The following is a 60,948-nucleotide window of genomic DNA, read 5'->3' as shown; positions in this document are numbered from 1 at the left end:
ATTTGATAAACTAGAGGCTATTTGCAAAGACAAGCTTATGGCAGAGCAAGATGTAAATTCCTCTGCCCAGCAAGGAAGTGGTTGGTGAAGAAACCACATCTCCTGCAGCAAAAATAAAAATGCTGTGTAAGGAATAGTGAGAATAAGATCTCAGTGAAAATGAGTTTCCTGGTGAATGAATGTCAGCCCTCTGCAGGTGATGAGGAAAAGCACTGTGGCCACAAGTCCTTCCCAGACCTGGAGCCTGAAATGTTGCATTGATCTCACTGCTGTCTCTACCCCTTGTCCAGGGGTAAGTAAATTACTGCCATTTAGATTTACTTCCAGGCTTGCAAGGCTCCCTACCTTTTTGCCATCATTTTTATTGATGCTTCTGTCTGCCTATAACAGACACACATCAAGAAGATGCATTGGAGAATGAAGTCACCAGCCAAAATGTTTTCTGTTTTCAAATGCCACTTAGTTTTTGCTGGATGTTGGAAGCAGCAACATCTCTTTATTTATGTGTACACACCCCTGCAGTGTCCTAGCCCCCATGGATAAAGCCTTCTGGGAGAAAATTTGCACTTCTGTAGCTTGTACTGCCAAGTGCATTAACTATTACACAACTTAACAGCTTTGAGCTCATGAAAGAAGCATGAAGAGGTTCAAGAAGGCAAAGTGCAAGGTCCTGCACCCAGGTCAGGGCAATCCCAGATATCAATACAGGATGGGGGGTGAGGAGATGGTGAGCAGAAAAGGACTTAGGGTGCTGATGGATGAGAAGCTGGACATGAGACAGCAGTGTGAGCTTGCAGCCCAGAAGGCCAGGGACAGCCTGGGCTGCATCTAAAGAAGCATGGCCAGAGATGGAGAGAGGGGATTCTGACCCTCTGCTCTGCTGAGACCTCACTGGCAGTGCTGTGTCCAGCTCTTCAGCCCTCAACACAAGAAGGACATAGACCTGGTGGAGCAGGTCCAGAGCAGGGCCACAAAAATCATCAGCGGGTTGGAGCACCTCTGCTAGGAGGACAGCCTGAGGGAGCTGGGGGTGTTCAGCCTGGAGGAGGCTCCAGGGAGACCTAATAGCAGCCTTCTAGTACCTGAAGAGGACCTACAAGAAGGCAGCAGAGGGACTGTTTCCCTGCAGTGGTAGGGTAAGGGGCAATGGTTTGAAATCAGAGAAGAGCAGATTTAGATTGGATGTTAGGAACCAGTTCTTTACCATGAGGGTGGTGGAACACTGCAGCACATTGCCCAGGGGGGTAGTTGAGGCCCCATCCCTGGAGATATTCAAGGTCAGGCTTGACAAGGCTCTGAGTAACCTGGTCCAGTTGAAAATGGCTCTGCTGACTGCAGGGTGGCTTGGACTGGATGACTTTTGGAGGTCCTTTCCAACCCAAAGCATTCTATGATGCTATTTGCATCAGAAACGCTCTGCCTTTATCCACTTGGTCTATGCTTAGTTTTCAGTTTACACCTAAGAGAATGCCACCAAAACCCAGTGGTATTGAATTTCCATCTCTGAAGTTCCTCAGGCCTTACAAAGCAAGAGTGCAAACTGAAGAGCCAGCTTTAAAATGCTTTCTATGTCTAGCTTCTCTCAGAGCTCCAAAAGCAGAAGCAAACAAAATTCAGACCAATACACCTGAGTCAGCTTTTCTTGTATTAAAGACCTAAAGCTTCAACTGTCTGTGGATAAAAGGGCAGTCCAGAAACTACCCAAAAATCCTGGTAGCACTTTGGAGGCTAATCTCACCCTTCTCTTCTTTGAAAAATCATATTCAGGCATGTTCTCTCCTCCCTTCTTCAAGCAAACCAACAACATAAACCAGCACCAGATTGCTTAGCCAAGAGGGCTCATAAAGGTGAGTAGACCAGCTCACAAGATATAAAATGTGAATTATATTGGAAATTGAAGTCCAGACTACCTTTGGCATTCCTAGGCCATCTACTAGCAACAGATGTTCTCTCCTGGACAGGATTAGTGTATTGAGACTGGTACAGGAACTCCCTCAATGAATAACTGAGTTATGGTCAAAACAGGACAGATCATTTTGGAGGAAAAGCAATTCCACTCTTTAACCAATTAATCAGGACTTTGGGGCCCCATCCCTGGAGATATTCAAGGTGAGGCTCAACAGGGCTCTGGGCAACCTGATCTAGTTGAGGATGTCCCTGCTGACTGCAGAGGGGGCTGGACTGGATGACCTTCAGAGGTCCCTTCCAACCCAGCCCATTCTGTGACTCTGTGGCCCTTATTTGTGGGATACAAGTAGTGGCCTACAGTAGAAACTGGGAAAAGCCTGGGAGGCTGTCATTGCTCTGTGTGATGGGACACATCAAATGAGGCAATGGGACAAAAAATGGCAGGTGAGTCACCTGGCACTTCACAGAGACAGGAGGTAGGTGACTCAGAGTACTGCACTCTGCTTCTTACTGCATGATATCAACACACACTTCAAAAGTAGAGAAGATTCATGCCAAAAAAAGTCTAGTCTCCATTCTGTGTTCCAGCTCTTTAATAGATGGTATTGGATTGCTAGTTCTTTGTTTTCCTCAGCAGATGTGTGTAATCATCTCTAACTTGGATGCAACTCTACACAGAAACTCTCTCCTGACTTCTTATTTACAGTGAAACACCCAGCCCCTGCCCAGGCAGAAAACCAGCATCACCCTAGTACCCTGCAGCAGTGCAAAGGCTTCATGCCAGCTCTCTACAGAGAGATCATTTTTTCCATGTACCCCTACAGCTTCTCTGTTGTATCAGACATGGCATAATGGAATTAGTGCACAGTACTTCAAATGAGAACCCTAAATATTAACTGGGGAAAAACAAACAAACCCAACCAACCAAAACCCAAAATCCCTAAAATGAATTATGAAGAAAAGGGAAAAGAGGAAAGGAGGAGAGGAAAGGAGGAGAGGAAAGGAGGAGAGGAAAGGAGGAGAGGAAAGGAGGAGAGGAAAGGAGGAGAGGAAAGGAGGAGAGGAAAGGAGGAGAGGAAAGGAGGAGAGGAAAGGAGGAGAGGAAAGGAGGAGAGGAAAGGAGGAGAGGAAAGGAGGAGAGGAAAGGAGGAGAGGAAAGGAGGAGAGGAAAGGAGGAGAGGAAAGGAGGAGAGGAAAGGAGGAGAGGAAAGGAGGAGAGGAAAGGAGGAGAGGAAAGGAGGAGAGGAAAGGAGGAGAGGAAAGGAGGAGAGGAAAGGAGGAGAGGAAAGGAGGAGAGGAAAGGAGGAGAGGAAAGGAGGAGAGGAAAGGAGGAGAGGAAAGGAGGAGAGGAAAGGAGGAGAGGAAAGGAGGAGAGGAAAGGAGGAGAGGAAAGGAGGAGAGGAAAGGAGGAGAGGAAAGGAGGAGAGGAAAGGAGGAGAGGAAAGGAGGAGAGGAAAGGAGGAGAGGAAAGGAGGAGAGGAAAGGAGGAGAGGAAAGGAGGAGAGGAAAGGAGGAGAGGAAAGGAGGAGAGGAAAGGAGAAAAGAGGAGAGGAAAGGAGAAAAGAAAAGGGAAAAGAAAAGAGAAAAGAACTTACATGTGAAGTTCTGCACTGACATTTTCCCAAGGAAACCCCACCATTCTACTGGGACATGGGAAACCAGGCAGTACAACCCTCATTTTCCTGGGCAAAACCCTTGTATAATAACAGCTGTGACCAAGCCCAAGAAACTCAGTAGAAGGATGATCCAACATCACTCAGCTTATACCAGCCCACTGATTACAGTTGATCCAGAGGGTCTATAGCCTGAACTGGCCTGAAATGCTGTTAACTTGGCACACACTTGCAGCTAGAAGCAGGTCTGCAATGACAAGCACAGCAGCAAACAAAGCTTTGGGTTAAAGGTTTGGCATCTTGAGTTCTAAGTTGAAGCAACAGATTTTCCCAAATCAACCTTTTTCCTTCATCACACCTTGACAGGCAGCTAAAGCTGCTCTTCCTAAGGCAAAATGCTTTTGAGTCTGAAGGGCAGGATCCATCATTACTGCTACAGTCCTGTAACACAGTTCTTTTGGGGGTGTGTATGGGGGGGGGAACTGATAAGCGGTTTTTGTGAAAGAAACAAAGAAAGAAAGAAAGAAAGACTGGTTAATCATTTTCTCTTTGAGATTATAGTAGCAACTGAGAAACACTGCTTTTGGTGAATGTAAGACAGTCTTTTTTAAAAAAGGGACAGTGGTCTTCTCCACTTTGCCCCATTCCCAGCAGAAGTCTGCTTGAGATAGCCTAAAACATGCTCCGAGTTCCAGCAGTAGGTTTTGCAGTCACAAGAAGAGATGAAGAGGAGTAAGAGTATTGCCTTTTGCAGAATTCCTTCTAGCATATGAAAAACAAAAGGGGGGGGAGGGGGGTGTGGAGGGGGAAAGACCTATACACATTGAATTTGTACACTGCTGCATAAACATCAGCTCCTCCTGCTAGGTGGAATGCACCTTTGGACCAGAACTCCTTGGGGAACTTTGGGAGCCATTTCTTCCGTGAGCAGCTCTGAGCCGCGATGCTCTCGTCTTGTGATTCCTCAGCAGAGGAATCCAATATCCATGAAGCATTTTCTTAGCTGGTTTCTTATGAGTTCAGCACTCCTGCCATAGGCCTTCCAGGAAGGTCCCTTTGTCTTATTCATCCCAAGCTTGCAGGCTCCCAGCCTGGTGTTCCTCTGGCCTTCCATCGCTCATACAAACGGCGTCATCACTGCCGAGGAGTGGCGCAGTCCCTGGATGGCTGCATAAGGACCCTGCTGGAAATAATGGTGGTACCTGGGCATGTGGAAGGAAGGGAAAGTGGGGCCACTACCTTGCATGGAGCTGGCTATAGCAGAGGGTGTAAGAGGCATTCCCAGGCGGCTGTAGGGAGGCAGGGATCCTTGGATAGGGTGAGGAATGGGTGTGGCTATGGATGCAGTGCTGGTACCCAAGGCGCTCAAAGACTGGGGGTGCTGAAATCCAGGGAAACTGGTTGAGGAGGACACCCAGGAACTGAGGGACAGGTTATCAGATGTTGTAAAGGCTGACCCTGCAAGCAAAGAGAAAAAGAAGGTCTGACATTTGTGCTGCAACACACAGAACAGCAAAAACAGCAGAAAGGGAGGAATGAAAAAGCCTCTTTCACAGCAAGGTTGATTTTCCTGTCAAGTCACTAAAACCGTGTCAGAAAACAATGACAAGTTCCCAAGTGTGTGTGTGTGTGTGTATCCCTAATGGATATAGATATTCATGGCACTTGAAGCCATGGTTTAGTTGTCAGGAGGTGTTAGGTATTAGTTAATAGGTTGGACTTGATGATCTCGGAGGTCTCTTCCAACCTGATTAATTCTGTTCTATCTCTGAGGTCTTTTCCAACCTGGTCTGGTCTGGTCTATTCTATTCTATTCTATTCATCTTTTCCAACCTGGTTAGATCTATTCTATTCTATCTCTGAGGTATTTTCCAACCTGGTGGGTTCTATTCTATTCTATTCTATTCTATTCTATTCTATTCTATTCTATTCTATTCTATTCCATCTCTGAGGTCTTTTCCAACCTGGTTATATCTATTCTATTCTATCTCTGAGGTCTTTTCCAACCTGGTGGATTCTATTCTATTCTATTCTATTCTATTCTATTCTATTCTATTCTATTCTATTCTATTCTATTCCATCTCTGAGATCTTTTCCAACCTGGTTATATCTATTCTATTCTATCTCTGAGGTCTTTTCCAACCTGGTGGATTCTATTCTATTCTATTCTATTCTATTCTATTCTATTCTATTCTATTCTATTCTATTCTATTCTATTCTATTCTATTCTATTCTATTCTATTCTATTCCATCTCTGAGGTCTTTTCCAACCTGGTTATATCTATTCTATTCTATCTCTGAGGTCTTTTCCAACCTGGTGGATTCTATTCTGTTCTATTCTATTCTATTCTATTCTATTCTATTCTATTCTATTCTATTCTATTCTATTCTATTCTATTCTATTCTGTTCTATTCCATCTCTGAGGTCTTTTCCAACCTGGTTATATCTATTCTATTCTATCTCTGAGGTCTTTTCCAACCTGGTGGATTCTATTCTATTCTATTCTATTCTAGTCTATTTTAGTCTATTCTAGTCCATCTCTGAGGTCTTTTCCAACCTGGTTATATCTATTCTATTCTATCTCTGAGGTCTTTTCCAACCTGGTGGATTCTGTGATGCTATGAATGCAAGTGGGTTTCTTCTGTATTTTTTTTTCCACCTTGAAAGCTTCAAAAATTCTTTTCACACATCTCCTTCCACCTCTTTCAAGCACTTTTTTTTTTTTTTTTCCTCTGAGGAATGCAGAATCTTTTAAAACAAAAAGGGAAAAATAAAGTTTTCCTGAAATTAGAATTAATTACTTCATGTTGACAGTAAAAATTAGGGGGAAGCAATGAATAATTTGTTTGAATAATTCTATACAGGCCACTTTCAAACGGTGACAGTGTTGCCCTTCACCAGAACAAGAGGACACACTCTCCAGCTGTGCCAGGGGAAGTTTAGGCTCGAGATGAGGAGAAAGTTCATCACAGAAAGAGCAATTGGCCATTGGAATGTGCTGCCCAGGGAGGTGGTGGAGTCACCATCCCTGAAGATGTTTAAAAAGAGGCTGAATGAGGCACTTGAAGCCATGGTTTAGTTGTCATGAGGTGTTAGGTATTAGGTGCTACGTTGGACTTGATGATCTCTGAGGTCTTTTCCAGCCTGGTTGATTCTGTGATTCTCTGCAGGTCCTTTATGCATCTGGTCATCATCAGATGTCTGCCCTCTAGATAGGAGGAGGACAATAAAATCCTAGGACTAAACTTTCCATCTTTGTTAGTAATCCATCTTTGTTAGTAAGCAATCATCCAACTCATGTCCTTGCTGTGTTTTCTTTCCTGTCCAGCTTCACTCATTGAGGAAATGTTTCTTACCTTCAGAAACAAACGTGCTGGCAAGCAGATCTGACAAAAGATGACTTCAAGCCAGCATTGCAAAACCCATTCTGAGACAACAAAGATTTTACAACTGCCTTTGGTTTCATAAATCTGAGTCTAGAAGATAGGTTCATCCAAAATGTGAAAAGAAAAAGCAAACCATGAAGGCATCTCTCTGTCAAGGCAGACTCAGTGGAATTCTCTGTGCTAACCTCCTGTAGCCACATACTCCAAACAAAGCTACAAGCAAATAACAATGGAAAGGAAAAAAGTGCAGTTTTATTGTTACTTTTTCCTCTAAAAATTCATCAATCTTTCAGGGATATAATCTCCAATCAGAAAGAGAGCTGCTCTCTTGATTACTTCCCCCTCTGCTCCATGAAGCAAGTAAAACAGCCCAGAGCAATTGTGGCACTTCAGCAGCGGGAATGGACTTGAACCAGATCCTGACTCCAAGGTAGACTTAGTGGAATTCTCTGTACTAACCTCTTGTAGCCATGTACTCAAAACAAAACTACAAAGCAAGTAACAATGGAAAGGGGGGGGGGGGGGGGGAAGGCCATTTTGTTATTGTTTTCCCCTCTAAAAATTCATCAATCTCTTTAGGGATACAGACTCAAATCAGAAAAAGAGCTACTCTCTTGATTTATTCCCCCTCTGCTTCCTGAAACAAGGAACAGGACAGAACAATTGTGGCTGTTCAGGAGCAGGAATGGACTTGAACCAGATCCTGACTCCACCACTCAACCACTGCCTAACTGCTGGGATGTTCAGATCCAGAGCCAAGCTGTAAGGATAACACTCACAGAGCAGTGCAAATCCCTTTATAAATCAGGGGATGTCTGAGCACTCCAGCAGGATGCAAACCTAGGTTTGATGAGAAGGTTTACTTTTGGCTGTGCTGCAGGTGGCTACCATGAACCCTGTGTATGGATGCTGGAGCACAGGCACCCAGACGTTGTGCATCAAAGAGTTTTAATTGGATTTTTCTGGTTCATATCCTTTGGAAACAGCCTTCTTGTGACAAATACACTGCTGAAGGCTACCCACTTGCAGCTTTAGATGGCTGAAATTGGCTGAGATGAGAATCCTCTGGATGCAATTAGAAATAAATAGCAGTGATAGACTTTCTTTGTCCTACACAGAACAAAGCATGTGATTTCTTCTCATGAGAAACTTCCATAAGGGCCCTTTCTTCCTCCAGCTGCAATCATCTCTACTTGCAACTTAGTACTACAAAAGGTCTCACATAGCACATTTGCCAGCATCAAGGAAATGGGCTGCAGTGATTCAGTGATCCTGGCCTGCATCAGGAATAGTGTGGCCAGCAGGAGCAGGGAAGTCATTCTGCCCTGGACTCAGCACTGGCTAGGCCACACCTTGAGGACTGCATCCAGTTCTCAATTTAAGAAGGACACTGAGACTCTTGAACCTGTCCAGAGAAGGGCAACAAGGCTGGGGAGGGGTCTGGAGCACAGCCCTGTGAGGAGAGGCTGAGGGAGCTGGGGTTGTTTAGCCTGGAGAAGAGGAGGCTCAGGGGAGACCTTCTTGCTCTCTACAACTACCTGAAGGGAGGTTGTGGCCAGGTGGGGGTTGGTCTCTTCTCCCAGGCAACCAGCACCAGAACAAGAGGACAGAGTCTCAAGCTGTGCCAGGAGAAGTTTAGGCTGGAGGTGAGGAAGAAGTTCTTCTCAGAAAGAGTAATTGACCATTGGAGTGTGCTGCCCAGGGAGGTGGTGGAGTCACCATCCCTGGAGGTGTTCAAAAAAGGCTTGGACATGGCACTTGAAGACATGGTTTAGTTAGTTATGAGGTGTTGGGTGACAGGTTGGACTTGATGATCTCAAAGCTCTTTTCCAACCTGGTTGATTCTATGATTCTGAGGCAGTCAAAAATACATAAAATCATAGAAGGGTTTGGGTTGGAAGGCACCTCCAAGAGTTATCTAGTCCAACCCCCCTGCAGCGTGCAGGGACATCCTCCACTAGATCAGGTTGCTCAGAGCCTTGTCAAGCCTAACCTAGGCTATCTCCAGAGATGGGGCCTCAACTAGTGTGCATGTATTTGTCTGTCAACTCTCATATGTATGGAAGGGCTCTCCTCAGTTTTGCTTGCAAGATAGTTTTCAAATTCATCAAAAGAAATCAAGATGTCTGTGGAGTTTCACTAGGATCATTATCTCTCTCCTCATACCCTGGAGGACTTTTATTTAAGACACCAGACCTAAACAGAGAGTGAAGGCAGTACAAGGTATTCCTCTGCAAGGGCAGTGTTTTACCCTCTGCTTGCCCATGTCCTATGCTAGCATGTGGGTCCTGATTACAAAAACATTGATTGCCACAACTCATCATCTTCCTCACTTACTCATTTGCCATCTTGCAAGCAAATGCAGAACTCTACCCTGTATATAGAAACATAGAATGGTCCAGGCTGGAAGGCATCTCCAAAGGTCACCCAGTCCAACATCCCTGCAATCAGCAGGGACATCCTCCCCTAGATCAAGTCGATCAGAGCCCTGTTGTTCCTCACCTATCTCCAGGGAAGTGGCCCCTCGACCACCTCCCTGAGCAACCTGTTCCAGGGTTCCAACACCCTCATGGTAAAGAACTCGCTCCTAACATCCAATCTAAATCTGCTCTGCTCTAGTTTGAAGCCATTGCCCCTTGTCCTGTCCCTGCAAACAGTCTCTCTCCATCCTTCTGGTACTGGCAGGCTGCCATTAAGTCTCCCTGGAGCCTTCTCTTCTCCAGGCTGAACACCCCCAGCTCCCTCAGCCTGTCCTCATAGCAGAGGTGCTCCAGCTCCCTGATCAAAAATGAATAAACTATTCCTTTATCCTTTGCCTCTTTTCTCAGGATTCTTTTCAGAAGAGAAAGGCTCTAAAGGCCATTTCTCATACTGAGGCTCACCTTGTTCTCTTTGTCACTCCCAAAGGAGAGCATCACACAATCAACCAGGTTGAAAAAGACTTTCAAGATCATCAAGTCCAACCTATCACCCAACACCATCTAAGCAATTAAACCATGGCACCAAGTGCCTCAGCCAGGCTTTTTTAAAAGCACCTCCAGAGATGGGGACTCCACCACCTCCCTGGGCAGCACATTCCAATGGCCAAGCTCTCCTTCTGGGAAGAATTTCTTCCCAAAATCCAGCCTAAACCTCCCCTGGTACAGCTTGAGACTGTGTCCTCTTGTTCTGGTGCTGGTTGCCTGGGAGAAGAGACCAATACCTTCCCAGCTACAACCTTCCTTCAGGTAGCTGTAGAGAGCAAGAAGGTCTCCCCTGAGCCTCCTCTTCTCCAGGCTAAGCAACCCCAGCTCCCTCAGCCTCTCCTCACAGGGCTGTGCTCCAGACCCCTCCCCAGCTTTGTTGCCATCATCCCAGGGAGAAATTAATTCCTGGAGAGAAGGTGTCTTGCTCTGAGCACTTCTGGCAAGGGAAAATGTAACACCCTCTCTAACAATAACTGGCCTAGGAACACAGCTGATGTGAAGCAAGGTGTGAAGGGCAGCATCATCCCAGCTGAGGAGCGTCTCCAGGAACTCCACAAGCTAAGGAACTGCTCTTGGAGCGGATGTGTAGGAACAAACCCACCCTAATCACATCTTGTTCAAGAGCAACTTGTGGTTAAAAATAAGTGTGTTTTCCCTGCACAAGCCCAAAGAGCTTAGGACCAGAAATAATGCTCTTATCTTAGCCACACTGTATGGAGTTAAAGGACAAGACAAGGGCACTGCCAGTCGGGAGGCAGACAGAAACTGCTTTACCTCAAGTGGCTGTTGCCTATCAGGCAGGTCACGAAGTCAGTATGCAAAGCATAATGCAAGGCAAGTTTATGCTGTTCAGCCATCCCACAGGATGGAAATGAGATCTGTTTCCAGTGGAAAATTATGACAGATGCAGTTTGCCTGGAGAGTATCCCCACAAAGAACAACTCTGCCTTGCTACCTCCTCTGCCACTGCCAAAATACACAAACCTTCTGATAAGGCATTTGAGCCCAGTTGCCTCAGTAGGAAGAGAACCTAACAATTAAACATCCATTTTCCAGAGAGCCATGGACTTTTCCTATAGAGGCAAAGCAGGTTAACCACAGGCTGGTTGAAGATACTCAGAACCAAGTTTACAGAAGGCTGGGGAGTGGCACATTCATGTGGTGCTCTACAAATGGTGCTGAGCACCAGCTAGGAAGTCTTGCCAAGGGCTAGGGAGCATTGGCTTCTTCTCAGTTCCATAGTCATGAAGTTGCCTGGGTTTCAGCCATCTTTAGGAGGAGGAAGAGATGGTTCTTTGCTGATGGCAAAGGTTGTGGAGGCATCTCTAGAGCTACCTCCTGATCTAGCTCCCCACACCAGTCCCATGAGGATATCAGATGTCCAGATCCATAAGCTAAAGAATATTCTTCCTCATTGTAGAACTTATGGGCTGGATGTTAGGAAGAAATTCTTCCCAGCAAGAGAGATTGGCTATTGGAATGTGCTGCCCAGGGAGGTGGTGGAGTCCCCATCACTGGAGGTGTTTAGGAAGAGCCTGGCTGAGGCACTTGGTGCCATGGTTGAGTTGATTAGATGGTGTTGGCTGATAGGTTGGACTCAATGATCTCTGAGGTCTTTTCCAACCTGGTTAATTCTGTGTTCTATATCAGAGAGACACAGCAGAGAAAAACTCTAGAGTAGCACAGTACTGACTGTGGCCCTCCTTTTTCTCAAGCATAACTAGGTCACCACATGAGCACATTTTCCTACCTCTGCTTTGTGTTCCCTGGCTGTCATCTCCAAGATCATCTTCTCCTCCATAGGTTCGAATGGGGGATCTGGCATAGGAATGCTTTTGGATAAGGCTCTCCACGCTTTCTCTGTGAAAGGAAACAAACTACTGCATCAATAACATCCTAAGCAGGGTTAAATGCAATGAACATGCTGCCTTTTCCCTGTCCAGGTCACAGGGACAGAAAAGTCCCTGTTCTTTCTAACACAGACCCTCAGATCCATTCCTCATGCAAGAGGGTCACCTCCTAGCATGTCACTGGAAATGCTGGGCTTGGCCTGCTGCTGATTTAACATTGTTGATATATCTCTTACCTGTGTGGTGCTGCTTCTTCAGCAGAGTGAACTTCCTACTGCATTTCCTGGACATGGCCTCAGTGAATATAAGCCCAGCACTCTTTGAAAACACAGACTCTGGGATTATTTGTGCTGAGTGCTCAGCCTAGGTTCAGAGACACCTGTGGTCCAGCTCCCCCCAAACAAGATTTCACACCACACATGAGCACCTCAGCAGGTGTTCTCCCATTGTTCTGAAAGAGGGGCAAAAGACAGATGGAACAGGTTGCCCAGGGTGGTGGTGGAAGCCTCATCCCTAGAGGTTTTGAAGGCCAGGCTGGATGTGGCTCAGAGCAACCTGATCTAATGTGAGGTGCCCCTGCCCATGGCAGAAGGGTTGGAACTAGATGATCCTTGAGGTCCTTTACAACCCTAACAATTCTATGATTCTATGTGTCTAGAGGCAGCTCAGCTGTAATCAGGCTCCTTAAGCATCAGAGTTGAGGCCAGTTCATGGCAGGAAGTCTGCAGATGCTACCAATCTCGTGCCACATCTATTCTGGGAGGTTAAACTTTGTCTGCCAGGCCCTCCCCCACCCCCTCACTGGGGACACAAAGCACTGAAGTCACCCAAACCATTTTTAAATAGAAGGAAGGCATATCTGCATGATAAGCCATAGCAGTTTGCAAGGAAATCCAGCCTTGCACATTGCCAGCACATTTCCATGTAAGTAGGTGGCATTACACCAAAGATGAATAGGACCTCGGCACGCCTCCAGCATGGCTCTGACCTTCTGTTCCTCTTGAAGGAATCTGGGTAGTGAGAGCTGTTTAAACCTAGTGCTCAGTGAAGGCACTGTCTGAGCTTACCCTTTGGCCACTGATACTAGCTAATGCCCTCTGCTTGGAGAGTGTGGCTGCTGTAGAAACTCCCAAGGAAAACCATTTTCCAAAACCCCTTTCCAGTGAAGTTTTTGGGTGGTTGTTGTTGGGGGTTTTGGGGGGGGAGTTTAGTTTTCAGTACAATCTTAGATGGTGTTGGCTGATGGGTTGGACATGATGATCTTGAAGGTCTCTTCCAACCTGGTTTATTCTACTCCATTCCATTACATCTCTAATCCACGTACTCCAGCTAGAAACTTTTGATGTAAATAGGAGATGAAATACTGTAAAGGTGCAGTTAGCATTATTGAATCAGTTCTGCTTGCACAATCAGACTCCTGAACTACTGCATTTGTGTAAATGTTCTTACTCTGACGTAGAATTAGGGAGGTCATGCCCTGTGTTTGATAAACAGGAATGCTTCTCATGAGATCTCACTGAAATTTAGTGAAGAAGAAAAAGCAGAGCCAGTACCTGAAGGGAGCCTACAAGAAGGATGGAGAGAAACTGTTTACAAAGGCCTGCAGTGACAGGACCAGAGACAATGGCTTCAAACTAGAGCAGAGCAGATTGAGATTGGATGCTAGGAACAGGTTCTGCAGCATGAGGGTGATGGAACACTGGAACAAGTTGACCAGGGAGGTGACTGGGGCCACATCCCTGGAGATAAAAGGTCAACAAAGGTTGTGAGGGGTCTGGAGCACAAGCCCTATGAGGAGAGGCTGAGGGAGCTGGGGTTCCTTAGCCTAGAGAAGAGGAGGGGAGACCTTATTGCTGTCTACAACGACCTGAAGGGAGGTTGCAGCCAGGTGGGGGTTGGTCTCTTCTCCTAGGCACCCAGCACTAGCACAAGAGGACACAGTCCCAAGCTGTACCAGGGGAGGTTTAGGCTGGATGTGAGGAAGAAATTCTTCCCAGCAAGAGAGATTGCCCATTAGAATGTGCTGCCCAGGGAGGTGGTGGAGTCACCATCACTGGAGGTGTTTAGGAAGAGCCTGGATGAGGCACTTGGTGCCATGGTTTAGTTGATTAGATGGTGCTGAGTGATAGGTTGGACTTGATGATCTCTGAGGTCTTTTCCAACCTGGTTAATTCTGTAGTCTGTATTTTCCAGGCTAAATCAGAGCAGCACAGTGTTTTCCTTTCCTACCAGCAACTGCATTATGGCCATTTTGTCCTTGGTCTATCACTGCCATCATTACTTATGCTAGAGTCTCCCCAGGACAAAAAAAAATAAAAGGAAAGTAAATAAAAAGAGGATCTTATCAAAGTGATTTACTTGTGTCAGGATTGGAAGTGGACTGAAAGCAATGGCAGTTCCTATGCAGAGGATGAGCTAATTGAATTACTGCCTTTTAAGTGATTGAAAACAGTAGGCATATCAGGGCTATCTCAAAGAAGATGTTACAAAGGAAAAGACAGATGGCATTGTTTACATTATGGGCTGAATGCCACTCCAAACTTCTGCTTTTTTTTTTCCTCCTTCTTGAAGCACAATGTGAAATGCAGAGAGCTTTACTTAATCATAAAGACTATTTCAGAATAACAGAGTGATGAATTAGACCATGGGTGTCCAAGTGATTCAGGCACCGGTCTCTAAACAGATTCACAACTAAAGAATTATCAGTCCTCAAAGGTCTGAAAAAAAAATGAGATTCAGGTTTTCTGAAGCAGAATGTGAAATGCAGAGGGCTTGACTTAACCATTAAGACTATTGCAGATGACTACAGAATGACAGTGATGAATCAGACCACAGCAGTCTAAGTGATGTAGGCACCAGTCTCTAAACAAATTCATAACTAAGGAATTAGTTATGAATTGAAGTCTTATGTTATAAAAATTATGTTGTGAAGTTATGAAATGAGGTCTTTAAAGGTATGAAAAATAAGATTCAGGTTTTCTGAAGCAGAATGTGAAATGCAGAGAGCTTTGCTTAACCAAGAAGACTATCTCAGGTGACTCCAGAATGACAGAGTGAGGAGTTAGGCCACTGTTGTCTGGGCAATTTGGATGCCAGTCTCTAAACAGATTCACAACTAAAGAATTATCAGTCCTCAAAGGTCTGAAAAAGTAAGATTCAGGTTTTCTGAAGCAGAATGTGAAATGCAGAGGGCTTGACTTAACCATTAAGACTACTGCAGATGACTACAGAATGACAGTGATGAATCAGACCACAGCAGTCTAAGTGATGTAGGCACCAGTCTCTAAACAAATTCATAACTAAGGAATTAGTTATGAATTGAAGTCTTATGTTATAAAAGTCATGTTGTGAAGTTAAGTTATGAAATGAAGTCTTTAAAGGTATGAAAAATAAGATTCAGGTTTTCTGAAGCAGAATGTGAAATGCAGAGAGCTTTGCTTAACCAAGAAGACTATCTCAGGTGACTCCAGAATGACAGAGTGAGGAGTTAGGCCACTGTTGTCTGGGCAATTTGGATGCCAGTCTCTAAACAGATTCACAACTAAAGAATTATCAATCTTTGAAGGTCTGAAAAAGTAAGATTCAGGTTTGCTGAAGCAGAATGTGAAATGCAGAGGGCTTTACTTAACCATTAAGACTATTGCAGATGACTACAGACTAATGAATTAGACCAGAGTTGTCCAAGAGATTTAGGCACCAGTCTCTAAACAAATTCATACCTAAAGAATTATCAATCTTTGAAGGACTGAAGAATAAGATTCAGGCTTTCTGAAGCACACTGTGAAATGCAGAGAGTTTTACTTAACCACAAAGACTATTTCAGACAACTACAGAATAACAGAGTAATGAATTAGACCACAGTTGTCCAAGAGATTTAGGCACCAGTCTCTAAACAGATTCATAGCTAAAGAATTATTAACCTTTACAGGTCTGACAAATATGGCTCAGGTGATTGTCTGTATTGCCTCTACTGCCTTTACTTCCAGTCAAGGTCTGCTTATCAGAACAGGCATTACAGCATGTAATAACATCCTGATGCAACAGAAACAATGCAGGCTCCAGTTCCAGTGCAGTGGAGCCAAATTCATCTCCACAACCCTGGAGCCAGTGGAGGTTTGGGGATCAACTCCCCCCAATAAATTTACATCTGAATTGCCTTCAGGGATGTAAAGCTAAATCAAATGCCCACAATTATTGCAGACTAAATTCTTTCCAGATGGGTCTGTGTGCTAGACAGGACTCTATTATTGTGCATGGTTGTCTTCTTTTGAAGGGAAAAAAAAAGAGAGAGAGAGAGATGACTTCTTAGTGAACTCTCAATCTGCAGAGTTGGAAAGCAGGGAAGCTATGTGGTAGGTTTCTTCAGTTGCATTTAATTGTTGTAACGTTGCAGGTAGCAAGCTAAAGGTTTGAGGAGATTAATCTCACTCGCTGGCACGAGAAGCAAAGGTTTTTATGGCAGAGGGAATGGCCTGACAAGGAAACTTGGATCTGGGAAAGCAATTAATTTCACAATAGCAGTTTCTTTAGTGCAGCTGGGATTTAATACTACAGGCTGCATAAGATTATTTTGCCTCCCCTTGGTGGTGGTTCAGGCTATAATCACTGCGCACCTGATTCGTCATTTTAGGGTTTGAGGCTCTGATTCACGTCATGAGTGCAAAGCATTGAGGTTCACACCAGAATTTAGGCACCTGGCCCACCCAGCCTTCAGGTGGACACTCTTCCTTCCCTCCACATTCAACACACAAAAAACCCCCACCCTCCAAATAGACCTCCAAAACGCAAAAGCTGAGCCTGCAACCAGCTAAGCCTGCAAAAGGAAACAAGGAATGGTGCAAGTTCTCTACTCAGCTATCACAGTATCACTAAGGTTGGAAGAGACCTCGAGGATCATCGAGTCCAACCTGTCTACACAGACCTCATGACTAGACCACGGCACCAAATGCCATGTCCAATCGCCTCTTGAACACCTCCAGGGATGGTGACTCCACCACCTCCCTGGCCAGCACATTCCAATGGTGAACGACTCTCTCAGGGAAGAATTTTCTCCTCACCTCGAGTCTAAACCTCCCCTGGTGCAGCTTGAGACTGTGTCCCCTTGTTCTGGTGCTGGTTGCCTGGGAGAAGAGACCAACCCCCATCTGGTTACAACCTCCCTTCAGGTAGTTGTAGAGGGCAATAAGGTCACCCCTGAGCCTCCTCTTCTCCAGGCTAAACAATCCCAGCTCCCTCAGCCTCTCCTCACAGGGCTGTGCTCAAGGCCTCTCCCCAGCCTTGTTGCCCTTCTCTGGACACGTTCAGGTGTCTCAATGTCCTTCTTAAACTGAGGGGCCCAGAACTGGACACAGTACTCAAGATGTGGCCTAACCAATGCAGAGTACAGGGGCACAATGACTTCCCTACTTCCACCAAGTAAAGTTGCTCCACACCTAGAAAACCACAAACTAGAGTCTGCACTTGGGTCTCCCCAGTCCTGGACAAGTGATGAGGGAGCTAAGGGATAATCTTTTCTTCTTTCTCTGCACCATGCCCAGGTATTTGATGCTCAGAGAACACTACTCAGAAGTCAAGTTCTCTTGAAGCAAAAAGGGGTTGCAACTCCCCTTCTATGGAAATGTGAAGTTTCTCACAGAGGTTCGAATGAGACGGTCAACCTCCTCTGCCCTTTAAGGACAGAGATGCTTTAGGACTTTCTCTGAAGTAGATGTGCAGGAGGAAGTAAAACTTTAAAACCAAGGTTTAAGTGCTTGTGAAATTGAGTTCTAGATGCAGGAATAAAGCTGACTGTCTGGAACACAGGTTCCAGACATGCTGGGACATGTCCAGAGAAGAGCTACGAGGATTAGCGGAGGGCTGGAGTTCCCCTTCTCCTCTCCTGTGAAGACAGGCTGAGGGAGCTGGGGTTGTTCAGTCTGGAGAAGAGAAGGCTCTGTGGAGACCTAATTGTGGCTGTCTTCTCAGGTTGCAAAAATTCTCAAGGGATAATAAAGTCCCAGATTACCCTGAGCAGGATCTTTAATCAAGATGAAAGAACAGTGCTGCTTTGTAGGTGGAAGCAGGCATCTCTTTGATGCTCTTCTGTGTCATTTCTTTCCTGCTCCTTTTGCTGTTCCTCTGCTTCAGTTGTGCATTCACAACAGACTGGCGAGCACCCTGAGCCTGGTTCTGGAGCACATGGCCACAAGCCCTGCTGATATGGAAGAGGGCTCACCTGGCCACACTGCACTGTCAACACTGATATTGCTGGGTGCCTTCATGCCCCTGAAGCTATGGATTTTCCTGAACTTGGCAGAGTGCACATCCAGGGGATGGAAACAGGAAGTCTGCCTTCTCCTTTTGGGAGAAGGAGAAGCTTAAGGCAATATATATGTGCTTGGCAGAAGGTGTTAGAGAAGCTAATCCAGAACTAGCTTGCTGGAGCCAGGCTTGGGTTAGTATCTATCTTAGCTCTAAACCCAGGCTCCAGAGAGGATGGAGGATGGATGTGATAGGGCCCATTCCACTGGGAGCCAGCTTTAGCCTCCTTTGAAGCCAATGTGCTAAAGCTAGACTGGGGTGATAAATGAACTCAGATCTCCTGCAGAAGTTACTCTCTCAGGAATTACTACAAGAAGCATACATTTCAGAGCAGGGCTTCAGCAACCTGTTAGTCTTCTCTGGGTTTTTGCCTTTCCTATCCAAGAGGTAAAGGTAAAGGACACCCTCCCAAATCTGCTTCCTCGTCCTGGTGCCACGGGATTTGATTTCTTCCTCTAGGTTTTGTCTTTTTTTTTTTCCTCTTGAACAAGAAAAAGCCAATGCTAATAAAAACAAAACAAAAAAAATATTACCAGAAGGAGAATCATAAAGTAAACCCAAAAATAATACTGGCAGCCATGTTTTGCTTGGCCTTTTACTTCAACACAAAGAAAATACAGGGCAGGATATCAAGTGTATGAATTATCAGTTTGCAGCCTGAATGACTTCTTTAGTTCTGCATTTCAAAGGTTTCCTTTTAGTCCTTTCTTTTTTTTGTAGCTGCCAGTTAGTATGTTTGGAAGAGAGCCCAGATAACAGGAGACATCAGAAGTGAGGTGAGGTGAAGACAGATGGAATAAATGGGCTGAGAAGGCACCAAAATAAACTTGTCGGAAGTTGCGCTGCAGTAGAACTTTTTCTCTCTCCTTTTCAGTTTGGGTTGTTGGTTTTTTTTAAGGGAAAAGATGACTAATTTGGCCAAGACACAACTGCTAAAGACAACTTTGTAAAACAAAACTAAAAAAGAAAAAACAACCACCAAAATAACAGAAAAGAAAGAAAAAAAACCCCAACCACAACCAGAAGAACCAAACCGAACCAAACCCGAAGCTCAACAGGAGCTCTCAGTGTGCACTTGCAGCCCGCAAAGCCAATCAGATCCTGGGCTGCATCAGGAGAAGTGTGGCCAGCAGGTCGAGGGAGGTGATCCTCTCCCTCTACTCAGCCCTGGTGAGACCCCACCTGGAGTACTGCCTCCAGTTCTGGAGCCCCTAGTACAAGAGGGATCTGGAGGTGCTGGAAGGTGTCCAGAGAAGGGCCACAAGGATGATCAGAGGGCTGGAGCACCTCTCCTATGAGGACAGACTGAAGGAGTTGGGGCTGTTCAGTCTGCAGAAGAGAAGGCTCCGAGGTGACCTAACTGTGGCCTTCCAGTATCTGAAGGGGGCCTACAAGAAGGCTGGGGAGGGACTGCTCAGGATCTCAGGTAGTGATAGGACTAGGGGGAATGGACTGAAGCTGGAGGTGGGGAGATTCAGGCTGGAGGTGAGGAGGAGGTTCTTCACCATGAGAGTGGTGAAACCCTGGAATGGGTTGTCCAGGGAGGTGGTCAGGGCCCCGTCCCTGGAGGTGTTTAAGCCCAGGCTGGATGAGGCTCTGGCCAGCCTGATCGAGTGTGGGGTGTCCCTGCCCATGGCAGGGGGCTTGGAACTAGATGATCCTTGTGGTCCCTTCCAACCCTGAATGACACTATGATACTATGATACCTTCCCCGCCTCAGCCCCTCCAGGACAGAAGCAATGACAGCACAGCATGAGGAACACAGACATTTGCAGAACAGCAGCTAAAAGTGAGCAGTAAACTGTCAGAGCCACTGCTCAGGTGTCCTTCAGCCTTCATGTTCCTGTGGGTTTGAGTTGCTGGTTTGCACACACTCCATCACACAGAAGCATTTCTGTGCTACATGCAGTTGCTCTTATACCTATGGCTGAGTACTACAGGCTGACCTAGGAACCTAATTAAGCTCTGACACAAGATGCTGCAAATCCTCAGCTGCTCAGGTATCCCTCAGCCTTCATGTTCCTATGGGTTTGAGTTGCTGGTTTGCACACACTCCATCACACAGAAGCATTTCTGTGCTACATGCAGTTGCTCTTATACCTATGGATGAGTACTACAGGCTGACCTAGGAACCTAATTAAGCTCTGACACAGGATGGTCCAAATCCTCAACCACAACAAAATAACTCCAGTTCCCCTGCTTAGAATAAAACTAAACCCATTCCATCCAAGAAAGAACCAGGACTGATGAGACTGCATTGTCTCATGTGAGCTGAAGTTTAAGTTGGCCTGAAAAACAATAGAGAGTCACCAAAACACTTTCCCACAGTCAAAACTATGGGACAAGTGTTGGGTGGATGCAATACTCCAGGAATAAAAAGACTTTAAGAAGGGAAATGAAAGCTAGCTTTTGGAGACATTCAAAAGTCACCTGGATGCTTTCCTTTGTGACCTACTCAAGGTTATCCTGCCCTGGCAGAAGGGTTGGACTGGATGAGCTTTTGAGCTCCCTTCCAACCCCTAATGTCCTGTGATTCTGTGAAAATCCTAGGTTTTGATGATTGCAGGAGAAAGAACAGGAGTATCTCCAAAGTGGCTACTGAGCAGCAGAAGAGCTATAAAGCATACAATATAATCTATGCAACGAGGACAAGTGTAGAGTCCTGCATCTGGGAAAGAACAGCCTCATGGACCAGTGGAGGCTGGGGGTTGATCTGTTGGAGAGCAGCATAGGGGAAAGGGACCTGGGAGTTCTGGTGGACAAAAGGATGCCCAGGAGCCAGCAATGTGCCCTTGGCATCCTGGGTGCATTAGAAGGGGTGTGGTGAGCAGGTCCAGAGAGGTTTCCACATCTCAGACAAAGTTCTTCAGTATCTGATCACCATGCAAATCCAGCTGGCATGATGAGATGCAGCTCTTTTACCCTTCCAACTCCTCCCTTCTCTGCCAAAAGCCAGCTTAGGTGTGCCACCACCCTCTAGATTGCCTCCTGAAGTGTGTATCTACCTCCCAGAAGCAGATTGTTGGACTTGTGCAGATGGTTATAGGCAGTCAGCTCTCCTAAGTGGTCACAAGTCCACACACTGAACTTCCCTGTAACAGACTGGATCAAAAAGGGAGACATCGTTCAGATCATGACTGAGATCTGTCAGTTCTTCTTTGAACATGATTTTACAATTCAGTATTCCTGTTGGAATACTGAAAAACATTCTGGAAGCAATCCCCTCTTTCACTGGATTATTTGCATGATTTTTAATTGCAGTTGCTTTAGTTCTGAGCCCCTCAGTTTGAGAAGGAGGTTGAGTTGCTGGAAGGTGTCCAGAGAAGGGCAACAAAGCTGGGGAGGGGTTTGGAGCACAACCCTGTGAGGAGAGGCTGAGGGAGCTGGGGTTGTTTAGCCTGGAGAAGAGGAGGCTCAGGGGAGACCTTCTTGCTCTCTACAACTACCTGAAGGAAGATTGAAGCCAGGTGGGGGTTGGTCTCTTCTCCCAGGCACCCAGCACCAGAACAAGAGGACACAGTCTCAAGTTGCACCAGGAGAGGTTTAGGCTGATGTTAGGAAGAAATTCTTCCCAGAAAGAGAGACTGGCCATTGGAATGTGCTGCCCAGGGAGGAGGTGGAGTCACCATCACTGGAGGTGTTTAGGAAGGGCCTGGCTGAGGCACTTGGTGCCATGGTTTAGTTGATTAGATGATGTTGGGTGATAGGTTGGACTTGATGATCTCAAAGTTCTTTTCTAACCTGGTTTATTCCATTCTATTCTATTCTAAGATGGAATTGGACAAGTTCATGATGTCTACTTACAGTCAGCTTCTAGGGATGATCCACAGCATAATTATAACTAGAAAACATTAAATCATTCAGATATTTGGAGTTATTAGAACCCACTCTCTTTCTCTTGGACTGGCCATTGGAATGTGCTGCCCAGGGAGGTGGAGTCACCATCACTGGATGTGTTTAGGAAGAGCCTGGATGAGACACTTGGTGCCATGGTTCAGTTGATTAGATGGTTTGGGGTGATAGGTTGGACTCAATGATCTCAAAGGTCTTTTTCAACCTGGTCTGGTTTGGTCTATTCTATTCTATTCTATTCTATTCTATTCTATTCTATTCACTTTTTTTTTTTTCTCCTCTCTGAAAGGCTAACTCTTCATACCAAACGAAAAACATAAACTCAAGCTCAAAATTAAAAATAGATAAATAAATAGTCTGTTAGGTGCTGATTTTGCATCCTTGATGGCTTTGGCAGGATTTTTTCTTAAGGAGAAGCATGAAGATGTTCCCTGAAAGCCTCTCTCCAGAGTGAACTGCTCATTATAAAACCTACATCAGTCTTTTCCACAAAGCTTACTGTTAAAACAGATCATCCTCATCTGGCATCCCACAGTCAAGGCCAAATGCCAGAGCATGCACTTGGGTCACAACAACCCCAAGCAATGCTTCAGCCTTGGGGCAGTGTGGCTGAAAGCTGCCTGGCAGAAAGGGACCTGGGGTGCTAATGGACAAGGAGCTGAATAGGAGCCATGAGTGTGCCCAGGGGGCCAAGAAAGCCAAAGGCATCCTGGCTGGGATCAGCAATGCTGTGTCCAGCAGGAGCAGGGAGGGGATTGTCCTCTGGCACTCAGCTCTGGGGAGGCCACACCTGGAGTATTGTGTCCAGTTTTGGGCACCTCAACACAAGAGAGATGTGGAGGGGCTGGAGCCAGGGCAGAGCAGGGCAAGGAAGCTGGGAAGGGCCTGGAGAATAAATCTTATGAAGAGCAACTGAAGGAGCTGGGGATGGTTAGTGTGGCAAAGAGGAGGCTGAGAGGAGACCTCACTGCTGTCTACAACTCCCTGAAAGGACATTGTGGAGAGGCTGCTGCTGGTCTCTTCTCACAGGTAGTTAGGGATAGAACAAAGGGGAATGGCCTCAAGCTGTGACTGGGTAAGCTTAGACTGGACATTAGGAAATATTTTTTCATGGCAAGAGTGGTCAGGGAAGTGGTGGAGTCCCCAAGCCTGGATGTGTTGCAAGGTGGTTTGGATGTGGTGCTGGGGGCTATGGTTTAGGGGGGAGCCTTGTACAGCAGGGTTCTGGGTTGGACTTGATGATGCTGAAGATCTGTTCCAGCCTGAATGTTTCTGTGATAGTCCACACCACAATATGTCAAGCTCCATATTCTGCCAGTCACAAGGTGTTCAGTTTTCAATCACAAACACTGCAGAAGTCTTTTTTCCTTTTTTTATAGTGAAGGCAATGTGAATAGCAGGCAAAAAAAGATCACAAATGAATCAGCAGCTTCTCATGGTAGCCCAGATAAAGTCTGCCCCATTGTCATAAAGAGATTACCACAAGTAATGCATGGAATGAGCTGACTGCTTAAGGAATCTCATATCCTACTGAAAATTCAATATATATCAAACTCACCAAAGGCTTTTTTCTTTTAAATGGTTAAAAGCTTTGCATAGAGAGCCACAAGTACAAGAAAAAGGTTGGAAGGCATATCATAGAACTGTCAGGGTTGGAAGGGACCTCAAGGATCAGCCAGTTCCAAGCCCCCCGCCATGGGCAGGGACACCTCACACTACAGCAGGTTGCTCATAGCCACAGCCAGCCTGGCTGCAAAAACCTCCAGGGATGACTCTTCCACCACCTCCCTGGGCAACCTGTGCCAGTCTCTCACCACCCTCATGGGGAACAACTTCTTCCTAACATCCAATCTCAACCTACCCACTTCTAGTTTTGCTCCATGCCCTCCAGTCCTATCACTCCCTGACACCCTCAAAAGTCCCTCTCCAGCTTTCTTGTAGCCCCCTTCAGATCCTGGAAGGCCACAATTAGGTGTCCTGGGAGCCTTCTCTTCTCCAGACTGAACAACCCCAACTCCCTCAGCCTGTCCTCACAGGAGACAGGAACAAAAGAGAACGAAGGCACTTGAATGACTTTTCTGTTGCCCTCTTCTTCTACCATTCCTCAAATTTCTCTACCTTTGCATATATTAATTTAACTCTCACACACACCACGCAGAGAGCTTTAATCCTAAAGGCCTTTGCAGCTCAGAGTTCCCACCCAAGGATCATAAATCTCGCACGGGAAGCCCGGAATCGTTAAAGTCACGGATTTATAAAATCATATTCAATTAGGTTAAAAAAGTGCAATTTCTGTCATCATGTCATAAAAAGATGTGTTTTTCTCTCAGGTCTACTATAAAGGAAAGCTCCCTGTATTGTTGCAGATAGAGGCTGTTTTCAATCAGTTACAAGGAGCAATCCAATTACTGGATGGTTTAGTGCAGTAACTGACTCCAGGCTAATTTAATTTCTTCAGGTCTCTAAAGATCAATTGATCTGATTTGTTTCCCTCCCCAAAGGCTGTTTAGGAAAAAGCAGGCTTAAATACCTGGAAATGAAATCCAAAGCTCTGTACACTTTCACACTACTTAGGTCATTTGGAAAAGCTGGAACTCGTGATAAATGAGTGCTCTCTTGGCCCGAACATCACAGGATGCTTTACAGGAGACCATTAGGATCACTGCACAGCACCGCCGATTAGGCATGCACGTGCCCTGTGCACAGGGAGCAGTGCCTGGAAGGGATTTTCACAGCTTCCACATAACTGTGCCATTCTCAAGAGCTGTGCAAGCGTGCATTTGCCCTGCAGAGTCTTTTCCCTAGCAAATAAATATCGTTCTTAGCCAGTCATCTCACAGAGAAAACTATGTTTCTATAATGGGTTAACAATAATGAACATTGACAATTTCCAACCAGGACCAAGCAAGAGGCATCCAGTGTATTACATACATCTCACAATGCAGCAGAAGCTGCCTTCCAACCACCTTAAACCAGTAGTTTCCAAGCAAGAGTCATGCAATGTCTCACCTACATCTCATAATGCAACAGAAGCTGCCTTCCAACTGCCTTAAACCAGTAGTTTCCAAGCAAGACTCATTCAATGTCTCACCTACTTCTCACAACACAACAGAAGCTGCCTTCCAACCACCTTAAGCCAGGAGTTCACAAGCAAGAATCATGCAATGTCTCACCTACATCTCATAATGCAACAGAAGCTGCCTTCCAACTGCCTTAAACCAGTAGTTTCCAAGCAAGACTCATTCAATGTCTCACCTACTTCCAACAACACAACAGAAGCTGCCTTCCAACCACCTTAATCCAGTAGTTTCCAACCAAATCAAGCAAGAGTCATTCAATGTCTCACCTACCTCTCATAACACAACAGAAGCTACCTTCCAACCAGCTTAAACAAGTGGTTTCCATCCAGGACCAAGCAAGAGTCAATCCATGTCTCACCTACATCTCATAATGCAACAGAAGCTGCCTTCCAAACACCTTAAACCGGTAGTTTACAGCCAAGAGTCACTCAGTGTTTCACCTACATCTCATAGTGCATGCCAGGACAGACTTCAAGCAAGAAATTCTCCCTGTTGCCCTATCTCACTTTGCTGTTTCTTTTGCTTTGTGTTGGCTTTCTTGAAGCAATGTTGCTGGCATGAAGATGAAGTCTACAGAACCAGATGAGAATGACATTCCTCCTCTGCCTGAGTATTTTGATGCTGGAACTGAATCAATTCTTTGGTATGTCTGGACCAGATCAGGTGAGCTGAAAAACCCTTAAATAATCTCTTACCAGCCCTCTTTCACTGCCTTATTGCTTTGCTGCCTCATGCAGCAGGTCTGGGGGGAGGGGGGTTTAATGCTGCTGTTCCCTATTCAGAGCTAAGCTTTCCAATTTAACTCACACTAAGACCTTAATTGTCATTGCACTGTTTTAATTGTCATTGCAATACCTTTCACATTCTTTTTTTCCCCCTTGTCTTTACTGCAGGTTTCACATTTGGCTGCCTTATCTTTCATGGCAACATTCATGCCTGGGCTAGGCTGCCTTGTCTCAGGCTCTGTTCTTCCACTTATCAATAAACAAAAGGGCACTGCAGTTGATGCTCAGCATTTCTGACTCCCTGCCATGTGCTGTTATAATAAGATGTCCTCTGGAAAAAATTCCCTTCCTATCCGGCACCACGATAGTCAGGTTCATCTGCACAGAGGTAACTAAGTTTTTCTCTCTGCTTATCTCTTCAGGCTCTCTCACAGCCCTTGCAAAACTGTCAATAGATGTCACTTGCCTGCAAAAAAAAGGGGACTGAAATGGGAAGAGCAAAGTCTCTTCTGCAAGGTCCTTTCTTGGCCCACAAATCTGAGCTTTGGATGTTGCTCACCTCAGTGCTCTGTCAATACAGCAGGCTATGCTATTTTAATTGGATCTGCTTTGGTTGCTTTGGGGTTTTCCCCCTGTTTGCAGTGAAGGCTTTCGCTTAGGAAGCAGTTTTGAATCAACTTTGCCAGCGTGCACCACAGGCTCTAAGCTTGCTTTTCCCAGACTGCTGCTCTCTTACCCATTTGCTCAAGGGATCACTGAGGATCCAGCCACTAGGAAAGTATAAAACAGATCACTGTTCCCCACCCATGGAGCTGCTAAGACTGATGTGCTTCTGAAATACCATCAAGAGATCCTCTGGCTCTGTGGATACAGTTTGTCCCCTGCATGCACCCACAAGAGGTGATTCACAGCTACATCTGATATCCCTCCATAGGAGCCTGGGAGGGGTTAGACTCTCCAAACTTTCTTTCCTGACTCTGTGCTCCCAGCAAGCTCTGGATAGGCTGGATCATAGGATGTTAGAGGTTGGAAGCGACCTCCAGAGATGGTTGAGTCCAACCCCCCTGCCAGAGCAGGACCAGAGAATCCCATACAGGTCACAAAGGAACACATCCAGACGGGGCTGGAAAGTCTCCAGAGAAGGAGACTCCACAACCTCTCTGGGCAGCCTGCTTCAGTGCTCTGTGACCCTCACAGTGAAGAAGTTCCTCCTTCTGTTGAGGTGGAACCTCCTGTGCTGGAGTTTCCATCCATTGCCCCTTGTCCTATCCCAGGGTGCAACTGAGCAGAGCCTGTCCCCTCCCTCTTGACCCCCAGCCCTCAGCTATTGATAGACATTGATCAGATCCCCTCTCAGCCTTCTCTTCTCCAGACTGGACAGCCCCTGGGCTCTCAGCCTCTCCTCATATCCGCCTCCATCAAGCTGTCTTCCAGCTTAAAGGATGCAGGCAGCTTTATTGGCCAAACATATTTGACACCAGATGATAAAAATGAGGTGCCAGGAGATTGAAGTTTCTTTCCTACTCAGCTGTGGATGTTGATGCCTCTGTGTCCCTACGGCAGCTGCACACCCAGCACACACAAAACCCAGCAGTTTCCAGATAAAGCTTTCCCCTGGTGCAGCCTGCAGGACAATTTTGGTGAAACAAAAATGGCATCTTTGTCATCGGAGTGGGAGTTATGGGATTCATCCTGATGGCAATAATTGCTGACTTCAGTGTCTGGGACTGCTGAAGTGTATTTTGGGAAGCTCCCCTCTTCTCTTTCCCCACTGTGTGGAGTGGTGGAGAGCTATAAAGATGTTTTTCACAAGGCCACTGCCCCACTTCACAGCCCTCGACAGGATTAAATGGCACCACCAGAAACAAGCTTTTCATTCTGAAAAGTCGTACAACTGACCCTCTCCACCCTCCAGGAAGCCCCCTCAGGAAGATGAATACATCAGCCCCCAGCTGCACCAGATGTCAAAACTCGAACCAGCTCGTTCTGCACCAAGTTTGTAAGTTGTTTTAAAGGAGGTGGAGGAGGCTCACTATGTGCAACAAGATAACATTGAAATGCCCAGCTTCTCAGGGGTTGAAAGGATGCTTTTTGCTACAAACTCTCTCTTCTCTTTATCTTATCTCCGTGGAAAGTAAACAGAAAGCCCCCATTACCTCTCGATATCAGTGAGTCTGGAAGAGTCCCGGAATCCTTTAGCAAAAGGGTTGCTGTCAATTTTCAACTTGGTTATCTGGAAACACACAAAAGAGGGACGCAGCATGAGCATAGTGTTGAGGTATTGCAGCCTACAAAGTGTTAACCGATCCATCCTCCTGCCTCCCCTCGCTAATTTTATCCACGCTCCTCCTTGTGCCTGCAAGCCTGCTGCTCTCGAGGTGCTGTCGAGGCCGGGGAGGCAAACCAGCCTGTCTCACACATAGGGCAGGGCAAGGACTAAAGGGCGCTGTCCGCTCGGTCTTTCGTGTTACCCCGAGCGGGAGGAACCTACCCGCGCCCAGCATGACTGCTTCCCAACCCTCTAACAGCACCAATCAGGTTGTCCCTTCCGCCAGCGATGCACAGCGCTCTGCTGGCCTCTGAGCCTCCTTGCTGGGGCTGCACATCAGCTAACGTGAGCACAAACAAGGAGCTGCTACTGGAGACACTGCTTCAGTTCAGCCCCACCTTTTTCTTTTCCCCCTTTCCCCTTCCATGTCTTTTTTTCTTTTCCCCTTCCCTTTCCCTTTCCCTCTTCCCTTTCCCACTTCCCTTTCCCCTCTTCCCTTTCCCCTTTCCCCTCTTCCCTTTCCCCTTTCCCCTCTTCCCTTTCCCCTTTCCCCTCTTCCCTTTCCCCTTTCCCCTTTCCCTCTTCCCTTTCCCCTTACCCTCTTGCCTTTCCCCCTTGCCTTTCCCCTTTCCCCTTTCCCTCTTCCCTCTTCCCTTTCCCTCTTCCCTTTCCCCTTTCCCTCTTGCCTTTCCCCTTTCCCTTTCCCCTTTCCCTCTTCCCTCTTGCCTTTCCCCTTTCCCTTTCCCCTTTCCCTCTTCCCTTTCCTCTTTCCCTCTTCCCTTTCCCCTTTCCCTCTTCCCTTTCCCTCTTCCCCCTTTCCCTTTTCAGTTTTTTTCCCTTTCCTTTTGCTTTTATTTTTTCCCTTTCCTTTCTTCCTTTTTCCCCTTTCCTTTTGCTTTTTAAAAACATTTCTTCCCTTCCTTTTATTTCTTTCTTTCCCCTTCCCTTTTCTTTTTTCATGTGAATGCAAATGTTCTCAGCTAGACCTACCAGGCACCACAGGCATCAGGACTCCTCTTAACTTTGCAGTGCAACTTTCCAGGGATATATGGTAGCTTTCACTGTGGTTTTGATTGGAGCAGGACACAAGATACACTGCTGCCCTTGTGACATTTTCTAGCTGTCCAACCAATTGAAATTTGCTGAATAGAACCTGGGATATCATCATAATATTCAGAATTTCCAGCCATACTTCTACCAAGAACTGAAAATAAAACTTAAGTGAGGCTTAGAGCTTGACAAGGGCCAGCTCAGGACTTGTCCTGCAAGGCAGTGAATGTCACCAGCTCTAGCTAAAGCCCATGAAAGCCAACAGCTCTCAGCTTCTCTGAGAATCACAGAATCGGTTTTGGCGGGAAGAAAACCTTTAAGATGATCAAGTCAAACCATTAATTCAGCATTGCCAGGTCACCACTAAATCATGACCCTCAGCACCAAACCTACACATCTTTTAAATACCTCCAGGAATGGAAACTCCACCACTTACTTCCTTGGGCAGCCTGTTCAAGGGCTTGACAACCTTTGCAGGGAAGAAATCTTTCCCCATGTCCTACATAAACCTCCTCTGGTGCAACTTAAGGCCATTTCCTCTTGTCTCAGAGCTTGTTGCTTGGGAGAAGAGACCAGTCCCCATCTCACTACATCTTCCATGCAGGTAGTTAAATAGAGTGAGAAGTTCTCCCCTCAAACTCCCTTCCCCCAGGCTAAACAACCCCACTTCCCTCAGCCACTCTCCATAAGCCTTGTGCTCTAGAACTCTCATTTGGACATGCTGCAGCACCTCAGTGCCCTTTTGTAGTGAGGGGCCCAAAATCAGTGCTGAGTACAAGGGGACAATCAGCTCCCTGCCAGCCACACTGTTGCTGATACAGGCCAGGATTCTGTTGACCTTCTTGGCTACCTGAGCACACTGTTGGATCATATTCAGCTGGCTGAAAACCAACACCCCCAGGTCCTTTGCTCTGGATGGCTTTCCAGCACTGCATGGGGCTGTGTGACCCAAGTGTAGAACTTGGCACTTGGCTTTATTGAAGCTCATACCACTGGCCTCAACCCATTGAGCCAGGCCGTCCAGATTCATACTGAGCAGTTATGTCAGCCTGGCTTTCCTCAAGAAAAGCTTGGCTTGAAGGGGCCACAACCTCATTTTTAATAGCTGGCCCTTGAGACTGAGAAAGAAAAGGGATCTTTTCCAAATCCTCCAGCAATCAAATGCTCTCATCCAGCAAAGGTACTTGAAAACAGAAAAATAAAGCAATTCTCCAGCATTAAACCCAAAAAGAAGACAACTGAACCAGATTTCTCATTCCCAGAAAGAGGTCTTCTGAGAGGGAAAACAGAGAGAGGGAGAGGCAGTCTTTCAAAACCAAAACCTGAGTGTTTAATTGCAGGTCTGCAGTAATTACATATATATATGTATGTGTGTGTGTGATTCTATATATATACACACTTGGTTCAGTTGGAAAAGACCTCTAAGATCACTGAGTTCACCCTTCAAAGACTACCACAGCCATTAAACCATGTCCTTAAGTGCCATGTCCACACATTTCTTGGACACCTCCAAAGATGGCAACTCCACCACCTCCTGGGGCAACCTACTCCAATGCCTGACCACCATTCCTGTAAAGAAATTTGTCCTAATATCCAGTCTAAACCTCCCCTGGCACAGTTTCAGGTCATTTCCTCTCATCCTATCACCTGATACTAGGGACCTGATATTAGGCAGCTCAGCAGCTGCCAACCAACTCTTCTACCACCCCCTGCAGCTCTGAACCACTGCTGTCTCTGCCTGGTGTTTCAGGTCTATAAAGGCCAAGCTCTCTGGGGAAGGTCTTTGAGGCACTACATAGGAGGTGCTGCAGCTCCCCAGTCAATCCTATGGGCTAGTCAAAGAGCACTGGCTGAGGGTTTGAGGCTGTCTCATCATGCAGGTGCAACTGGTGGAAGCTATCCTGAATGCTGGACTGGTCACAGGATCTTGTAACAGCTCTTCAAGTTAGATATACTCATCTCATTCTCTCTATAGTCTCATTCAGAAAGCAGCCCTGTGGAAAAGGATTTGGGGGTGCTGATGGATGAGAAGCTGGACAGGAGCAGGCAGTGTGAGCTTGCAGCCAAGAGGGCAAATCACATCCTGGGCTGTATCAACAGCAGTGGTGCCAGCAGATCCAGAGAGATGATTCTGCCACTTTGCTCTGGTGAGACCTCACCTGCAGTACTGTGTCCAGGTCTGGAGCACTCTATATAGGAAAGACATGGACCTGATGGAGGTGGTCCAGAAAAAGGCATGAAAGTGGTTATGGGGTTGGAGCAGCTCTGCTACAAGAACAGGATGAGCTGGGGGTGTTCAGCCTGGAGAAGAGAAGGCTCTGGGGAGCCCTTAGAGCAGCCTGCCAGTATCTGAAGGGGGCTGCAAAAAGGATGGAGGAGGACTGTTTACAAAGGCCTGGAGTGACAGGACATGGGGCAATGGCTTCAAACTAGAGAAGGGCAGATTTAGATTGGATGTTAGGAACAAGTTCTTTACTATGAGGATGGTGGAACACTGGAGCAAGTTGCCCAGGGAGGTGGCCAAGGCACCTTCCTTGGAGATATTCAAGGTGAAGCTCAATGAGGCTCTGGGCAACCTGATCTGGGGCAACAAGGCTGGGGAGGGGTCTGGAGCACAGCCCTGTGAGGAGAGGCTGAGGGAGCTGGGGTTGCTTAGCCTGGAGAAGAGGAGGCTCAGGGGAGACCTTGCTTTCTACAACGACCTGAAGGTAGGTTGTAGCCAGGTGAAGGTTGTTCTCTTCTCCCAGGCAACCAGCAATAGAACATGAGGACACAGTCTCAAGCTGTGCCAGGGGAAGTTTAGGCTGGAGGTGAGGAGAAAGTTCTTTCCAGAAAGAGCAATTGGCCATTGGAATGTGCTGCCCAGGGAGGTGGTGGAGTCCCCATCCCTGGAGGTGTTTAAGAAGGATTGGATATGGCACTTGAAGCCATGGTTTAGTTAGTCATGAGGTGATAGGTTGGACTTGATGATCTCTGAGGTCTTTTCCAACCTGATTGATTCTATGATTCTAGTGGAAGATGTCCCTGCTGAGTGTGGGGAGGTTGGACTGGATGACCTTTGGAGGTCCCTTCCAGCCTGGACTATTCTATGCTTCTTCTCCCAAGCCCACCATAAGCCTTGAGCCACGGTGATGTGGCAGAGAGCGGTGGCTTAGCGCCTCGTACCCCAGCGAGGGGTTTTGTGGCAGCATTCCGAAAAGCCCCTTGAAAACAACAAAGAGAGAAGACCAGCTCTAACAAGTTCCACTGACTTAGATCACCAACACACTGAGCCAACTGCACTGCAGAATAATAAAGATGTCCATTCATCTCCTGAGCCTATTTTCACCAATCAAACTTCCATTCTCCTGATATTAAAGATTGGCTATGACATCACAAGAGAAACTTTCTGTATCCACCAAAGCCAGATGAGACTCACAATCATTTATGGCCATAGGGTGGGTTTTTTTTTCCCTCCCTGAGAGACTGTCTCACCAACAATCAGAAAACATCTGCTAGGAAGCATTCTTTAAAATGAAACCTGACCTACACTTCAACTCTGTGGCAGTGGGTTTGGGGGCTGTTTAAATAAATGCATGCCCTTTAAATCCTAAAAGATGAGATAGTTTGTTGAAAGTATAATGTATTTAGCTTTTATCTAATAACCTCCAGAAATGTAATCAAGGCCTCCTTAAAACAGCTCTGAAAGAAATGGCAAAAATGAAAGGGGAAAAAAAAAAAAAAGAAGGGAAGAAGAAGAAGAAAGGAAAGGGCTCCATTTTCATCAGTCATAAATAAAATGACAGCATCCACCTCTGAGGGGTTCTGGAGAGATGCTCCATTGAGAAATTTTCCAGGACTCTATGTGTGTGCTTTGGGAAGGTTTCATTAGAAACCCCTCTGGTGTAAACAGTATCACAGAAACACTAAGGTTGGAAGAGAGCTCAAAGATCATCGAGTCCAACCTATCAACACAGACCTCATGACTAGACCATGGCACCAAGTGCCACGTCCAATCCCCTCTTGAACACCTCCAGGGATGGGGACTCCACCACCTCCCCGGGCAGCACATTCCAATGGCGAATGACTCTCAGTGAAGAACTTTCTCCTCACCTCCAGCCTAAACTTCCCCTGGCACAGCTTGAGACTGTGTCCTCTTGTTCTGGTGCTGGTTGCTTGAGAGAAATGACCAACCCCCTCCTGGCTACAATCACCTTTCAGGTAGTTGTAGAGAGCAATGAGGTCACCCCTGAGCCTCCTCTTCTCCAGGCTAAACAATCCCAGCTCCCTCAGCCTCTCCTCACAGGGCTGTGCTCAAGGCCTCTCCCCAGCCTTGTTGCCCTTCTCTGGACACCTTCAAGTGTCTCAATGTCCTTCTTAAACTGAGGGGCCCAGAACTGGACACAGGACTCAAGGTGTGGCCTAACCAAAGCAGAGTACAGGGGCACAATGACCTCCCTGCTCCTGCTGGCCACACTATTCCTGATGCAGGCCAGGATGCCATTGGCCCTCTTGGCCACCTGGGCACACTGCTGGCTCATATTCAGGCAGCTGTCTATCAGCACCCCCAGAGCCCTCTCTGTCTGGGAGCTCTCCAGCCACTCTGACCCCAGCCTGTAGCTCTGCATGGGGTTGCTGTGGCCAAAGTGCAGCACTCGGACTTGTTGAATGAGCATCAGTAAACACAAAGCCATCCTACAGAAATAAACTCCAGGTTCTAGCCTGGTTTGGTGCCGGTTACTCTTTGTTGCTGGTTTCTACAGGAAGTTCTGGGGGTGATGGGGAAATATCTAACTGCCTGTCCAAACGTTGTGTTCTTCGCACTGCCAAGGGCTGGATGCATTTTCTGCAGTGTTCAGGTACAAATAGGGCTTTTAAACCAATACATTCTGATCACAGGACATTAGGGATTGTAAGGCACCTCCAGAGATGGTTGAGTCCAACCCCCCTGCCAGAGCAGGACCAGAGAATCCAGCACAGGTCACACAGGAACACATCCAGATGGGGCTTGAAAGTCTCCAGAGAAGGAGACTCCACAACCTCTCTGGGCAGCCTGCTCCAGGGCTCTGTGACCCTCACAGGGAAGAAGTTCCTCCTCATGTTGAGGTGGAACCTCCTGTGCTGGAGTTTATATCCAGTGCCCTTGTCCTATCCCAGGGTGCAACTGAGCAGAGCCTGTCCCCTCCCTCTTGACCCCCAGCCCTCAGATATTTATAGACATTTATTAAATCCCCTCTCAGTCTTCTCCTCTCCAGACTGAACAGCCCCAGGGCTCTCAGCCTCTCCTCCCCAGGCAGTGCTCCAGTCCCTTCATCATCCTTGTAGCTCTCTCTTGGACACTCTCCAGCAGATCCCTGTCCCTCTTGAACTAGGGAGCCCAGAACTGGATGAAATATTCCAGGTGAAGTCTTACCAGGGCTGGGGAGAAGTCTGGATCACAGCCCTGTGAGGAGAGGCTGAGGGAGCTGGGGTGGTTTAGCCTGGAGAAGAGGAGGCTCAGGGGAGACCTCATTGCTCTCTACAACTCCCTGAAGGGAGGTTGTAGCCAGGTAGGGGTTGGTTTCTTCTCCCAGACAACCAGCAACAGAACAAGAGGACACAGTCTCAAGCTGCACCAGGGGAAGTTTAGGCTGGAGGTGAGGAGAAAGTTCTTCCCAGCAAGAGTAACTGGCCATTGGAATGTGTTGCCCAGGGAGGTGGTGGAGTCACCAATACTGGAGGTGTTCAAAAAGGATTGGATGTGGCACTTGGAGCCATGGTTGAGTTGTCAGAGGGTGTTAGGTATTAGGTAATAGGTTGGACTTGATGATCTTTGAGGTCTTTTCCAACCTTATTGCTTCTATGATTCAGAAGCTATTTTTTGTTTCACATTAAGAACCACAGACTCCTTTAAACAATGCAGCAGGTACCTTGACTCCGATGCTGCCTGCCCCACATGTTTGGGCAGTGCTTCTATTTTTCCTAACTTTGAGGAATTGGAGAGGTGTGGGGATTTTCCTTTTGAGCTGCCATAGGCAGGAAGCCCTCAAAGCACACTCTGACTTGCACTGAAGCCAACGACATATCTCCCCTGGCTGAAGCATTAAAGCCCTACCCACTGTCATGCAGAGCCTCTGCTTTCCAATTGTTTATATACTTCCTAAAATTACTCATTAGCAATCCATTGTTATGATCTCCTCCATTCTGTATATATTATATTGCTGGCATGCAAATTGAAAGTCAGACATCTGGATGTAATCTGGGCAGCCTCTGAAAAGCCTATCTCGGAGTGATTTCCCTCTGCATTTGAGCCTTACAGCTTAATTAGTCAACTTTTTAAGCCCCTGCAATCATCATGTGCAAACCAGAGTGTCTCTCAGCTCATAGCTCGTGGCTTGAAAAGATTGCTGGCAAGAAGCACAGCTCCTTAATGAGCTATAATTAGAAAAGGACTAAATATAGAATAGGAATGGAGTAGGAATAGGAATGGAGTAGAATAGGAATGGAGTAGGAATAAGAATGGAGTAGGAATAGGAAAGGAGCAGAATAGGAATGGAGTAGAAATAGGAATGGAGTAGAATAGGAATGGAGTAGGAATAGGAATGGAGTAGGAATAGGAATGGACCAGACCAGGTTGGAAGAGACCTTCGAGATCATCAAGTCCAACCTATCACCCAACACCAATGATAATATGCAAACAGCACTGCATGGGAAAAAGGGAAGGGAAAACTGAAAGCTTCTTTTGTGTCATCTTTAGGTCCCCTGAATAATCCTCATGGCTCTTTTGGAGTTAGGGTATGTAAGATTTATGAATATGGATTAGGTTTGGCACAGTCGCTGCAGGCATTGGCATGGAAAGGTAGGTCAGAAAGCTTCCTAGTTTAGGGGGAGGGGGGAAAGAGTACAAAGAAACCACCCCAAACTTTTGTTTTCCTAGTTTTCCTGGAGGGGAAGGAGTTTTCAGCAGGGTGGGATTTAGTTAAATCTATGGAAATTAGCAGCCATACTCACCAGCTGGTTCTGGTAGGCAGTGACAGCAGTGAAAACAGTCTCTGGGAAGATAAAGGTCCTGAACTCTTCTGATTTCAGGTTGAGCAATGAAGCTGTGTGATCCTTCTTCTTAATGATGTGGACTCTTGGCTGGTACTTGTGCATGGAGTTCAAAATGATCTACAAGAAAGAGTGACAAGGCACTGTCCTGAAAGGGAGGTTAACAGCAACCTCAAAGGCCCTAAGACCATCAGGGGAGGGGAAGGGAGGGGAAAGAGATCTAATTAACAGTGCAGGGGAGACATCTGAGATATGACAAGCCAGGGCTGAGTATCAGAGCAAGCTCTCCAGCTGCTTTGGGCAGTGACAGAAAATAAAGGGAGAAAGTTCTTCACAGAGAGAGTTGTCAGCCATTGGAATGTGCTGTCCAGGGAGGTGGTGGAGTCCCTGTCCCTGGAGGTGTTCAAAAAAGGATTGGATGTGGAACTTGGAGCCATGGTTTAGTAGTCCTGAGGTGTTAGGTGACAAGTTGGACTTGATGACCTTTGAGGTCTTTTCCAACCTTACTGATTCTATGAAAGAAGGCACCCCAGGAGAGTTTCTTCTCTCTGCTACACCTCTGATGGGCAGGTTTCTTGAAGCATCAATACCTGTGCCTACAGGTGAGGTGTTTCATGGAATAGTCACAGAATAGAATACAATCAACCAGGTTGGAAAAGACCTCAGAGACCATCAAGTCCAACCTATTAGCTAATACCTAACACCTCATGACAACCAAACCATGGCTTCAAGTGCCTGGAGATGAGGAGGCTCAGGGGAGACCTTTTTGCTCTCTACAACTCCCTGAAGGGAGGTTGTAGCCAGGTGGGGGTTGGTCTCTTCTCCCAGGCACCCAGCACCAGAACAAGAGGACACAGTCTCAAGCTGTGCCAGGGGAGGTTTAGGCTGGATGTTAGGAAGAAATTCTTCCCAGAGATAGAGATTGGCCATTGGAATGTGCTGCCCAGGGAGGTGGTGGAGTCACCATCACTGGAAGTGTTTAGGAGGAGACTGGATAGGGTGCTTGGTGCCATGGTTTAGTTGATTAGATGGTGTTGGGTGATAGGTTGGACTCGATCTCGAAGGTATTTTCCAACCTGGTTTATTCTATTCTATTCTATTCTATTCTATTCTACTCTACTCTACTCAATCCTTTTCTGAACACCTCCAGGGACAGTGACTCCACCACCAGCAGCACATTCCAATGGCCAGTTGCTCTTTCTGTTTCACATACAGGCTTTGGCACTTTGTCATTGCCGGTGTACGCCCCTCCTCCAGTTTGCAGAGATAATCTGCAAGGGTAAACGTGGAACTCATGCAAGCTCCTGGCTGAGAAGTCCTCCTTGCAGAAATAAGCAGGTGGAGAGTGAAAATAGCCAAGAACCCCTCAAAAATAAAGGAAAAGGAAAGAAAAAGAAAGGAAAAAAACAAAACAAAGAAAAAAAAACCCTAAAACCCCATCCAAAAAAACACCACCAGCAACAGCAGCACAAACTGGATGACCAAAAATAAAACTCCCCAGATCCTTTTACAGTGGCAAACCTTTCAAGCAAACTGTTTTGTAGATGCTCTTTGCCACAGACTAAGGGAAATGAGAGCAGGAGGGAGGGGAAACCAGCACAGAGCCCCGGAATGAGCAGCTGCTGCCATTTTGCCCTCCTTAATAATTGTTTACGAGCTCCTGAACCAGTTCTAAACCTAATGTACCAACTAACCAATTTCAACCTTCGCTGGAGTCAAACTGAGAGTCCCACTTGCTCCAGCTACCACTGGCTGGAGGACTGTTTGGCTGCCTCTAACCACAGTATTACAATATAAGAATTAAATACAGAGCTCGGCTCGCATCGGTCCTTGTTTTGGATATAATCACAGTCACAAGACGAAATTGGCAGTGGTGTGGGTGGTTCTATTTTGCAGGGGCCATAACGACATTACAGGCAGCTCTGTACATCTGGAATAGCTAATGTGCATTCCTTGGGAATCCTTCACTTCAGCTAAAACCCAGCAGAAGCGGCGCAGCATTTTGCGCTCGCCCGGTCAAGGCGAAAGGCTGCGCGTTGCGTCGGGGCATGGAGCTCGGAGACAGCTTTGTCATGGCTGAAATTGCCATCAGCATTTTCTTTGCTGCTGCTTTGAGGCTTTTGGTGAGGAGGACACACACAGTGATGGGGAACCATCATTCTGAAAGTGTTGCATGTCCACTTCTGCCAGCTCAGGTCCTCTCTCAGATCACTTCACTGTTTCACAGATGCGCAAACACAGCAGCCACCGACCTTGCCTCTAACAGCCTAATATTCCCTCTCTGTCTAAAAGTTTGTCTCACCCTCCTAGTCACTTGAGCTGCTCTAAGCACCTGGAAAAGACATTTGAAAGGGTGGTACGTGCATGGTGATGAGCTTACTGAGGAGTTGGCCCACAGTGCTTGGTGCTTCCTGTTGCCTTTCGTGGCTGCCGCAGCCACACAAAGGCATCACGTCTGAGCAGCAGCCAAGCCGAAGGAAGAAAAGGCTGTCACAGAGCAGCTCCCACACATGCCCTTTCTCTTCACTCCTCTGTGAATGCAAATTGTGATGAAGGAACTCCATTTCTCAAATAAGACCACGTAATCCTTTCGGAAAGTTTCCCAGACCCAAAAGCGCAGATGGATAACATCCCCTGCTGTGATGTTCTATCCTGCACCTTCCCACCAGAGGCAAGAAGATTCATTAAGGTACAAAAAAGCACCAGATGTAGTCAGGAGGTCACCAAAGGCCAAGGTGAAGGTCAGTGTTTCTTTTCCCTAAGGGTCTGTGTGTGTAGTGCTCTGCCTGCACCCCGACACAGGCTGCCGGTGTTGCAGCACTCACTGATAGTAAAGTCAGCAGGACCCTGCCCAAAGATAACCCTCAGCAGCCACTCAACTTCTTCTGCTAGGACCACCAAAACAGCCTAAAGGAGTTAGATACACAGGAGAGATCTCAGAGAGTAGCCCTCAAGGGTGGTCTCAGAGTTCAGGTAGCCCCCTAAGTGCATGGTGTAGGCATCACAAAATCCCTGCTGCCGGCTCTGCCATGCTGCTGCTGCTGTGCCCCAAGAGAAACGCCAGGTGCGGGTAGCCTCAGGGCACCTCCAGGAACACACTTCCTGGCAGCACAGCCCTTCCATCTGCCTTTGTGCTGACAGCCTGCAGCAGGGGAGATGACCAAGATCCATCCTTACAGGATCCTGTTTGCTCTAAGGTCAGGCAGGTTTGTAGGCATCTGGCTCCCACTGGCTCCAAACTGGTTGCCAGAGGCAATCTGGATGCCAGCTGCGAAATCTTCGAGGTGGCTTTGAGTTCAGGAGCTGTGCTGTGAACGCAGCCTCCAAATTCACTGAAGAAGAGTTGCCAGGCAAAGTTTGCTTTCTAGAAGCGTGGAGGCTCTTAAGCTCTGGAGGCTGTCTTTAAAAACAAAACAAAACACCACACCAGAACCTGGTCCTAACTGCTTGTGGCTGTTCTGGCCGCCCTTCTTTCACAGTTACTTGTTGGCCATGTTCACACCTTTGTGTTTGCAAAAGCAAACATCCATGTGTTTGAGGTCTGCTACATTAAATGCCAGAAAAGCAATTACAATAATGTATACAACACTCATGGCTCACATCACCATAAACTAGGAACGATGCCACCCCAGCTAAGTGCAACCAAAAAGTCCTGAAAGGAGCAATCTGTGTGAAAAAAACCACAGCACCAGAAAAAAACAAAAGGGCGGGGGGGGGGGGGGGGGGGGGGGGGGAAGGGAATTATTCACTCAGCTGTAAAAATTCAGAGACAGGAGCCATTTCCTTCCTCTGGTAAGGATATCTGAGAGTGTTTCCATGGAGCAAACTATATGTCATGCACACCAAAGATAAAAGTTCTGCCTGGTGCTGGGGAGGGAGGGGGATAGAATGCATACATAGCTCTGGGGTTATGCATGCTGCTGAGGATACACAAGCAGAGATGCTTGCCAGCCCCAGAAAGGCTCAGAATAAGAGAAAACAAACAAAAGCTGGAACAAACAAATGCTGGAACAAGCAAATGCCTCTCCTCTCTTCAGATTCCTTTGCAGGAAATGAACCACCCTGCAAAGAAAACACTACAATTACCTTAACAACCCAAACTGTCTCCTGGAGGATGGAGAAAGCCAGCAACAGGAACAAACTGGAATCAGGGTGGATCCAGCTTCTCCACCTATAACTGGTATTTAAAGGTGCTTTTCAGGTCCATGAAACAGCCTCAAGAACCAACATGGCTTTTCAAAAGGAATCAAGGTTTGAGCAGGTGGGTTGAAAAGACCTCATCTCTTAAGAAGAGCTCTCTCAAAGTGAAGGGAGAGGTTTCAGGAGACATTTTGATTCTCCCCTTCTCTTAATTCAGGCAGAGTGAGGCCTCCTGAAAGGCTCCAGAGAACCAATTTCTTCTTTCATTCTACTGGGCATCCAGTGCTGATGTTTACAGAGCTTCAGTTGGAGAGCATGTCAAACTTGACATCCTAATTTGGTACATCAAACCCCACAAAATATTCACAGGGGAGAGCTCCACAAAGGCAGGACACCTGCCACGGGAATCTCAGCATGGCATCAAGGTTTTGGGACTTATTCCTAACTTTCCATCAGCTCTGGCTGTCCAGAGCTTGGCATAAAGAATGGGATCCACCCCTGCTTCTTCTTTGGAAGTCCATCAGGAAGCTGCATCTCAAATGCTAGGGATCACTTTAGAGCACGAGTTCTGTGAGGAACCTTATGAGGAGCAGCTGAGGGAACTGAGGTTGTTTAACCTGGAGAAAAGGAGGCTTGGGGAAGACCTTCTCCCTCTCTACAAATGCATGACAGGAGGTTGTAGCGAGGTAAGAGGCACTCTGTTCTCTCGAGTAAGAGATAATAACGCAAGAGGAAACAGCCTCAGGCTGTATGACAGGAGGTTTAGGCTGGACATTAGGAAAAGCTTCACAGAAAGGTTTGCCAAGTATGGGAAATGGTGGAGGCACCATCCCTGAAGGTATTTAAGTGATATCCAAGGAGACCTTATTGTGACCTTCCAGTATCTGAAGGGGGCTACAAGAAAGCTGGGGAGGGGCTTTTGAGGGTGTCAGGGAGTGATAGGACTGGGGGGAATGGAGCAAAACTAGAAATGGGTAGATTCAGATTGGATGTTAGGAAGAAGTTCTTCCCCATGAGGGTGGTGAGAGACTGGCACAGGTTGCCCAGGGAGGTGGTGGAAGCCTCACCCCTGGAGGTTTTTGCAGCCAGGCTGAATGTGGCTGTGAGCAAGCTGCTGTAGTGTGAGGTGTCCCTGCCCATGGCAGGGGGCTTGGAACTGGCTGATCCTTGAGGTCCCTTCCAGCCCTGACAATTGTATGATTCTATAACATGGTTTAGTGGTGACCTGGCAGTGTTTGCTTGGTTAGACTTGATGAACTTCAAGGTCTCTTCCAATCAAAACTATTCTATGACTCTGTATCTGTGTTCCATATCTGCCTGTGTTTGAGATGACTGTGCCTTCTTGCTCTGTCACATGTCCCTGTTCCCGACAGCTTCTCAGACCTACCTCTTCTTTATACTCGTCTGGGCTTCTGGGAACTGTGCTGCTCCTAACTAGTTTGCAATATACTGCTGCAAGCCCTTTATTAGAGGCACACATGGCCCCTGTTAGGATGAAAAATGCTGCTTTTTAAATGTGCACGTACACTGCTCTATCATCACTCACTGATAGAGCCTACAAATCTTCAGCTTTGCCCTTCTCCACATGATGAAATAAAAGAGAGAGGGGGGAAAAAGTATTCTCCACTAGCCAGGAAGGGAACAACAGTGGGAACTGGAGTCAAGGAAAGCATACCCACAGAGAGATCTTTAGAGAAGAACAACACAGAGGCATCTATCTGGCCTTCCCTTTTTATTGTTTTGGTTGTTGTTTGGGGTTTTTTTAACTATTTTTGTTGCTATTGTGTTAGTTTTTGTTGGTTTGGGTTTGTTGGTTGTTCTTTTTCCCCCCAGAATGTATTTTAAATTCTTGGTGTTTGAATAGATTGAAAATAGTTTTGGAGATGAGAGGCATTTGCACGGAGCACAGCTCAGATCAACAGCCACTGTCTCACACGGTCCAAAAAGGCAGTAAATACCACAGCAGGGGAGGGATTGCTGATACCACCTATGCCACAGCTCCTTAGCTTTACAGGTTAGTTACCCCTACACATGCTTCAGAGCTCATCACCCCTCTCTTCCCCATACCTCACTCACTAACCCTGCCTTTGCTCTCGTTGTTCTTAACTGCCCCATTCTCAGCCCACACCCTTCCAACCCCATCCCACGGCTCCTTCAGCCTTCCTCTGGGGAGCCATCGAGGCCAGAGGCAACGCTTTTAGCTCTTCCTTTGCAATTTGGAGGTGCTACCAAGCCATTCCTTCACTTTGGAGGCACTACTAGGACACCCTGTTGCACCTTGACTTGCAGGCAGCCAACACTGTATTTCAAGGATGGCTGAGGCACATTGATTTTCTAATTCAACAGCCCTCATTTGACATCACAACAGTATTGATGTGCCCATGCTATGTTGGGTCTGGAAGTAAAAGAGCTGCTACTGATGCACCCATTCCTTACCAGTTACCTGTAACATGGAAAAGCACATGAGCTTGCTAACCAGTGCACATGGCAAAGCAGGCTGCCACCTCATAGCAAAACATGGGTAGAAGCATAGCAAAAAGCTCTCCTTCCTCTCCCTCACTTCCATGCTCAGCTCTACCTGTACTCAGCACTGGTTAGGCCACACCTTGAGTCCTGTGTCCAGTTCTGGGCCACTCAGTTTCGGAAAGATGTTGAGTTGCTGGAAGGTGTCCAGAGAAGGGCAACAAAGCTGGGGAGGGGTCTGGAGCACAGCCCTGTGAGGAGAGGCTGAGGGAGCTGGGGTTGCTTGGCCTGGAGAAGAGGAGGCTCAGGGGAGACCTTCTTGCTGTCTACAACTACCTGAAGGAAGGTTGTAGCCAGCTGGGGGTTCGTTTCTTCTCCCAGGCAAGCAGCAGCAGAACAAGAGGACATAGTCTCAAGATGTGCCAGGGGAAGCTTAGGCTGGGTGTTAGGAAGAAGTTCTTCCCAGCAAGAGAGATTGGCCATTGGAATGTGCTGCCCAGGGAGGTGGTGGAGTGACCATCACTGGAGGTGATTAGGAGGAGCCTGGATGAGGCAGTTGGTGCCATGGTTTAGTTGATTAGATAGTGTTGGGTGATAGGTTTGGGTTGGACTTGATGATCTCTGAGGTCTTTTCCAGCCTGGTTAATTCATTCCATTCTATTCTACTCTACTCAGAACTTGACTCTGATGAAGGTTCTGTCTCCGGTGGCTGTAGGAGCACCATTTAAACACCTGTGTTGGCCTGGCTTCTACCTTATGTAAGGTTAACAAAAGCTTCATTTACAAAGTCACTTTCCACAACAACAAGAGCAACCCAGCGTGTTTGAACTTCGCACAACATTCTCCCCTCCTGTGGTACGAATAGCTGCCCGTGTGAGGCGTAACACGGGGGCCATGGCAGCCTTTCCCTATTGCAGTCTCTCTCCCATGAGGTGAAGCCTGTGGCACAAGCAAGCAATTCCTATTCTGTGGTTCCCTTATCCTTCCCCCCACACACCAGGAGGGCTACTCACGTGGCCGTGCTGATCCAGCTCGTTGTTGGTGAGTTTGACTTTTTCAAAGGACACCATCTGCTTCAGCAGTTGCTCTCCTGTGAACGGGGAGTCAGGGTGCACATACAGCCTGAAAAACACAGGGGAAAGATCCTGCTTATAGGAAAAAGAAATAATGTCACCTTTTAATTTGGTGTGGGCATAATTGGTGGATGAAATTAAAAAGCCCGTCATATCCTGTGAGGAGAGGCTGAGGGAGCTGGGATTGTTTAGCCTGGAGAAGAGGAGGCTCAGGGGTGACCTTATTGCCCTCTACAACTACCTGAAGGGAGGTTGTAGCCAGGTGGGGGTTGGTCTCTTCTCCCAGGCAACCAGCACCAGAACAAGAGGACACAGTCTCAAGCTGTGCCAGGGGAGGTTAAGGCGGGATGTTAGGAAGAAGTTTTTCCCAGAGAGAGAGATTGGCCATTGGGATGTGCTACCCAGGGAGGTGGTGGAGTCCCCATCCCTGGAGGTGTTTAGGAAGAGCCTGGCTGAGGCACTTGGTGCCATGGTTTAGTTGATTAGATGGTGTTGGGTAATAGGTTAGACTCAGTGATATCTGAGGTCTTTTCCAACCTGGTTAATTCCATTCTATTCTATCTTGCTCTCGGGGTATGTGGTGGTTTCAGGGACACAGATTTCCTGAGAGCTTAGAGTAACACAGAAAGGCTACCTGGGCAAAAAACAATCTCACAGAATCACAGAATTGTCAGGGCTGGGAGGGACCTCAAGGACCATCCGGTTCCAATCCCCCCTGCCATGGGCAGGGACACCTCACACTACAGCAGCTTGCTCACAGCCACATCCAGCCTGGCCTTCAAAACTTCCAGGGATGAGGATTCCATCAACTCCCTGGGCAACCTATGCCAGTCTCTCACCACCCTCATGGGGAAGAACTTCTTCCTAATGTCTAATCTAACTCTCCCCTCCTCTAACTGGGATCCATTCCCCCCACTATGCCTATCACTAGCTGACACCCTAAATACAGCCGTTAACAAAAGACAGTCAAACAAACGAGTGGAGCTATTTAATTCTCTGAAGCATAATGGAAAATCCCACATCCCGGCGCTAGATTGCTTTCTAACCGTGTCTCTTCTTTTATCTGGTTATCTAAAATGGAGACATTCACTAACATTTGCTGTTGTGTCTTTTCCCACACACACACACACACACAAAAATTGATCCTGCCTTTCCCCACAGCTGTACTAACAAGCACTTAAAATAACAATGACCACAGCTCTGAGAGCAAAGACACGGTGTCGTCCGAGAGATAGTGGGGGAATGCAGATAAAAATGCATTTTTCTTTATATGCAACATTAAGCTGTGATAATGATTTTAACCTGCACTCGATCACACATGAGCTGCGGTGACGTCTGTTTACAAGAGCTTGAAGGCTGCAGTCCAGCACAGTGGTCTGACATGAAAAATTCGTCGCGGCTCCGTAATTAACCAACCCACCGCTAAGGGTAAGTAAGCGGGAGAGAAGGAAGCCCAGAGGACATGTAGATAGGGTGCTACATACATTATAGCTAGACTAATTACAAGTGGCAGGCTGTTTAGAAACAAGGATTCTCTGGGAATAATGTGTTGCTGAAAATTGAATGTCCTTTTGTGATAGCGAGCGAAGAGCTGAACTAGACCTTTACCTAGGGCAAAACCAGACCTAGTCTGCTCCTGTTGGTGCTGGTTATCAATCACTGAGGGCCTGACTCTCTTTTTGGGCCATGCTGAGAGTTTCCTTCCATTAGGCAGGGTGGGGCAGTGTTGAGATGCTGGGTTAGAAAGATAAACACTTGTTGCTGTTGTTGTTGAGCCATGGTTTTGGTTAGGCAAGAGGAAAGGGGGAAAACCACTAAACGATGGGGCATAGCCACTGATAGGCTGCACTGACCCCTAATCAAGAGACACCCACACTAAAGACTCTGCAGAGCACAGCTCTGTTGCTCAAAGAGGAAGGAGATTTGATCCTGCTCTCTCCATTTTTGCCAGCAGAATCCCCAAGACACAGTGAAACTCAAGTTTCACCAGCACAGCTCGCTTCAGACGTGCAGGATGTTTTCCTTACACCGATCTGAAGCACGGCTCGGCTGGCAGAGCTGTGTCCACGTGAGGGATGCTGAGCCAGGGCTCCTGTTGCAATAAAATATTCCTAGCATACAGGCAACCTTGGTGCTCTCAACTCAGCTGATTGCACTGCAAGACTCATGGGGAGAAGAGGAGAAGATGTATCTGAAAACCCCCCAAGACCTGGGGTTCTGTTATGTCAAAGGAATTTCACCTCTCATGAGAATTAACTTTTGCTTGCCTGTAAAAAAAGACCCTCATGGGGGAAGAAGGTCCCTTCCACCCTCTAATGTACTGTGATACTGTGAAAAAAAATATCTCAATCTTTAAAGCCCTGGGTTAGAGAAGGCAGAACACAAAAAAGAGAGCCCCAGACTCATCCTGCAACTTTCCAGCTAGTCTTGTGATGCTTTCTTTTTGGAGCACTGACTCCTCATTTTGACTCTCTGGCTAGTAGATAGTACTTACTGGTCACAGAATGTCAAGCTTGGCATAGTTTGGCTAATTGGGGCCAAAATGTGTTCTGGGGAATGGGTAGAGATCTTCCTCTGTCTCAGAAACTAAGCATGATTGTTTTACACTGCAGGCAGTTAATGTTTGGCTAATACATTGGTTAAGGTATTAATAGACCTTGCTTTCCTTTACAGCTTTGCTACACACCATCAATCCCACGCCAACACATGGTTCCACTTGGAGAACTACACCTACCCTCCTGCTTCTCTACAGCCTGAGCTTGTCTGCTTCAGAGAAGAGGGTTGAAAAGCAGACATATCACCCTCTGAAGTGGTCGACAAGACCACAAGTGCACATGAGCAAATAGGTTAGAGAAATAACTGTGCACATTCCAGCTCCCCCAGAAGTTCGCACAGGCTCTACTGCCTGAGGCTGGCCAGACGTGAGGAGCTGCTCACCACTTCTGTCCACAACAGCTTTAGGAGCCATATTTGGATGTGAATTTGCTCCATATAACGTTTCATGTTGTATGCAAGGCTCGGGTCCTGCTTCCTTCTTGCATATTTTGGAACGAGGCGCTGCTCTCCTGGGTAGTTTTAAGAGCTGGTCTGATCCTACGAGCCCCGTGCATGCTGCTTTTAATGACTTGTAACGTCTCGAATAATTTGCAACATGAAATACCTTTTAAAGGCTTCCTACCTGGAATTCCCTTGTAAGCATGTTAACACTGTAACTTCATTAAACAAATTATCATAGCCAAATACAGCTAAGAAAGGGGGGGGGGGGGGGGGGGACTGTAGAGAGTCTTCTAAGTGAAAGAAAGAAGGTGGAAAAAAGGAAGGAAAGCAAATCGAGGTACATGCTGAAACTTATGAAAGGCAGTTTTTTCCCCCCACAGTCTTAGGCATTTGAAAGAACAAACATGAAATATCACAGAGGAATCCTTTATCCCAGATAGCACTTTAGACTTACAAAAGGCTCTCTGAAAAGTATTTTTATTGGAGCGCTCGTTGCAGCACGAGCTCGTCTTGAACACTGACAGCAGGAAGACAGGGATAAAACTGGGCTTTATAAGAGAGTTCCCTGAAGGGCTCATCTTTCAAACCCAATCTCAGAATGCTTGCTAATTTATTTATTTAAAGTTGTCTCAGCATTGGGAAGTTTTTTTGTTGTTTGGGGTTTTTTTTAGGGGATGATTTTTTGGTGGTTTTGGTTTTTGGTGGTGGTGGGTTGGGTTTTTTTTTTTTTCTTTGTTTGTTTGTTTAAATAGCAGGAAAAGAAAAATATCAAATGGGTTTGATCCTGCAGTCTTGCCCCCATGCACAACGTTAACTCCTCAGTAATTCCCTTGCTGCCCTTGTGCCTGTGGACATGCAGGGGAAGTCAGTACCGTGGTACCAGCACCCAGATGCTAAGCACACGTCCACCCCTTACTGACACTCCTCAAGCAAGGAGAGCTGAGGCTGTGTGTTTGGAGAATGAGAAATCACAACTTCCTTAAGAGCTCCTCTTACTGGAGCAGGACCAAACCTGTTTCAAGACGGGAGAAGTACTCCTTTTAATCTGTTTGAGCAAGATTCCCACCTCAAAAGGTGCATTAACACTCGCTCCCCAAAAGCACTAGAAATGCAACCATGGGCACACTGAACCTCTTGACATCCCTTTGCTCACCAAACAGGAGCTCAAGATGACATTTATGCCCTTTCTCCTATGCAAAGTAAAAGTAATCACTGCTACGATCAATGGTCTTTTTTGCTAACCATCTCGAAAACGAAAGAAGAAAGGAATACAGTTAACACTTTGAGGCAAAAACACTTCTGCAAACAGCCTGGAAAACGCAACAGCACTGATCCACATTTGCACATAGGGCGCATTGATCTGATGGGGAACCTTAAAGAGCTACCAGAGCAAGGTTATAATAAATATTGAACTCCAAGAAGGCATGACCCCACCTCTAAAACACTCAGCAGGGCAGTTGCTAATTATTCCAAGGATCAATCTCTTCTCTTCCATTCTTGTATTTCCTCACTGAGCTAGTGTATGTCAGAGTGTGAATTAGCAATCTATTTAAAGGGATCCCAAAAGGCACACGAAAAGAAAAATAAGGAGGGGAGAACCCTGCCTTAAAATTATTTCTATCCTTCCCTTATTTCTTCTTTTGATGCTGACTTCTTTGGAGCAGGAGCCCTGTTTTTCCTTTGGGTTTTGTGTTGTTTTTTTTTTTTTTTTCAGTGCCCATTACAATACGTCAAATGAAGCCCTCAGACGTTAACCACATTGCAAGAAGGAGTTTTTGGCCACGAAAACAAAGCCGACATAACTCCTAGGTTGCTGTCTTTAATCACAGCTTCTCTGCATGCGCTTTGTGTTTGTTTATTTCCCCGAGTCGCCTTCCAGAGATCGGTAGTCAGCAAGATTTCAGCTGAACTATTTATACAAGGGATTTATACTTGCAGGATTTGGTCCCTGTACTCACACAGAGAAGTGGGGGGAGAAAGAAGTCTGCTTCCATTTCTCGTGTTTCACTTCTAATTTCTGTCTCTGGAAGAAGCAAGTTCTTAACCCGAGGCTAAAGCACCTGGAGCAGATCTGTGTGCCTGCGCAGAGCCCTCCACGCAAAGTTCCTTTGAAGCCGGAGAGGCATCCACGTTACTTCCATCTCTCCGGCTCCGACTCCGCAAAGCCGTTCGACATGTGCTTCGGTCTTATTGGACTTGAGGGCTGAAGGATGCACTGAAGTGCTGCCGGGCCGAACACGATGAATTGCGGGGGCTGCACCGAGCTGCCCTCCCACCCTACAACCCAGCGCTGCAGTCCCCGGTTTGCTGCGCTAAAGGAAGTCGGTCGTTAACTACGTTAATTGAATGATTTTAGAAAGTCATTTGCCACAGCGTTTTGCTTCTGGATAGAAGAATCAGGGAAATATGCTTGAATTTGTTGTGGGTTCCCCCCCCCCCAAAATGTCTCAGCAAATGTTGTGTTTTCTGAACAAACAAAAACCAAACAACAAAAGAAAAGGAAGAAAAAAAACCAACCCAAACCTCTCTGTGCTGTAGAACTGATCCATACTTTGCCTGCTAAGAGACAACCAGAAGCAAGAATAAAATCATCTCTGTTAGTGAATGCTGGATGTGTTTTGCAACGAATAAGATAATTTCAAGTGCAAACCAGCACTGAGCTGTAATGTTCTATTTTTACTTGAACTCGGCTAGCTGCCCTTTGATTGCTTTAAATTATGGGGTCAAATACTGGGTGGAGAGCAAACAAAAGGGACAAATAAAGGTTGGGGGGGGGGGGGGGGAAGATTTCTTATCTGGATTGAGGCAAATGTCATTAAAAATATTATATATATAAAACATATAAAGACATAAGATTGTATATATATATCCTTTAGCCAAAGCCTGCTTGCCTTGGAACATTCAGCACAAACCAAACCTCAAGCAGAGATTTGAGGCCCCACTCTGTACCCCAGAAGTTTATCAGAGTTTTGCAATGAACTTCACTGAGCACAGCCTCCAAAACTGCAGAGCAGTCAGTACAGAGAGATACCAGTAGGTATTTGTTGAAGGGAAAATGATAATAGAAAAGGAAAGGAAGGCCACCAATAAAAATCTACAAACCTTGCAGGGAGCGGAGGGTCAGCTTTGCCAGCCACTAACCAGGAAGACCTGTGGTAGGCATATCTGTATCTTTTATTGTCCACAGGAACGATATCCATTAGCACAATGTACTTGGCTTCAGAGTCCACTCCCGAGAAGGAAACCCTGATCGTAGGAAACATTCTCCTGCAATAAAGGCAAATCAGGAAATAAATACTTGGACAGAGAACACAAATGAGAGAGCTTCTGGAGAGCTGCTAGATGTAAGAATCTGATTTCAACTACCTGGGAGGAAAAAAAACCCAAACCAATAAGCAAGACTTAAAGCATCTATTGATTCTGCATCGGCGTGATGGAATTAATTCCTGTGTAGCTCTAACATGCCCAGGAAGTGCAGTTTGAAACGTTTTGGAAGCAAAACGAAAGGGTGAGAAGTGAAAATGGGAAGGAGAAACGTACTTCTGCCCGCCAGTAAAAAGCACACAACGATTTCAGAACACAGTTGTGCCTAAGGTACAGAAATCCTTAGCAACACGGACTTCTGCGATGGGATCCGCGCTAGCGTTAGGGAAATAGTGCAGAAATTATTCTCGTCGACATCCTCTCCCGTTTCAGATGTTAAGCCCCCTCACGACACCGCCGAGAGGAATTTTCAAACCTGAACTTCGCTTCCCTCACTTAAATTTCGACAAAACGCAACTTCGTTTCTCCCCCTCCCCCCGCTAAACCAGAAATAAAGTGAAACAACTTCAAACCGTTTGACACTTTGAACTCCAAATTGCAGAGTATGCGCTTCCTATTTAATGGAATGTTTAAAACGCTTGCTGGTAGAGCTCTCCAGTTAGAAGAGAATGGTCGGAGAATTACATTAATAACAAATAACTTGAGGGAACTACAAAATCTGCCTCCCCCGGACTGCGTTTGACTGACCCGAACCCCCAATACCTTTACAGAAGAAATGGTTTGAGATGATGAGAAAGCCTGGGATTCTTTTCGCACGGCTTTTTTGCGGCCGAGAGGAAAGAAAAACAAACCAGACCAAGCCCTGACTGGGTTTACTTCCCCATGACCCTGCATTTCTCTGTGTCTTCCCCAGCCCTGCAAAATCCCTGCGCGGCTTTCAGACGCGGAACGAAGTCTTAAGGAAACAACATTTCTGCCCAGCCGCCCTCTTCCTCCTCTCCTTAACACATCCGTGCTGTTCTCCCCAAATAAAAACTGTGAGGTTTTGGTTGTTTTGCCTTCCACACGCACCTCAAGCCACTTTTAGGAAGCTGCCCGGAGGTAACCCAGCCTTACCTCCCGGATTTGGTGATGATCATCTCGGTACCCAGCTCGTGAAATTTGTCCCAGAGCTCTTTGGTCTCCAAGCTGCAGGAGATTTTGGCCATTTCCTCGCTGGGGATGATGGGGGTGGTGGGGATGAGGGGCTCAGTGCACAGCGACGAAGGGCTGCTGCTGAATTCCCCGTGAGGGTCCAGGCTGGATAAATCACTCAAAGGCTGGGCGCAAGAGGATTTCTCAACGAATTGTTCTGCAGGGTTTGAGGTGGGCATAGACAAAAAGAGAGAGGAGATTCAGCCATGGCAGGGCGACCACTACGAAAACCAAATTTCCTCTGTATATATACACATTAGAAATGGCATTTTTGGTTCAACTGCCCCCGGCCCCGATCCAGCACACCCGCAGATCCACGCTGTTTCTTAGGCGTCGGCTCATCCTTTGAGAGGCAGGACTGGTGACTTTTGGAGATTAGCTCCGGGAGGAGCCTGGAGCGGGGCCTCCCGGGGAGAGATGCCCGGGGAGGGGCGGCGGGGAACAGCACGGCCCCGGCCGGTCACCACCCGGATATTCGCCGCTCCGCGGGGCGCGGAAGGGCAGGGTGCACCCGGCTCGCTGTCCTCCGCTCCTAACCGAGCGTTTCCATGGTAAGGTCACTAATTCTCCTTTTAAAAGCGAGTGCTCGGCTCCAAGAAGCTGCTGAGGATCGGGGTCACGCCGGGGGCTCCTAAATTGAGCCGCTAAGCAGCAGAAGGAACCCAAGCGCGACCTCGCAGGTTCTGCGCTTTCTCCGCGGGGAATAGGGCTTCTAATACCTCCGGAACGGCGGGCGCGGAGCGGCGGCTCCTAACTGCCTCCCAGCTGGGCTGAGCACACTACTCGGCAGAAACAGGCTCCGGGTCAACTGCGAGCGGCCGCGCAGCCTGTACGGAGGAGCTGGTTATGCGGGTGCGTAGCTGCCACCCACCGCGGCTGGCTCCCGCCGGTCCCCCCCCATCCCCTCCGCAAGCCCCAGGAAGTTCGGGGGGCTTCGGCGGCTCCCCAGGAGGTTCAGCCGAAGAAGAGGGCGTGAGGGAGCAGGGCTGAGAGGCCTCCGACCCCGGGATGCGGCAGCGGATCCTTTCCCGACAGAGGAAGATCTCGCCCACATTCCCAGTTAACAGAAGCCGAATTCACAGGCAGCCGTTTCCCTTCGATTTTGAGTTGAACGGCGTGGAACAAGGAGTTTTAAAAAAGCCAAATATATAAAATTGAAACGTTAACTGGACACGCATTTTCAGAGAGAAAGGTGGGGGGGGAGGGAAGAGAGAGAGAAAGGATTAAGAAAACTAGCTACGTTTAACAGGAGACCGCGTAAATATGTCAAACAGGAACATTACAACATTCCCGGCCTACGTTATCACCCAGACTGAAAAAATAAAGTTTACAGTGTGTCTCTGGACTGTGTGAAGCCTATCGAGCCAGCTGATTAGATGCAGCAGACGCTGAGAGCCCTGCCTTTGCTGAATTCTTGGGAGATTTAATGTCATCTTGTTCGCTGGCGCCCTGTAAGCTCCATACACGGGGGGGGCTGTTAGCTTTCTGGGAACTCCTGGGTACATTACAAGGACCACAAGCCGCAGAAACTGATGGGGAGGAGGGGAACATGCTGATGTATTTTAAAAGCCTTTGGAAATCTGAATCGAGGTGACCAAAGAGAAGCGAAATCCCTTACCCGAAAATCTCCAAGAACCGTTCTAAAAAAACATTCCTAGTCGATGCAGAGTAGAACAGTTTCTATGAGCCTACACCGAGCAGAACAGTCTGCATAAGCCTCCATCGAGTAGCCATGGAGGTAAATGATTTTGCAGGTCTACGTACAAGTTTTACTACCCCTTGTAAGCCTAGGCACGATGCTGGAGGTTGTCTTATTTGACCTCAAAACCCACAAGATGATTTGCAAGAAATATTTGAGAGTTTCATTTCATACCGGTGAGGAGAAACGTTGCTATCGTAGGGCGCGATGTTAGTCTACAAGTGGTGAAGCTAGATAAATAAAGCTGGAAAATAATTGAGATTTTAGAGAACGGTTTGGGGCGTTGAACTGTCCATAGGCAACGAGGAGGCTTAACTAGCTTTGGCGGTGAGGCTTTTGCTTCTGCAAGGGAAGCCCACGGGCAGCGGGAAACCCGCCACTGCCCGACCCGACTGCCGGAGCTTCGAGGCGGCTGAGCCTGAGAGCAGCGCGGCTCTGCCCGAGGACCGACGGAAGGATAGGAGCTCCACGCCCCGAGGATACCGGCGGCCACACGCATCCCCACTTACCTAGGGGCTTGATGGTGCTCTCTGGGGACTCCTTGTCCTTGGAGCTGCCGCTCGACATCAAGGCGGCGATGGAGAAGGCGTTGGCCCGGGAGGAGAGCTGCGGCTTGGCGGGGGGCGGCGTGTACTCCATGGCCAAACGGCAGAGAGGCGGCTCGGCTGGGAGCTGCCTGGGACGGGAGTACCCGGGGTACTTGGAAGTGCTCTGCGTCCGGGCGGGAGTACCGGGGGTGGCGAAGCAAGGTCACTGGGAAGCGCTTTGCGCCGGGCACTGCCCGGCCGGGAGTACCGGGGAATTACCGGGAAGCGCTCTGCGCCCGGGCGGGAGTACGGGGGATTACCGGGAAGCGCTCTGCCCGGGCGCTGCGCGCTCCCCCGCCTTAACGCGGGGCCGCGGAGATCCTATCGGCCGGCGGCCAATCCGCGGCAGGACACGTCAAGGGCCCCGGCCCGGCTGTGGAGGAGGGGGCGGAGGCGGGAAGGAGGAGGAGGAGGAAGAAGGCGAAGAAGAAGAAAAAGGAAAAGGAAAAGAAGAAGGGGCGAAAGAAGAAAGGGAGGAGGAGGAAGAATGGGAGGAGGAGGGCTCTGCCCACCCGTGGGGTGGGCAAGGGGCGGCCGGCAGGCCCTCGGGAGGGCTCCTCGCTGTCGCTCTCTGCTTCGCGAACCCCAGCTCCGGTCCCCGGCTGCGGGTGCGCCTCCCGTTCCTCTGAGCCCTTGGCCGGGGGGTGAGGGGGGATGGTGGCAGAACAAGGTCGGGGATGGTCCCCGGAAAGTCCCTGGGCTAGTGTCTCTGTCAAGACGAGAACCAGTGGAGAGATGGTTGAAAGAAGGAAAGGAATTCATTGACTTTTCTTGTGTGTGTGTATTTCCGTTTTCTATTTTAAATTCAAAATTTAAAAGACCACAACTTCAAAATATTTTTATTTCCTCGTTGTGTGCCTGCTGCTGGTCCAGAAGTTTCCTTAAGGCTGATCGTGCGCTTAGTTTTCCCTCACCGGATCCCAAATATTGTCATCCCGATCAGATGTCTTTGCCCTCACCAACTCCAGGTGGGATCCTTCCTGGGTTTCCATCCTAGCCAAGCCAGAATGCGAACCACTGGTGGCACAGTTTTCTCCAACTCGGTTTCATCGTCTCTACCGCATTAGGCAGTATTGATGAAACGCAGAAGACAGAGAAAAAAACCTGATCGGGCTGATGGTGCCAGTGAACGATTATTCCAAGACAGTGATTTCAATAGGTTGCTCACCAGTCCTCTTTTAAACATATGACGAGAGCATCCTCCCATAAATAATAACAATCAAGAAAAAAACCCCAAACAACAGCGGGGAGTTTAACTAAGTCCTTTCAATAAAAAGAGGACTAAAATGTTTACTCGCTAAAACGACTAAAGAGGACTCGCAAATTTGTCACTCAAATCCCAGCTTCTAAGCCTAGAACAGAATCAGAGGGGCTTTTAATACTCAGGCTTGTACCAAGATAAATGCTGCTGGAAAGACTTCCCTCGGTCAGGCACAACCGATCTGCGCCACTCCTATGCTTGCTGAACCTAATTAATTAATTAATATGGAGAAACAATGATTTGGGTCACCTTACCGCTTTGAAATGAGCCGTTGACCCTTTTATTATCTGAATTTGCGGATAGGATAGGATAGGATAGGATAGGATAGGATAGGATAGGTAACTATTCTATCGCGAACAGGACTCGCATTTAGAAGCGTCTGAAGCGTTTGCAGCGGTCTAAGAATTTCAGTGTGGCCCACAGTGGTCCGGGGGCTCGATCTTGCCTAAAGGGTAAACCTGGGGAGAGGGACGCGGAAGAGGAGCCCGGACAGTCCCCGCGGCCGCGGCTGGAGACCCGGGGAGCATCATCGCCTCTTGTCAAAACGAAAACGAGACTAACGATTCTTCCGACCTCAGCCTCAAGAAAGCAAACAAACTAAAAGTTCTTAACCCGCTTTACTCTGAGGGACACCCCTCCTTTTAATAGCCTAGGTTCCCCTCGGGATATCCCCGCTCCTGGGACGGCTCCCCGAATGCGAGACGGCGATCCTGGAGTCTCGGCCCTGCTCTCTTGGCCCTACCTGGAAAGCAAAGTCCGGCCTTCCTGAAAAGGAAAGCAAGGGAGGGTACAAATATCCTGAGGAATTCTCTCTTCTCCGTTTCTGAGGTGGTGGTGGCGGGGATACCTAAGTGTCCTTTGGTTTCTGCCTCCTGTAGGCACCGCGCAAATAGGGATAATAAAAAAGCCGACCTGTTGTCAAAGTAAGAGCTCAGATGCTTCAAGGAAAAAAAAAAAAGAAAGCATCTCTCCCTTTTGACTGCTTACTTTCCCCCGAGCAGCCAGGTCATAACACACCTTTCCCTATAACTGGGACTGCCCCCGGTGTGCCCGGCCCGTCGGGGATCGGGAAGCGCCTCGAGTGGCAGCGAATATTTCGCTGCTGCCCGCGCCCGCCTGGGAAACGCCGACGTGCACGGACAGGCTGAGTCCCCAAAGCTGCCGCAAAACACGGACCTCTTTCACCTTCTGTTTCTAGCCCTGCGGGATGACCGGTAGATGCCTTTGGCTGGGGGAGAAGGGCTCAGGCCGGCGAGGGGATGAGCTGCGGTGAGCGGGGCAGGGCGCGGAACGGCGGAGGGGCGCGGAACGGCGGCTATGGAGCCGGGAGAGCGGGGAGAGCGAGGCCGCGGCGCGGCTGTGGAGCGGGGAAGGGCTGGAGATTGCTCCCCTGGGACAGGCGCCGGCCTTGAGGACTTGCGGGTCCCTGCTCGTAGCTTGGAGATCAAAGACCAGGGTGAAAACACGGTGGGGGCTTCGTTTTGTTTTATTTTTAATGGGCGCCTGTCCGCACGACAGGGCTCGACTCTGCTCGGTTCAGCCGTGCCATTTTTCTCTCTATCCCACGAGAATTCTTATTTTCTTAGTTTTGCCCTCGCTCCGCCTCCGATAAGGAAATGAGCCTTGTCTAGACGTCCAGAGCACCCCCTCCTCCCTCGTGGGCAATGAACCGGGCTCGTCTTCGGCTGTCTAATCCTCCCTGAGGCTCCCACCCCGCCGAGGCTGAACCGGGTTGGGGGACACGCATGTCGGAGGACCCGGCTTCCCGTGGCTGCTCTACCGCCCTTGCCCGCAGTCCTCTCCGAGGATGGGGAGAGCTTTCAGAGACCGGCGCGAGAGGGTACCGGGGGGACAAGACACGACCCCAGAGCTCTTGTTCTCTCCCTGCTTTCCCAGACGAGGAGATGCAATTAATAACCCCCTATGGTCTTTTCCTGGGGGATGCCGACCGGAGCAGCCGGTCCCCGCCGCGACTGTCTCCGCCGTACCAAGCCTGCTGCCGAGAGCAGGAGTTACCAAGCCTGCTGCACCCGAGCAGGACCGTTGCCCTGTATGAACCCGTGTAAATTCAATCCTTCGTTATTTCTTTATTCGTGCATAAAGAGCACACCGTATCTACACAGCAGTTTGTTTTCTCTCTAGCAAATTCATGTATTTGTCGCTAATGCCACTTTACTATGGCAGAGCCACTTCATTACGCTTCATTATGCTTTCAAAGTACCTTCCCCCCCCCTCCCCTCTGCATAAAAAGCTCTTCGCTGCCTTGTGCTCTGGCAAAGAAATCGGCGTGCGGGTAATCTCTGATTGCCTCGTCCCGCTCCTTCAGTTACCAGCTTTACTCAGGATTAGATCTATTCCACTGAGCACTTTCAAAGAGCGACCTTGCAAAGCCCTTCCAAAACGTCTCTCTGATCCCCGAAAAGCAAAAGCGAAGAACTGATCCCGTCCGAACGACGAAACCCGCTTCTCCTGGCCCTCTTCTCACCTAGCCAAAATCACCACGGGAACCGAGACACGGGGACAGAAACCTGCCTGGAAGCCTGGCGTCCTGTCGGGCAGGAAGGATCATTTCAGGTGTGCCTCTGCTCGGGTGACATGAGCTCCGACCCTGCGCTCTTTTGCGCGTCTTGGTGCGGCCCGGGGACTACTCTTAAGGTTTAAGCAGCTCTTCAGCGCAGTGATGGAGGGGCCACAGCTCTTTGTTTTGTTTCGTTGGTTTTTAATCTCTCACAAAAGCCCCCAGGCCGCAGGTACAAATCAGTGTGCAGTGCCCCGACATCAGCCCCGCAGAGCTCGGCGCTGTGCCGACCGGCAGCCGCTCCTCTCTCGGTGCGATAGCCTGACATTTACTCCCTCCTTCCCCGTTAATTCCCCGTCTCCTCTACGAAGCCCTCTCCTATGCAGAGGGCAAGACAAGCCCGCTAACACCTTCACTAGTTAGAGTGGACCCTAACGGGGACGGGGTGCCGCTGCTGAGACCCTCACTCCGCCTGCCCATCCCAGCCGCTTCTCGCCCGCTGCTGCCGGGGAGTTAGCGCCCGATCCCCGCCCGCTGCAAGGTTAACTCGCGGTACTGCTTTTGGCTTGAACTCGTCCTCGGCAGGAAAAATTGAACTCTTGTTTTATTTTTCCCCCACCCTTTTAGACGCCAACAGCTGGTTCCATGGAAAGAATCGTGTCTATTCGCTCGGGTAAGGTCTCCAGAGCGCCCGGCCATGTCTTGCGAGCGCATCGATACTTTCCAAAGCGTTGGCTACAGGGGTCCCCGGCTCTGCTTCTCTGCGACCTTACGAGGTTATCAGCTCTGCTTTCGGGCTTGTTTTCTTTTTTTCTTTTATTTATTTTAATTCCCCCCCTCCTTTGCTGCACATAATTACATTGCTCTCTCCGCCGGATTCACCCCCTCTTTAAGCTCCCTGGCTTCAGAGCGACCCCCGTTCCCAGCTCCGTTTCTGCGCTTTTCCCTTCCCGAAAAGAGCCGAGCCAGCAAAGCAGAGACCCAGGTACCCGAGATTCAATTTCCCAACAAAAACATCTCAATGTCACCTACAGCGGGAAGGTGGCTTCTTGGAGCAAAATGCGAGGCATTTTAAACCCATTAGGAATCTCCCAGATGCAAATCCAATGGTGGAAAGAGAAAGGCTCTATTAAGACCCGAGGGCTGACAATTAGATTATAGTCCAATTGCCAGTGGATAATGTGCTAAAAGCTTTCCCACTTAGTGTAACTCCTCACTGAAAATTATTCACACTTTGCAGGCTGCTGCACTGCTGAACGGGAGAAGTCTTTGTCCAGGGAGAGAGTGAACGGCCGGGCATAGCTCAGCATGGACACACGGACAGAGAGACACACAGTCTGGAGTACCATTGAACACATCCATCCTGAACCAAAGCCATATAGAAAATTTGCTGCTGGTGCAAGATTAGGAGGGCATGAACTTCTGCTACCAAGGTGCAAGCATAGCTGCATCCATAGGCATAGGAGCACCCATGTGAGGCTGTACACACACACACAGAGCACTGGATACCACTAGGCTTTATAGTCCCTTTCCCGTGCAGAAAATACAGCGTATTTTCCATATAAACCTGGAGTTTGTGCTTGAGGGAAGCAATTATACTTGTATTAAAAACCTAAAATAAAATGAAATCAATCCAGGTTCGCATACTCCAACGATATTTTATGTTTGCTCTTTAAAACCATCACTAAAAGCTGATGAAATTGTCACTAAGTGCTTGTATTCCTAACGCTCTGTAGCTGTCATTTCAAGCACCACCAAGCCATGCAAGGCTCCAGACGTGATCATTTAATTCAAGTACTGCAGAAGCTTTTTAGGTTTGAAGATCAGCCCCCCAAACCCCTCAAATGTAGGCATGAAACGTTCTTTTTCTGCCAGTCCAGCCAGCAGAAGGGAGACACTCCCTCAACTTGAGGCACTGGGGCTGGGGGGAGCCTCTCTCCTTGCCCTTGACAGGGACAGGCAGGGCTTGCTCCACAGAGTTCGGCCAGCATCTCATGCTGCATTGGAGGAGGAGATCCAGGATGGGCTCCTCACGGTGAGAGGCAGCAGGGTGTTCCTGCCTGCGAGCAGTGTGGAACCTCAACCTCTTATCATATCCCACGTACCAGAAAATTTTGGTAAGCTTTAAAAACAATAAAAAATTAACACAGGAGTTTGCCTTGCTCAGCTTTCTCAACATCATCTAGCTGCCAACCAAAGCCAAACAAGTCACCCCCACCAGCACCCAGAACAGCCAAGACCCATGAACACACCGTGTGCCTGTAAGCGCCCAAGAGCTTGCTTTGGATTTTGGGGGGTTTAAAACAATAGGCAGCGGTGTCAGGAAAAGCCACATGATCTTTAGCACTCTGCTTTTGTACATCTGTTTCATGCTCAGCTTCAGTTCAAGGTCCTGAAGAGCCTGTCCACCTGTTTTGCAGTTAGAGGAAATATGCATTGAATTAAACATCAGGACGAAGCAGAAAGGCTTGAATTAAACATCAGGACGAAGCAGCAAGCCTTGCCCGTTAGAGGGATGGAGAGGTTCAGAAAAGTTCCTTCACAGGTCTCAACCCTCAAGGAATACAAAATTTTCTACTTACTGTCCAGCTGCTCTGTTGGAGGTGACTGCAAAAGGATCTGTTTGCAAAAACAAACAAATAAACAAAGGGCATTTAAAAAAAGTCTTTCCTTACCCACACAGCATTTCAGAACACTCTCCAAAACTGCCTAAAATCTCAACCCCCGACTTGCTTACTTAGCAGATGGGAATATTTCTCACCGGGAACAGTCTCTGTGTGCAGATACCCAGCTCTATGCCAATGCATCTGCAGCACCACCCATTAAACCTCACCCAGAGGTGCTTTTCTTAGGTGCCTTCCACGAAGCAGCACAAGCAACCCACAAGCTGCCACAGCTGAAAGATTTACTGCAAGCTGAAACCGCTGCTTTGGATCAAGACTTCTGCGGAAAAGAGGAACTTTGGTATTTCAGTGCTCACATTATAAGACATAAAAATGGATACCAGGGACGTGGAAGCTCTTGGCAAGAGCAACAGAACAACCCTCTTCTAGTTTGTGACTTTTGAAGCCTCCCTAAAGCTGTCGTGCCCTGACGAAGAGGATGTCTGCTTACTGCTCTGTCCCAGAGACAGGGCTGAGCTCCTTCTTGACTTTCAGCTTGAAGATGGAAGTCAAGATGCAGTCCCTGGAAGACTGCAAGGTTGTGATGGCTCCCTCTTCTCCCAGCAGTGATGGCAGCCCTTCGGAAACGCTGGGCTTACCCTCCCCAGGAGAGCTGTCCCTGCAACTTCTTGTTGGTTGAAGATCATTTCTGGCTACTGAGTGACCTGACTGTGCAGTGGGATTGCTTGGAAAAGATACTTGAGCTCCCCAAACAATATTCCATTTCTTTACCTTCCTGAGAGGGGGAGATCTGTGATCGATATTTTAAGTGATTTTAGTGTTTTAGTTTCATTTTCTTTGTCCACATTTCATATTGAACTGCAATATTTTAACGTTTAGTGCTTCACCCGTGAATATGTAAACATTTAACATTTCATTGTCATTCTTTTGGTATTAAATAGTCAACATTAGGAACATAATATTTAAATGTTTGACATTTGAACATTAGATAGTTCAATGTTTGCTATTTAAAGATCTGGCATTTAAATATTTAGTATTTAAATCTTTACTGCTTAAATATTGAATGTTTAAATGCTGAAAGTTTAAATATTGAATGTTTAAATACTGAATGTTTAAATAT

At 47.6% G+C, this 60,948-nt stretch overlaps 1 protein-coding gene across 1 annotated transcript; it reads right to left on the bottom strand.

The window, feature by feature from the left end:
* Positions 1 to 3,301: 3,301 nt before the first annotated feature.
* On the bottom strand, positions 3,302 to 53,749 carry TBX20 (T-box transcription factor 20). Its single transcript, XM_068168658.1, has 8 exons — positions 53,348 to 53,749; positions 51,062 to 51,296; positions 49,784 to 49,948; positions 43,625 to 43,733; positions 35,970 to 36,128; positions 27,838 to 27,914; positions 11,625 to 11,734; positions 3,302 to 4,979 (listed from the first exon to the last, which is right to left on the bottom strand). Exons 1-8 carry the CDS (start codon positions 53,475 to 53,477, stop codon positions 4,639 to 4,641), a joined length of 1,326 nt encoding a protein of 441 aa, XP_068024759.1. The 5' UTR covers positions 53,478 to 53,749; the 3' UTR covers positions 3,302 to 4,638.
* Between the last annotated feature and the right edge of the window lie 7,199 nt (positions 53,750 to 60,948).

Source organism: Melanerpes formicivorus, unplaced genomic scaffold (assembly GCF_026170545.1).
Source record: "Melanerpes formicivorus ecotype bairdi unplaced genomic scaffold, bMelFor1.0.p_v2 SCAF_148, whole genome shotgun sequence".
Classification (NCBI taxonomy): Eukaryota; Metazoa; Chordata; class Aves; order Piciformes; family Picidae; genus Melanerpes; species Melanerpes formicivorus.
Note: the sequence above shows the minus strand (reverse complement) of the source record. Positions and strands in the feature narration are given on the sequence as shown.

Bases quoted from the DNA above. Each gene is read 5' to 3' on its own strand.
- TBX20 (XM_068168658.1), bottom strand. From the start codon at position 53,477: ATGGAGTACACGCCGCCCCCCGCCAAGCCGCAGCTCTCCTCCCGGGCC. The intron at 43,734-49,783 runs GTTTGTAGATTT...TGTGTTTTTCAG, and splicing joins GACCCTCCGCTCCCTGCAAG to GCTGTATGTGCACCCTGACT. The intron at 4,980-11,624 runs GTAGGAAAATGT...CTTTGCTTGCAG, and splicing joins CCAGGGAACACAAAGCAGAG to GGTCAGCCTTTACAACATCT.